The sequence below is a fragment of the Halichoerus grypus genome, chromosome 4 (assembly GCF_964656455.1).
Source record: "Halichoerus grypus chromosome 4, mHalGry1.hap1.1, whole genome shotgun sequence".
Taxonomy (NCBI): Eukaryota; Metazoa; Chordata; class Mammalia; order Carnivora; family Phocidae; genus Halichoerus; species Halichoerus grypus.
In genome coordinates this window covers 15,680,990-15,753,078 of record NC_135715.1, presented here as the reverse complement: position 1 = coordinate 15,753,078, position 72,089 = coordinate 15,680,990, and the positions used below count along the sequence as shown (strand labels likewise).

At 40.7% G+C, this 72,089-nt stretch overlaps 2 protein-coding genes across 4 annotated transcripts in view; one reads left to right on the top strand and one right to left on the bottom strand.

Annotated features, from left to right (window-relative positions):
* GPC6 (glypican 6) overlaps window positions 1–1,509 on the top strand; it is a 1,066,736-nt gene extending 1,065,227 nt beyond the window's left edge. For both annotated transcript variants that reach the window (XM_078070190.1, XM_078070191.1), the window contains one exon: window positions 1–1,509. This exon is cut by the window's left edge and continues 2,920 nt beyond it. The gene's annotated coding sequence lies outside the window, so the exon portion shown is untranslated.
* A 28,032-nt stretch (window positions 1,510–29,541) lies between these two features.
* DCT (dopachrome tautomerase) lies at window positions 29,542–67,073 on the bottom strand. Of its 2 annotated transcripts, none has more exons than XM_036080113.2 (8): window positions 66,451–67,073; window positions 57,995–58,294; window positions 55,815–55,915; window positions 55,512–55,678; window positions 53,979–54,158; window positions 49,987–50,122; window positions 37,909–38,110; window positions 29,542–32,852 (listed from the first exon to the last, which is right to left on the bottom strand). In XM_036080113.2, exons 1-8 carry the CDS (start codon window positions 66,836–66,838, stop codon window positions 32,680–32,682), a joined length of 1,647 nt encoding a protein of 548 aa, XP_035936006.2. In that variant the 5' UTR covers window positions 66,839–67,073; the 3' UTR covers window positions 29,542–32,679. The 2 variants fall into 2 exon arrangements, with proteins under 2 accessions (XP_035936006.2, XP_077926315.1); XM_078070189.1 differs by having other exon boundaries at window positions 32,814–32,909.
* Window positions 67,074–72,089: the final 5,016 nt, after the last annotated feature.

The window sequence follows — 72,089 nt, the reverse complement described above, 5'->3', positions numbered from 1 at the left end:
TTAATCTAGTTATCCCATTTCAGTAAGTATTTCAGCATTCCTCCTCTCCCCCGCCCCCTGCCACGTTAATTTCTCTCGTCTAAACATAGCGATCGGGGATGAAAGGATGCTCCATTATTTCTCCCGATCTGCCCTCATTTGCTTTGATGTCCCCTAAATTCTCTAATCACATCACAACCTCTGTTAGGAGTAGGGAGGAATGGGCTCACTGAAATCAGACACTAGAAATTGTTGGGTGACGCTCATGACCGCAAACACTTAGCTTTATTGAAGTGCCTCTCTTTACATGTTCTTTAGTTATAATATGTATTTTTCTAACAGAAATACACGTCTGTAACTGGTGTATATTATACTTTGTATATGTTATAACAAAAGCTAAACAGAGGCTAAAGTCTTTAGCAGAGAAGAATGAATTGCAAATTCATGAATAAGAGCTCTGCTTATGGTTCTGTATCGAAGGGTAACCATGACAGCCTTCTGTCACCTTAATGAAGATCAAGTGGGTACTTTGATGACCGCCATCATAGAAAAACGTTACCACTAGCAATCGGACTCCCTTACGGTGATTTACCCAGAGAAGTAACTGGTATTACCTACTTTCATTGTAAGGGATAGGAAATATTACTTTGTCTACACTGAAAAACACTATTAAGTAGTAATTGTAAAAGTAACGTTCTGTAAATCAAACACATTGAAAATATTACTGGACACAGAACCCTGGTATTTAATTTATATTCCCTGCCGCAGACATTAGCCTACTTTAATGCTTTAGCCATTACATACATGTTTTGGCTACACACTGAACACCAACTAAAGTCCCCAAGGAGGAATAGAACTTAGCAAATTCCTGAGTTGTGAACTCTTTTATGGCTTCTCTCCGCAAAGCTAATTATCAGGTGGTTTGATTACAGGTGGAAGTGTTAGCAAATGTAAGTTTTGACTTATCCAAAACTTGCAGAAATACAAACTCATTTTTATTTACTTACAGTCACTAATAGACCTGACTTTTAACTTAAAAGAGGGTGTGTGGGGGGAGTCGGGGGGAGCAGTTTAGCTTTGCCAAGAGAAGAGTAAAGGAGACCATAACTTATACATTTGCAACGTGTTTCTCCTTGGTGGAGACATTAGCCAGTGTTTAGTTTCAAGCCAAGTTATACAAATAGAGTATTGATTTGTATGCATTCTGGAGCCTTGCTGCATCACGGTTTGCTATGGCGTGGGACTCAGCCTAGCCTGGGGCTGTTTGAACCTCATTCAGAGTTGAATAGCTACTCGAATCTTTTACATTGCCTTGTAATGAGGTACTTCCATGAGAAGACCCCTGACGATGGATAACAGTGAGGTCTCTGTGTGCATATGCATAATATATATGCAGGACAAATGTGTGCACCAATCAAACCTAAAATTTTATGTGACTGTCAAATGAGTATTACTTGGGTTAAGATTTTTCATTTCTGATTTGGATAGAAAATTGCTATTAATCTTGTATTAAAATAGTTTTTAAAAATCTACCAGTGCCCTTTCTGCATTTTCTTAATTATTGTCATAGTCTACATTTCAGAGTTTTTGAAGTTCTCTTTGTTTGAGACCTTTTTAGAAACTGCAGTATTAAAAGAGAGAAAAAGAACCATAGATTAAATCAGCACCACTCATCTAAATATCCTTGGCTTTTGAAATCATGAACTTTTAGAACTTTGGAACATTTGAGACCTTTCCAAATGTGTCTGGAAGATTCTCTCCTTTTGTACTGGTTTCTTCTTTAAGATAAAATTTAGTGGCTTGAGAACTGATGTCAGTACTTTAGCAATGAGGTAAGAAAATTAAGATAATATGTGAAAAGACTAACCATTTCCAAATTCAGCAAATTGCATTGATTTTTCTATTTCTGAAAGTTTCCATGCTATCAGGAATGCTAAATATTGTATGACATGCTAAAGATTCATTTAACAGATATTTATTAAACTCCTACTCTGTGCTAAACCTGCTCAAGGTGCTGATCACTGGTTATCAAAACCACCAGTTGGAAATTATTCATTCTCTATACAATTAACCATGATTACTACAAATACATCACTTATTTCAAGAATGCTCTTTTAAATAAAGGAAACCATATAAATAAAGTTATCAAGACTACAAGGTTTAACCGTAAGCAATATTTTAATTTAGTTCATATTATTACTATTTTGGTTTCTAATGAGAAAAGTGATTTCTACAAAAGAATTAAGAAACTTAAGGATAATTCCATATATAAAGCCAGAATATAACAAATTTTATTTGGAATTCAACTGAACCCAATTTGATGGAAAGGAAAAACATCAAAATGGTCTTGGGAAAAAAAATAATAAAACCACCACAGAGCCTTTTATCAGGTAACAACAATATTTATTTTAATTTGCTCCTTGGATAAATATACTCACAAATATGAAAGATGGCATTAATTTAAAATACCAACTTGCAAAGTAGTGACAATTAGACACGGATTACTGTTTTCGGCTCAAGAGCTAGAAAGATGTACCCACAAGTTTGTCTATTCAAACAGACATTCACAATTCATTTAGTGTGGATGCATTTCCATTCCATAGACATATTTATTTGTTTATGTAAACACACGGCCAAACATATTTTGTTGGCTCGTAAATGGGGCACACAGCAAAGCCGGGAGGAAATAAATGTCTGCCTTTATAGCTTGCTTAAGGAGTTCATTCTCTTTCACACCTTGAAACGTAAAGTAGAGCAAGAAAATGGAAATTTTACCCTGTGAGTGCTCACGTTCGGAGAGAAGCAGAAAGACGAACAAACTGATTTAAGACAAGTGTTAGAGTATCTACCCTAGATAAAACATCTGCTCTTCAGTAGGAAAGAGCATCTGTGGATTTTAAAAATAAAGGGAAAATTTGACTTAGGCAGTAATAGTCATCCATTCTTTCAAAAGATGTGTAATGAGCAATGTAATGAACAATAGTTCTGGGGGTCGGACCAAGGCATCAAGATTTCTGCTCTCAGACAACTTACATCCTAGTAGGGAAGAGACAGACAACTCACAAGTAAATAATAAACAAGATGACATCAGAAAGGAGAGGGGCCATGATGGAACTAGCACAGGAAATGGGATAGTGACTAAGGAGGAGACTCTCCAGGAGAGGCTCCCCAGGGGATACTCAAGCTGTGATCTCATGACAGGAGGGAGACAGCCATGTGCAGACCTGGGTGCAAAGAGTTCCAGGCAGAGAATAAGCAAATACAAAGATCTCTGTCCAGGAATGATCTTTGGGTACTCCTAAGTGGCTGGGACTAGTAAGTGAGCTGCCGGGTGGTGGGAGATGGGTGAAGAGCTAAATGGCAGCCATATTAGGCAGAATGGCCAAAGTCATGATCCTTTGCCACCCGGTAAAGCCAGAGCCGTAAAAGGATCCGTCCCTATAGCAGCAGCCCTGCTGGTGGCCCTTGGGAGTATTTTAAGGCACCTTTTAGCAAGGAACTATGCTAAGATCTTTATGTACTTGATCTTTATAGGATTTCTATGATGTAGGAATAATAATGCCCATTTTATACCAAATAAAATGAATCACAGTGAGCTTAATTAACTTGCCTAGTCACCTAGGTGAGGCCAAAGGAACTGAGATCTATAATAACTAGGCAGAAAAGTGGCAGTATGTAAGGATAATTTGGGTGTTTTATTATAAGTACAAGAAAATTATCCAAGGGTGTTCTGAGACTTGGCAATGAGTGTGGGAACAGGAATCCATAGATGTTTACTTGCACAGAGGGTAATATTAAAATTTTATTCTGAGATGAAGTGCCATTTGGTGGCATTCTGTTTTTCTTTTGTTTTGTTTTTTTCAAAATTAAAATCCAAAGTAAATAAACTACTGATTCCAGGTTCTTGCATAGTTTTGAACTTAAGGCCAGTGTGAACCAGAGTTTGATGCCTAGGGAAGAACATGTGTATCAAATCTGCTTTCCCTTTGTTTGTCAATTTGGCTTACACATCATAGTCACAGAGAGCATATCATCCACATCCAATTCCCAGGGATTCCTCCCATGCATTAGCCTTGTCTATCACTTATTTATCCATTCAGGTGGTCAAGTGGACTCTAAACATAAATCAAAACAATCCAACAAGTAGTCAGTTCAAACAGACAACTAGTTGGGCTGCTTTGTTGACTAAACTGTTACAAGATCTTGTGACATCTATGACATTGAAGATCCAGCCAAATCTAAGTCCTGGTGATCATTTTCACAGTTAAAATAGAGACCAAAGTGCAGGGCACCCTTGTGCCTTTCTTCCTCATGGAGTTGACACTCCTTTTATTGTTAGATCCCACCTCATGTCACTGCCCTCCTTCCCTGAGAGAACTGGGCTTATTGATGACAGATTTTTATCCCTCTTAAAAAGGTACTCTTTAGACATCTCATAAAGCTAAGTGAATGTCAAATCAAAGAAAAGTTTGTCTACAAAACTCTGTTTCTCTTTTGAGATATAAAATGCCTTATTCTTATATAAAGCATTTCACCCCAAAGGCAGCTTTAAACTCATTTTAAATATTTCATAATCTTTTCCACGCCTCCATGAAGTAGGCAGGAATTACTACCCTTATTTTACAGATCAGAGAAGCTACCATGGTCTTATCAATATGTCTACTCTCTCCCTTTTTTCTTTTGCGTTGTCCCACACCGAGTCCACCCAAATCTTAAAGGATCTGATGTAAATCATTTGGGCTTTTATCAGCCTCTTGCTAATTTACACAACCAGCCCAGTAGCTCAGCCACAGGAACCCACGTCTGGTAGAATAATACCCTAACGGTCTTCCAATTCATCTCTGGTCCTGAATCACATATTGTGAATTAGCACAGACTGAGTTCCTGCACATGAAAAATTAGACATCCCCAAATTATATTAAGCCAAAGAAATGTCACCAGAATGGCTTTATTAAAAGCTCATTAGTGACATAGTACTGATTTTATTGGTTTTTATTTGAACCATTTCTTGTGAATGAGCATGATAAGGTGAATTTTCTATGCCAAATATAAGCCCAGATTCTATACATTCGTTTGTTTTTTAGCTTGAGGGCCTCTCCTTTCTTTTTTAATGTAAAAGAGAAAATTTTATATTAAATATTATGTCCATAGACAGAGAACATGAGCCATGAGAAATGTGCAAGCAAAATGATTTCCCTAGGAAGGAAATAAAGACTTTCCTTACATCTGAAATGTTTCTTCCTTTGAAGCAATCCTATGATCTTTCCCCTCCTTGTACCTCATGAGCAGGGAGGGTGATGTAGCTTGCACGGAGGAGGTAAAATGAAGAAAGAGAAAAGACTAGAAATCCAGTGCCATTTGAAACACATGATGCTTCCTACATTTATCTGACCATTCCTGAACCTTCACTGTGAATGTCCTTAAAAAGAAATCCCAGAGAAAGGCCAACAAGCTATGAAAAGGTGCTTAACATCACTAATCAACAGGGAAATGAAAATCAAAACCACAATGAACTATCACCTCACACCCCCCAGAAAAAGAGGGGGACAATAACAACATTGGTGAGGATTCAGGGAAGTTGGAACCCTTGTGCACTGTTGGTGGGAATGGAAAATGGTACAGCACCATGGAAAACGCTATGGAAGAAGAGTGTGTTTTTTTCCTTAAAAAATCTAAACATAGAATTACCATATGACTCAGCAATACCAACCAGAATTGAGAACAGGATCTTGAAGAGATATTAACACTCCCATGTTCACTGCAGCTTTATTCACAATAGCCAAGATGTAGATGCAACCTAAGTGTCCATCAATGGATGAATGAATAATTTTAAAAATGTGCTACATACATACAGCAGAATCCTAGTCAGCCTTAAAAAAGAAGGAAAAACTGAATGGGAAGATATCAGAGAGGGAGACAAACCATGAGAGACTCTTGACTCTGGAAAACAAATTGAGGGTTGCAGAAGGGAAGGTGGATGGGTGGATGGGGTCACTGGGTGATGGGCATTAAGGAGGACACGTGATGTGATGAGCACTGGGTGTTATATGCAACTGATGAATCACTGAACACTACATCTGAAACTAATGATGTACTATATGTTGGCTAACTGAATTTAAATTTAAAAAAAGAAAGAAAGAAAAAGAAGGAAGTCCTGTCATAAGCTAAAAACACAGATGAAACTTGAAGACATTATGCTCAGTAAAACGGGCCAGTCACAAAAAGATGAATACTGCATGATTCTACTTTTATGCAGCATCTAACTCTGTCAGGCTCCTAGAAACAGGAAATAGAATGCTGGTTGCCAGGGGCAGGAGGAAGGGCAAAGGAGAGTTGTTGTTCAATGAATATAGAGTTTGAGTTTTGCGATATGAAAAGATTCTAAAGGTCTGTTGCACAACAATGTACATAGAGTTAATGCTACTGTACTATACACTTAAAAATTAAGATGGTAAGCTTTATGCTATGTATTTTTTTTTACCATAATAAAGATAAGTAAATAAATCAGAATACATGTGCCCTGTTCCCAAGACATCCAGGGTCTAGTATAATGGTGGGAATACCAAACAAATTCATACCAGCTGACTGTATAATTACATGTGATGACTGTGGTGATAAAGGCTTCCACCAAGCACCATGGGAGTGAAGAGATAGGCAAAGGGGTGTTGTGGAAAGAGAACTGGTTAACAAAAGGTAAAAGAAATGAAAAAAAAAAGAAAGAAAGAAATCACAGAAGGACTATGGTACATTGAATGAATAAATACTCTTCTCCCCTCACGAGGCATAAATAAGAAGACTGTATGTCCCAAATCGTCTGAGACAGTTATATCTGCTGTCTCAATACAACAATTAACAGTACCTCTTTCACTCTCCAGAGATTTCCTGGTTTGAATGGTAAATTGTATGGTCACCCCATGTATGAATAATGGCTATCCACAAGATCAATTTACACGTAAATGTATATGACACCTTATAATTTTTCCAAAATATCCACCCAGCTGAAGAAGTACTGGGTAATGTTATGCACAACTAAACTTCTGACTTAAATCCACCCTACTTGAAAAACATCTGGAATCAGAATCAAAAATCCAAAGACAACTCTGACATTGTCAAGTACACTGTATAATCCCAACTCGCAAATGTCCAGCTCTAAACACTAGCCAGGTTTCCTCTCAAAATGGACCATACTTGGAACTTGATCCCAGGCGATTCCTCCTGCTTTTCAGCAATTTTGCTGGATGTGTCGGTTGGCGCTACCCGAGAGGTTGTATTTTGGTTCCATTTGCTGCTGCTGGAAAGCTATGATTTGAGGCACGTTTTCTTCATTTGCCGATCTGAGCGGCCCCGTAACTACAATCATTTTCTTTTGTGTTTTGAGTCACAGGCACAATCAATGTCTTGACTGCTGTTGCTAACTTGGCCATCGAGATCAGCTTTCTCAGCCTTTCTCCTGCCCTATCATGCAGGACACATCAAGTGGTGCCACTAATCTCCTATGCATTCAATGCAACCCCATCCTTTCTCTGCCACTCAGATGAGCATACCAGAGTGCAAGGAAGCTATCATAGAGCTACTGAGGCGTTCGTTCCAACTTACAGTCATTCATAAATTTTACTCATTCAATTCTTATTTCTAACAAACTACTTGCAACACTTTCCAACAGATTCCTACTTTGGATTTATAAAACCATGCACTGTTCCACTTAACATCTGGGAGGCCATGTTCCAGAGAGAAAAAAGTGTGATATAAAAAGTGCCACCTACGGATACCCAACATATAAAGAGATACCTCTTAGACCGAAGGCCACTGGCAGAAAAGAACTTACTCTTTGATTAAGTCACTCAGCCCTTCAAAGGGTACCTTGAGCTCCATTTTTTGCAGAAGCACTTATTCTTAAAGATACTCTTTAAAAAATGGTTGGGCATAAATGTGTAGGTTTGCACTGTCTATAAAACAGAGATGAAAGTTGCTATTAGAATTAAAAACACTATACAAAAAAAAATTATACAAGACTTGCAAAATCTAGCCAGCCATCTAAATTCAGTTCATACATTTATACTGTGATATATATTTGGGAGAACATATAATCGATCAAGACATATCCCCCCTCCTCTAGGAGAGAATAATAGCACGTACTAAAAAATAGTAACAAAAGCAACACCAAAAATAACAATGCTAGGAGCTGTTCTAAGCCTTTCCCATGTATTAATTCATTTTAATCTACAAATAAAATATTCTTTAAAAGTAGGTACCATTATTGTCCTCATGAAGACAGATGAAGAAACCAAGGCACGGATTAGCTAAATGACTCCCCAAAGTCCCCTGTAGCTAGAAATTAGAATATATTTAAAAAAATACTGAAATCGTTATTGACAACTGCCAAGATATGGAATTGTCCACCAACAGATGAATGGATAAAGAAGGCGTAGTGTATATTTACGCAATGGAATATCATTCAGCTGTGAGAAAAGAAGAAATCCTGTATTTGTGATCATGTGGATGGACCTTGAGGGCATTATGCTAAGTGGAATAAGTCAGACAGAGAAAGACAAATACGGTACGAGATCATATATGTGGAATCTAAAAAAGTTGAACTTATAGGAACAGAGAGTAGAATGGTGGTTACCAGGGGCTGGGGCTGGGGCAAATAGGAAGATGGTGGTCAAAGATCTAAGATAATTGAGTTATAAGATAAATAAATTCTGGGACTTTAATGTAGAGCATGGTGATTATAGTTAATACTGTATCATATATTTGAAAGTGCTAAGAGACTAGATCTTAAATGTTCTCACCACAAAAGAAGGAATGTGACAAGACGGAGGTGTAGGCTAATGCTGTTCCTTGAAGAGATACAGCTCTGAATGAATGGAGGCGAAGTTCTACCTGCCATGCAGGAGCAGAAAGGAAGGAGGGAGGCTACCTTCTGGAAATAATGATCTAGTGGGGGCTCCACTGCAGGCAAAGTACGTGAAAAATCGTCAACGATCATCTCATTTCCATATATGCTTTTACTCTGCCAAGATTTTTAAAAATGGTGTTTCCTGCAAGTACCCTGGGGTCTGGGGAAAATGCATACATAACTCTGGGAGGATATACTTAAAGCCATATGTACAAGCATATAAATATATATGGGTTAGAATAATTGATCATATAGAGATCTGGGTTTTCTCCCCCAATTCCCTATACTCCACAGAAACAAACAAGGCAAAATATTGACTCGCAAAATTCTCATTCAATCTTAAAGTCTGGATGACATTAAGATAAACCACAGTGGCTTTGCGCTGTTCATGAGATCATCTAACCTCTTGACGGAATTACAGCTTTATAATCCTACCCCCTCTCTTTATTACCCTATGTACAGCACTCCATTAGCTACAGTGCAGTCAGAAAAAAACCTTCCCAGCTGCCGAATTACCCTAATCACAATTCTTTTCTTACCTTGCCCACTCTGGGCTGCAGGGCGGGGGAAGGAGCAGAAGGTGGAGGGGAGGAGAGAGCTGATGTTTCAGTGACAACTAGAAGAAGGTGCTTGACATTTCTTCCCTGCTCTTAGTCAGCATGACGGCCCGTTCAGTCTCCACCTCGCCCAAGCCTGTATTAACCCAGTGTGGAATATGGCAATTTCCTAAGCCACGGTCATCAAAGTAAATACCATTTCTCCCCATAAGTCTCCCTTTAGCTGCTGCATTCCTTGTGCTTGTTTAGCTCATGATATTTCATGTCAGATATTTTAGAGACTGTGCTCAAGTACAAATGGCCAAGCAGCTAGATTGTGAAATGCCCTGCTCCCATCCATCAGGGGAGGGAGTACGCCGCGGGGAGGTTGTGTTTTGTATTTGTTTTACATTCATTATGTGTTTCTTGCTGAGCCTGCCTTTCCCACAAATATTGATGACTGAGATAATGACTCTCTATTAACACCAACTCATGTTTGGTGATTGTGAATCTTCGGAAAGTACTTAATAATCACATTAAAAGATTTTGCTTTATGATGGTGGCAATCCTGCCAGATGTGCTATTGTGTTGTTAGATAAAAGCCGTCTTGAAAAGGTTTCAAGGTAACGTTTAAAAAGTAATCTTTTATTAGGCTGCCTAGCAAGATGCCCCATAAGCCCTGAAAACACATAAGAGGTTTGAGTTCGGATAAAGAATGTGTTACCAGATGGCAACAGTAATTACCCTGTCCCCAAACTCAAATTGTATTTACCCTGCCTTTTGCCTACAAAGTTGCCAACGCAATATCCAGCTTTTCCACTGGAGCGCACCATGTCATATTTCCTGCTGGCACATATATTAATGAGCGGGTGCTTTTATTAACAGTGTAAGACAAGAATATTTCAATCTTGTTGTTACCCTGCTGCCTGATATAAATCATAAAGGACAAGGATAAAATTTAATTTGCAATAACTCTTTGGAGCCAGAGTAATGCTTGCCCAGGAGTTCCTTGTCAGAGCATCGTGGCTTTTCATTAAGTACTCAGCCACTGAATTCTTTTCAACTCTGGCAGAAGCAGCCAGGGAACACTTTGGGAGCTCTATAAAAGGCATTCTCCTAATCTTCAAACCATTGGAAAGACTCTTTAGCATCTGTTAAAATATTTTTCCCTTCTAATCTGCCTGAAACTAATCGGGAGAAAATTCTAAGATGTTTCTTAATTAAGCAATAAGAAATGGTGAAGGGTGGTCTGTGCTGAGTTAATCACAGCTGTAAAGCATGAAAAAAGGAAAAGAGTTAAGTACCCCTAAATCCTTGGGCATCTCATTTCCCTCTGAATGTGCCTTATTGCTGTTATTAAGAAGTCTTTTTGTATTTCAGGATAGGAAGCTCCAAATGCGGAAAAGCTCAAGTGCAAGGGAGGGTCAGGCAGAAAAAACCAGCAAAATCCTCCACTGTGGCCAGGAGAGGGGAGGAAGGGGGGGAGCAAGGGGTAGAAAGGTGCTTCACTCTGCTCTCTTTTAGCCCCTGGCTTCTGGGAGTGGCCTACCGAACTGCGTCCTCAACCAAGAAGGAAATAAAACCGCGACAACTGCGAGAAGTCAGGCAACAGGGGAGGTCCCGGCTTCACTAAGGAGCGCAAGCCCGCTTCACCTGACCCAGTTCCTTGTGGGATTCTCAGGTCGTGTTCATCAGCACACAGCTGGTGAAGGAGACAGTGTGAGAGCCGAAATCTCCCTCCCTGAAGCCAAGTGTGCAAACTTCTCTTTAAAACCCCCGAAAAGGTGAGCACCTAAACCCTTAAACCTACCTCCTCGTCCCTAGGATTCCGAGTCCCCACAAACTCCTTACCAGCAAATCCAGAGCTTACCAGAGGAGCATGGCAACTCAAACTTGCTTTCTCTCCAGACCATTAAGCCAGGAGTCCTCCCTCCTGTTTGGTTCAACCCCGAGACCAACCCTAGGAACTAACTCTGGAACAGTCTTTCGCATTGTTGCATGCACTTCCCCCCTCCGTGAAAAATCTGCCCGTGCCTCATTAGACCTAATGTTAGGGAGTGATTGGTTAGCAATTGCAAGGACAGCGAGGACAACAACCTTCATCTGCTCTGCCATCAGAATTGTGAACTTCATCCTCACAAGAACTGGATGGAATAAGGGCACCACACAGCCCCTCACACTGCATGCTGTTTATCTTTTCACTTTCGTTGACATTTTATTCAGTGAAGACAGCAAAATCTGTCAGCTTGAAATCTTATATTAAATATCAGAATTAAGTACATAACTGGTGTTTTTGCACTTTCTTCTCCATACAGTTGACCCTCGCGATTTGCAGATTGCATTATTTGCAAATTTGCCTACTTGCTAAAATTTACTGTAATCATCGAATTCACTCCGAAGAGCTTCCACAGTTGTTTACAGACATACATATGCACAAAGCAGTGAAAACACTGAGTCACGGACCTACACATCCCAGGTGAGGATGGACAAGGTGACGTTCTGCTTTTTCATATCAGTTCTCCTACTAAAAACAAGTGTCCTTTTTGCAGTCTATTTAGTGCTCTGTTTTCACATTTTTGTGTTTTTGTTGGTAATTTTGCTGTTTTTTTTTTTTTTTTTTTTTTTAAAGATTTTATTTATTTATTTGACAGAGAGAGACACAGCGAGAGAGGGAACACAAGCAGGGGGAGTGGCAGAGGGAGAAGCAGGCTTCCCGCGGAGCAGGGAGCCCGATGCGGGGCTCGATCCCAGGACGCCGGGATCATGACCTGAGCCGAAGGCAGACGCTTAACGACTGAGCCACCCAGGCGCCCCGGTAATTTTGCTGTTTAAATGGCTCTGATGCATGGTGCTAAATTGCTATGTAGTGTTCCTACTCTCAAGAAGTCTTTGATGTGTCTTACAGAGAAAATACATGTGTTAGGTAAGCTTCATTCAGGCATGTTGTAGTGTTCTTGACTGTGAGTTCGATGTTAATGAATCAACAATTTATATTGAATAAGATGTCTCGACACAGTAACACACATAAAACAAAATTGCATATTGATCAGTTGATGAAAATGTTGTGGCCAGGGGCTTGTAGAATCTAACCTTGTATTCCCCCAGAGGCAATAATTCAGTTTTTGCTAATTCCGGGTTTGCTGCTACTTTGTAGAACATAACTACCATGAATAACAAGAGTCGACTGGATCATCAACATTGCTTACTTCAGCGCAGGACCAGATGGTCTCCCTGGTGAATTTTATTAAACATTTAAAGAAAAATCAACACCAATCCTTCTCAAACTGTTCCAAAAAATCAAAGAGGAGGGAACACTCCCAAACTCATTTTATGAGGTGTCATTATCCTGATACCAAAACCAGAAAAAGACACTTTCCTAGAAAGGAAAACTATAGGCCAAGATTCCTGATGAATGCAGATGCAAAAATTCTCAACCAAATACTAGCACACCAAACTCAGCAGCACATTAAAAGCATCATTCACCATGATCAAATGAAATCTATCCCTGGGATGCAAGGTTGGTTCAACATATACAAATCAACCAATGTGATACATTGCATTAATAGAATGAAAGAAAGGAATCATAGGATCATCTCAAAAGATGCCCCCCAAAAAAAGCATTTGACAAAATCCAAACATCCATTCATCCATTCAGGATAAAAGCTCTTCACAAATTAGGCATAAAAGGAACACATCTCAGCATAATAACAGTTATTAACAATAATAACAGTTAATAATAATGTTGACAAGATCACAGCTAACATCAATGGTGAAAGGATGAAAACTTTCCTCTAAGATCAGGAACAAGACAAGGGTGCCCACTCTCACCACTCCTATTCAACTTAGTACTGGAAGTCTTAGCTACAACAGTCAGACAAGAAAAAGAAATAAAAGGTATCAGAATTGGAAAGGAAGAAGTAAAACTGTCTCTATTTGCAGACAACATGATTTTACATATAGAAACTTCTAACGACTCACCCAAAAAATGGTTAGATCTAATCAATGGATTCAGTAAAGTTGCAGGATACAGAATTAACATACAAAAATCAGTAGCGTTTCTATACACTAACGATGAAATTTTTGAGAAAGAAATCAATCCCATTTACAATGGTATCAAAACCAATAACATACTTAGGAATAAATTTAATTTAGGAGGTGAAAGAGCTGTACACTGAAAACTACAAGACATTGATGAAAGAAATCAAAGAAAACAAAATAAATGAAAAGGTATCCCGTGTTCATGAACTGGAAGAATTAATATTATTAAAATGTCAATACTACTGAAAGCCATCTATAGATTCAAAGCAGTCCCTATCAAGATTCCAATGGCATTTTTTATAGAAGTAGAAAAAACACTCCTAAAATTTATATAGAACTTAAAAAGGCCCCAAGTAGTCAAAGAAATCCTGGAAAAGAGGAACAAAGCAAGAGGCATCACACTTCCTGATTTTAAAAGCTAGAGTCATCAAACCAGTATGTCACTGGCATAAAAATAGGCAAATTGATCAATGGAACAGTATTGAGAGCCCAGAAATAAATCCAAGAATATATAGTCAACTAATATTTTTAAAGGAAGCCAAGAGTACTCAATGGAGAAAAGATAGTCTCTTCTTCAATAAATAGTGGTGGGATAATTGGTTATTTACATGTAAAAGAATGAAACTGGACCCATATCTTGCACCACTCATGAAAATTAACTCAAAATGGATTAAAGACTTAATGTTAAACATGAAACCATGAAACTCCTAGAAGAGAACATGGGAAAAAAACTCCTTGACATGGGTCTTGGCAATGATTTTTTGGATATGACACCTAAAACACAAGCCACAAAATAAAAAACAAACAAGTGAGACTATATCAAACTAAAAAGCTTCTGCACCAGCAAAAGAAACCATTGACAAAGTAAAAAGACAATCTAACCCTACAGAATGTGAAAAAATACTTACAAACCATATATCTGATAAGGGATTAATATCCGAAGCATATAAAGAACTCATACAACTCAATAGCAAAAACCCCACAAACCCCCCCCCAAAAAAACAAATAATCCAATTTAAAAATGGCAAAAGACCTGTTCCTCCAAAGAAGATCTATGAAAAGCCAATAGGTACTTGAAAAGATGCTCAAACATCACTGGTCATTAGGGAAATGTAAATTAAAAGCACAATGAGACATCACCTCCTACCTGCCAAAATGACTATCATCAAAAAGACAAAAGATAACAGATGCCGGTGCGGATGTGGAGAGAAGGGAGCCCTTGTGCACTGCAGGGCTGACTATAAATTGGTGCGGCCACTATGAAAACCAGTACGAAGCAGCCTCAAAAAAATGAAAAATAAAACTACCAGATAATTCAGCAATTCCACTTCTGGGAATATATCCAAAGGCAACAGACACACAAACTCAAAGAGGTATCTGCACCCACACGTTCTTAGCAGCATTTACAGTAGCCAAGACGTGGAAACACCCTAGTGTCCATTGGTGAATAAATTCATAAAGAAGCTGTGGTATATCTATACCAGAGGATATCCTTCAGCCATAAAAAATAAAAATAAAATAAAAAAAACAAGGAAATCCTACCGTTTGCGACAACGCGGAGAGATCTCAACAGCATGATGCTAAGTGAAATACATCAGACAGAGAAAGACAAATACTGTATGATCTCACTTACATGTGGAATCTAAAAACAAAACCAAACTCATAGAAACAGAGCTCAGACTTGTGGTTAGCAGAGATGGAGGGTGGGAAGGAGAAGTGGAGAAAAGTGGTCAAAAGAGCGAAACCTCCAGTTCTAAGATAAGTAAGTACTAGGGGTGGAATGTACCACTTGCCTCTAGTAACAAGGCTGCATGGTAGAGAGCAAGGTTGTAAAGAGAGGAAACCCTAAGAGTTCTCAGCACAAGGAGAAAAAACTGTTTCCTTTCTTTTTTCTTTTTATTGCATCTACAAGATGGCCGCCAGCCGTACCTGTTGTGGTAGTCACTTCACGATATGTGTAAATCAAACCAAAGAAAGAATTGCTTCCTTTGCATTCTCCCCTCTCAGGTGGCTCGAACCAAAGCTGATAACACTGTAGTGGTTCTGAGGTGAAGTCACATCCATTTTAGAGAAGGGGTATTCTTCTAGCCTCCTCTCTAACATCTGAGATCACGTAGATTTCTTTTTATTATGATGTTATGTTAATCACCATACATTACATCATTAGTTTCTGATGTAGTGTTCCATGATTCATTGTTTGCATATAACACCCAGTGCTCCATGCAGCACATGCCCTCTTTAATACCCATCACCAGGCTAACCCATCCCCCCACCCCCCTCCCCTCTAGAACATCACATAGATTTTTAAAAAGTCTTTTGATCTGGCCCACAGCTGGGCCTCTCTAAGGCAACTTTCCCTCCATACATGTGGCATTCTGATGTCAGTACTTGAGACGACTTGAGGCCCTGCCTGTGGCTTTTGACAAGCTTTGGCCGGGCCCACAGCCCTGAGATCTGAGAAAACCAATACCTTGGTTTGCCTATAACTCTGCTCTAAGGCATAAGAGACACAGAAGTGCGCTATCATAAGAAGTATTTGAACATATTCTTCTAGGGTCTTGCTGGCCAGCAGACTCCACGGATGCCCTGTGTGCCTTTGAAGAGTACAGGGAATCCGTCTCTGACCTCAGCCAGCGCCCCAGCGGGTGCAACTGCAGAATGCACCACACCCACCGCACGGAGAAAACGTGGGACGCCTCGTGCACGGAAAAGGTACAGTTCTAGGTGCTAAAATAGAAACCGTTTCCCTTTCTTCCATGATCTCTCTCCCAACTCGTCATGGTGGCTTTTTTTTTTTTAATTTGCTATTGAACTCTGTTCTTAGTTTTAAAAGAATTAAAATATCGCATGAGTTTCATTGGTCATCTTTATACTGTACGTTGACAGTTCGAAATGAAAATACAAGCGCATTTCACTCTAATGTGGAAACCATCGAAATTGCATAATCTGTACTTCTTGGCTGGTGTGTATGTATTTTGTTCTCACCAAGACAGTGAAAACACTGCACCAAACTAACTCAACTGTTTCCATTTCACTTCTTGATACTCACCCCTCTCTACCTTCGGCTTCCTGCCAGGTAAGGAAGGCCAGGAGGAAAAGGAGCTTTGGGCAGCTCTGCTTTTCCCCTTCCTTCCATGTCCTACTGTGAGGGTGAGTGCTTGCCGAACAGAGAAGTAACACAAGTAAGAAACACTATGATGAGGTTCACTGGCCATTTGTGTGACTTAGAACACCATCACCCCCTTTCTGCATTCCAGGCAAGTTCTCACTCAGACGAAGGCACGGCCCTTGGGGTCAGCAGTGCTCCTACTCACCAGTCCCAGGTGCGTCGTGCTTGCTGGTGCCCACTTGTGTCTTGCTGGACTCCCTCACACCCCCGGGGGGCACCGGAAGTTTGTGCTCACGGGCCATCCCCAAGGCTACATGAGAAAGCAGAGATGCGGCACGGCAGACACACACAGTATGCCTTCTCTCGCGTGGCCTGTTGTGCTGTCCCATCAGGCTGCACATACAAAGCTCACATTCAAAGGTAAAATTTCAAGATGGCGGAAACAGAGCGTTAAAGTGAGCACAGGGCCCTTCGGAGCACAGGACCCTGTGGGATACAGGTTACACGCCCACGATGCTGGCCTGGGCACCCAGACTGGGATGGGCCACACACCCGGAGCCATGTGCAGCTTCTCGAGTCATGTCTGGAAAACATTCACCACCCAGACAGGGGAGTCTTGAAAATAAGGACGCATTTCCTGGAGAATAATGAACCCTTGAAATAATGAATATGGTCATTCAGCCTGGGTGGGCGCCGGTTATCAAAAAGGAAGCTCTGGGCCTTACCTGAGAGCTTGTTGAGCAAATTGTAGAAAGTCACTTGGAAGGCACTGAGATGATCCCTTTCACAAAAAAAAAAAAAAAAAAAAAAATCCGAGAGAGGAAATCTGAGGTCTGGGTGTGAGTGAGGAGCCACACAGATGAGCTCAGCCCTGGAAATACTTTAGAGATGAGTATGAGCAAGGTTTTCAAGACCCATGGGGCCTACAGGCAGTGGTTTGAGGAAAAGGGGATCTCCAGTGTGTACGGTGGGAAACAGCTTGAACGGGCCGACTAAAGTAGGGGGCAGGCTGGTAGAGAGGGCAAGAGAGGGAAGAAAGGAGGAAAAAATCCTGTTTTGGAAGCAGCCATGTGAGGACCTTTGAGAAGAAGGGAAGATAGATTATGTGTGAGGTGCTGTTGTTTGAACTCTGAAGGCGGGACTCTGAGTCCAAACTTCAGAAAATAAGGGGAAGCAATTACCAGAAACAGTGAATGCAGGGAGCAAGGGAGAAGATAGGGGAGCACGTTGGCAGGGGCTCTGAAGCCTGCATGCAAGGGACAGAGGAGATTACTAATCGATGGTTTGGCTTTGCAGATTTGGAGTGTCATTCCGAGGTCATTTGTACATCTATTTGAAACTGACTGCCATGCACAATTGTGTATCACGGTCCACAGACCACAGTGGTCGTCCCCAGGATTGCCCAGGTCCTGGTTTCATGCAGCTGCGTCTTCCCTTTCCCTTAGGTGTGCATGGCACCTGTGACATGTTTCTAACCGCTAGAAAACAACAAAAGTGACGGGAAGTCTGTGGCTGCATATGTGAGATTACATTGCACGGGACTGAAATGTCCATCCTGCGGAAAGTGCCTCTCCCTTGCTGGTTTTGGGAAGCAGGAAGCGTGTTGGTGAGGCCCAGGGAGCAAGGAACTGAGGACAACAGAATGCAGCCAGCCCTTCCCTGGTCCAGCGTCAACATAAGCTTTATGACCTATAAAAGTCAAGGTAGGCTTTCTAAAGTTCCGTACCCATGTACTGGTTATCCATTGCTGCGTAACAAATGAACACAAACATGGAGGCTTGAAACAGCATGCACTCATCATCCCACAGTTTCTGCGGGTGTGGCTCAGACCTCGATGGCAGTCTTGTGAGCACCAGAGCAGGAGCTCCAACCATGCTGTGTCTCCCTCCAGACCCACAGGAACTAGGAGATAAGTGTGTGCCTCCCTGGCGGTTTCATCCTTCCCACCATCCTGAACTCAGGACCATGTTGCAGGTTCTATCACCTTTACTTCAGTGGCTTGGTGGTCACCTCCTGCAGATGAGTTCCCAAACCAGTAGTTCCAGCTCTGAACTGCTCCCGAGTGCCAACTTCCATCTTCAATTTCCTGAAGTCACTAATTCAAAGAGTCAAACAGTTATTATCTAGTCACTCGAGTATTTAACCAATGTTTGCTAAGTGACTTCTCTGTGCCAGGCACTGTTCTGGGCACTGGAAATGAACGAACATCCCTGCCTTTATGCCATTTATTTTCTAGTGTGGGAGGAGACAGATGCTGAATGTTTGTTGGATGACGTTAAGAGCTAAAGAGAAAAAACAAATCAGAGAGAGGGATATAAAGTGCCAATGTGGGGAGCTGAAATTTTATACAGGGTGGACAGGTGTAAAAACATGCAAGTAAGAGGGCAAGCCAGGCATGTGTCAAGGAAGAAAGTACTCCAGAGAGAGGGAACAGTAAGTGCAAAGGCCCTGAGGCAGAGTGTGCTATTTGAGGAACAGCTAGGAAACCAGTGTGGCTGACATAGAATGACCAAGACAGGGAGAGTGATAGGAGATGAATTCAAGGAGGGAAGGAAAAGGACAGATTTTGGAGGGTCTCATAAGTCATTGTACCATTTTGACTCACAGTGAGATGGGTGTGATTGGGAGATTTTGAATGGGGTTTGCTACTGTGATAGCAGTATGGGGATAGACTGGAGGGGGATGAGGGCAAAAGTAGGACTTGCTTATTCACTTCTAGAACAGCATCAGACACATACGTATCGGTCAAGAAATAAATGCTTAACACTTGAATGTTGTCAAATCTATTGATCTTTTACAATTTTTTAAATTAATGTTGTCTTAAAAATACTTTCTAAATTTGGTGTGGTAATTAGAAACGGCCTTTCCTACACTTATATTCTAAAGATAATTAACTTACATTTTCTTCTATCACTCTCACAACCTCATTTCTTAAATTTGAATTTTCATCTATCTACAATCTATTTTGGTGAAAGGAATAAAATTAGGAAGCCAGCTTTATAATTTTCCAAATGGCTAGTCATTCATCCAAGCTCTGCTTATTATATAATCTAACTGTCTCCTACTGAAAATCTGTTGAGATTTAGTTCTTATTCTGACATAAATATGAGCTATTGATAAAAACCATTCCTTATGCCTACTTTGTCATCCTACCTATTTCCCCAAACAGAGGCATCTATGTACCATATAAGGTTGTTGATTGATGATCACTACCTAAATTACCTGCTAACACAGTGATTAACAGTTCTATCTCTTACTTTTCATCGCCAACAATTACTCCCTGTGATTTAAAAATTAGGAGGAAAAAAAAAAACAGGGAAAAACAGAAACAGAGAGTCACAAAATTTCCCCAAGTCTACATGGGAACAGATTTGAATGTTTAATATCACTCTGTCTCTACTGCATGGGATGAGAAAGCAAACAAGAAGTTAGATACAAGGAAAACCTTTTTCTTTCCCTCCATCTTCCAATCCTGTGAAATATTTCCATTTTAATTGAAAATGGGAAATGGGAAAAATTACGTAAAGAACTCACCAGGAAAGAAAGCCTATTGTCACAGTAGTCCAAGAAATGTTGTTAGAAAGTCAATAACCAACATTTACAAAGTGGGGATGGCTGCGACACTCCTAGGAGCGTCGGGATCGGACATTTGGGTTGAGTTATGTAACCAGATATTCCATGAGAGGTTCAATCTGTCATCTTGTGTTTGGTTGATTTCGTGTTCTCAGCTTCAAAGAAAGGGATGCCTGAAGGTCACCCGGGGAATCCTAGGGAAGGTGAGTCACTGAATGTGGGCCTCCACGGCAGTGGATGTGGGGCCCCATGAAAGCCTCCAAGTTCAGCTTCTTTTGGAAATAAGAGCAGGTGGCGCTGTTGTCCCAGGAAAGAAGTGTGATCAGATACCTGGAGCTCTAAGGTTTGTAAAGGAAAAGCTGCCAGGTCCCACGGGGAAACACTCTCCTTCCTCTGCAGGGAAAGGGACAGGGAGTTCAGAAACAAGACTGGGCTGATGTCCAACCCCACGTTTCTGGGGCAGCTGGTCCCCGGGCAGAGGCGTGCATGTGTCACCAAAGGAGTTTCTCCCAACTGCAGCTCGGGCAAAGGAAAAGGGACAGCGCCCTTCAAAGGACAGCAGCGGACAAGGTGCACAGATCCTTTCAGTAAAGAGTGGACCAGGATGTGGTCAAAGAGTATGAGCTCTCTAAGATAAATAAGTGGCAGGGATGTAACATACAACATGATCACTGTAGGTAACACTGCCTATATTTCAAAGTTGCTAAGAGAGCAAATCTTAAAAGTTCTCCTTACAAGGAAAAAAAACATTTTTTATCTTTTTTTAGATATCTATATGAGAAGATGGATCTTAAGAAAACTTGTAATCATTTCATAATATATGTAAATCAAGTCATTGTGTTGTCCACCTTAAACTTATATGGTGCTGTGTATCAATAATATCTCAATAAACTGAAAGGGAAAAAAAAGATAGAGCCTGAAAAAGGGGGGAAAAAATGTCAAATAGTTGCAACAGAAACTGTCTGGCTCACAATGCCTAAAATAACCATCTGGCTCTTGACAAAAAAGTTTGCAGACCCCTTCCTCAAAACAATAAATATAGCTTTATTACCACAAAATTGAAAAATATGTGTAGATCTGTGGTTTTTATATAATTGAAAGTAAATGAAATATTAAAGACAACTAAATTCAATTATGATTTCAAATCATTCGTCTTGTGTTGTGGCCAGCAAGATGGATGAGTAATACATTTATAAAGATGTAATAAATTTATAAATTTATCTCATAAATCTTCCATTGATATGTTCATAAAATTAAGTTTTCTCTTAATTTTAGTAAATTCAATGTTTTATCATTTAGATTTCACATAATTTATGTTGTTGATAGTAAAGATTGGAAGATTAAAAATACAATATAACTGTACTTGAAGTATTCAATATTTTCCTAAATTTTCACAAACCTTCAAAGTAAATGTAAATTTTAAATTATTTTTCATATTTTGTTTCAAAAACTTTTTGTTCTACAATACTCAAAATGTATTAGATTTTAACAAATAAGTTATTATTTTCAATTTTAAGTCAAAGTGATATAAAAATCAAATTTGTATTTACTTTTAAAAATTTAATAAAACCTTTAAAAAATATTTTTATAACATTGAAAAAAAAATAGACCAAGGTGATGGCTGAACTGTTTACAACGAGTTTTCAAAATCCACACGTGAAATCATGAGAAACAATAGGAAGAACAATTAACAAATTGCCAGTGCTTTTTTCCTCAGGGATGAAGTCAAACTGAGGACTACATAAACCCTGGCAGTTTTGAGCAATTCAGGAAGGGGAGAACCCCGAGATGGAAATCCTGAATTTCTTACTCGTGGGTCATATATCATAAAACTGGAAAAAAAAGAAACATGATCCTTTCTGGACCTCAAGGTTGCAATTTCAGTCATGCCTACTACTTTTGGAAAGAGGCTTTTTAATAATGTTAGGAATATAATTTCTATCTGCTAATTGAATTGGTAACAGTGATGAGTGATAAAGTTTATATTTGCTTTGTTTCCTTAAGTTTTGTTCAGTAAGTTTACAGTTTCGGGGGGGGATGAAGTTCATTCTGCTTAGATTTAACAGTTTAAATACATGGACATTACTTTGATACGCTTAATAGCCTAATGAAACAGAATTGTCCAGGGTTAGGATTGCAGGTTACATTTAGTCTTGGCTAGGGGCCCTGGGGTGGTTCAGTTCGTTAAGCAGCGGATTCTTAATTTCCACTCAGGTCATGCTCTCTGGGGGTTGTGAGATCGAGCCCGGCATAGGGCTCCACACTCAGCAGGGAGTCTGCTTGAGATTCTCTCTCTCTCCCTCTGCCCCTACCTCCTCGCTCTCTCTCTCAACTAAATAAATAAATCTAAATAAATAAATAAATAAATACCCTTGGCCAAATACTGTTTACCTGACAGCAGCCAAATCTAATTCTAATGATGGTAAATATCCAAAGATGTTGAAGTTGAAAGCCCAGCAGCAAAGATGTATTCCCAGGGAGTGAAACGATATTCTAAAAATTTTAAGTACACCTCACCATTTCCACATAATGTCTGATGATGTATTTTCAGGATTTTTATTATTCTTTCTATTATTTTCTTCTGCAATTAACCAGCTTACATCCTGCTGGGGTTAAATCTATCCCCACTTGATTTCCATCTTTGACCCAGTTGTATTACATTTGTGAAACTTATCACTAGTGTCAATTTCTTTCCTTTTTTTTTTTTTTTTGTTTGTTTTCCACTTGCTTTTCTACAATATTAAGGAGTAAAAATGAAAGTAAATATTCAAATAAGTATGCAAATAGTGCAGGGAGAAAAACCTAACAAATCTGTGGAAACTGAGCTGGCGCCTGGCAGGGGGTCCCCCATGTGGTGTAGCGCACAATTTCCTTTGGTTCGAAAATATAGGCGAATCCCATGTAAGGCAGTCTAAAGGTATCAACGCATGATTTGGGGAAGAATATGTTCTACAGCAGTCAAATATGTGAAAGACAACAGACAAAATATGGAAAGACCAAAAATGACCTCTGGAAGTTGGAAAAGATGCATTGCAACCTTCAAATATCCAGGCGTGAGCCAAGTAGGAAGGGCATATGGCTCCACAGGGGGCGTCTCTCCATTTCTCCCGCCTGGTCTGTAAACCAGTAAATGGCTCACGATCCAGACGGAGGGAGGCGGAGAGTTAGTCAACCCTTTCCCTCCCGACTGTTCAGTCCCCTTCTGTTTCTCTCCCACCTCAAAGCCAAACCAAAGGAGCAAACTAAGGAAAGGGCAGGGTCCGAGGATCCCAGGCACATCTGCGGTGAATCCCACTTGAGCCTGCCAGCGAAGCTCATGTCTTAGAAAGAACAGGACAGTGGGAACATTTGCTCTGGCTTCGGGGGGGGGGGGGGGGGAAATGAAATTGGTAATGAAGCAGAAGCACCATGTCAATTGCTTAAAGTTCACTCACATTTAACATTTCACACACCATTTACATTCCTGTTCTCTCTCCACCAAGTGAAAAAGGCAGCGGTGCCCTTTGGGGCTTAGCAGGACGGTTGGCCTCCCTGAAGCGCCTCTCTCTCTGTCACTCTCTCCCTTCCGCTTTTTCCTGACTCAGTGGTGAGAGGTCTTCACGCCAGTTGAAACCATCTGTGGCTCAGCGACACTCCGCCCCCAACGGAGCACCAAGAAATCACACAGGCCCTTCCGGCGTGGAAGAGCAACGATCCTCCAGCGGAGCCCGGCTTCGTCGTGCAGCTCCCTTCGCAGACCCCGCGGAGCCTGCTTTTGCGTTTTGGAGCCCCGATCGCCTGGCTTGATCGGTGAGATCACCTGCAGCTCTGCGGTCTCACATCGGGCATTCCAAAGAGACCTGACAAGTTTACTTCGCCATTTACCGAGCCACTTCTCTGTTCCAGGCTGCTCTAGGCTGAACCATGCCCCGGCCCCCATTCATGTGTTGGAATCCCAACCGGCAGTCCCTCAGAATAGAACCGTATGTGGAGATAGGGCGTTTAAAGGGGATGATTAAGTTACAATGAGGCAATTACGGGGCCCTAGTCCAATGTGACTGGTGTCCTTAGAAGAAGAGGAAATGTGGACACACGCAGGGAGACACCAGGGGTACACGGAGGAGAGACCGCGTGCAGAGGCAGCAGAGGGTGGTTGTCTTCAAGCCAAGGAGAGAGTTGTGGGGTAAGAGAAACCCTAGCTCAAACAGGCTTAAATTTAAAAAAAAAAAAAAAAAAAAAGCTCCCTCACCTTCAAACTTTCCCTCAAGGAGACAAAATGGCTGCTGTGATTCCAGACTTCATGTCTTCACACCTTAACACTCTGGGGTAAGACCTTGTCTTTGGGCTTTACTTCCCAGAAACCTCAGCAAAGATCCCTTTTACATTCGTGGCTGAGACGCTGCAGCCAGGGTTATGGAATAGAGTAATTGATTTAAGACAATAAGGTTCCCACCCAAAACACAGAGCTGAGGGTCTCAGGATGGAGATGGGAGAGACTTCTGGATACCTTGTTAAATAAAGGTTTCCAGGGGCTGGGGGGAGGGGAGAATGAGGAATTATTATTTAACGGGCACAGAGTTTCTGTTTGGGATGACCACAGGCTCGGGAAATAGATGGTGGTGAGAGTGCACAACGCAGATGTACTTAATGCGGCTAAACTGTACACTTAACAACGGTTAAAATGGCAAACTGCGTGTTACCTCTATTTTGCCACAAGAAATTAATCTAAAAAATAAACTTAAAAACTTTCTTAACACATTCCACGTGCATGCCAGCTGAAGCCAGTTGGTATTTCATCCCCAAAGTGCCCCTCTGCCATTGAGAATAGCCCTTGGGAACCCTCCCTAGCCACGAAACCAGGGCCAGGGCCAATGGGCATAAAAAGAAACCTGCCAAATGTCAACACAGAGAATTATGCTCAGATTGTATTGAACACTGGCCTATGACAGGGCTCAGGAAATACCGTGCTATTCACGAGAGCAGAGAACCCTTATCTTAGACTGCCAGATATTTCACACGGGGAGATAATTAAGGTCAAGTCTCTTACTGGTGGTTTGAATGGGACAAAAAGAGTGCGCTTTTTAACAAATATTTGCTATGGCATTTTTTAGTGTCTAGAGGAAGGGAACAAGCTCCAGTGGGGCAAGTGACAGCTATAAATGGAAAATGAGCTGCAGCATCTGTTTTGTCCTGTGTCTACGTATAGTGAGGTACCTACGCAGAAGTCTCAGCCAAACCTTCCAGAGAGTGGAGTTCTTGCTTCTGACAGCTACAACAAGCTGAGCAGATTGCTCTGTGATAAAAGCCACGCCATTGCATCCTGTCTCCAGCAAGTGAAAAACCAGGTGCGAGGCAGCCATCTAGCTGCAAGGTGAGTTCAGTGTCACGGGACGTTCTGAGTAGCTGTTGTTCAAAAAACAATGAATTTACATCCATGACACCCTGTGTCAATTTCAGAATGATTTTATCATGCCCACTTTTGTGCCGCCACTAAGCTGGAAAATGTGGACTGCGACATACCGAAGCAGAAAAGGAACAAATTTGCACGTTACTGGGCTGGAAGAGCCTTTGATTGTTGGAGACGCCCGATGATGCTGTCAAGCACCGGCAGACAGGGCACCTGGGACGCACCAGATCTCCGCTCCCGGCAGCTGACAGCAAACTATTGAGTCAGCACAAGATCAAAGAGTTGGAACTGTCTCAAGTAAAAGTGTTAAAAACACAAAGAAGCCGGCATCTTGATAAGAGGACATCGAGAGGCAAGAAATGCACAGAGAGAAAGAAAACGACCTTGAGTCTATAATGTGTTACAAGCCTCGGAATTGTAAAAACGCCTGATACGAAAAGAAAAGGTGCAGCTCAAGTGAGAGTTGCAGAGCTGAAAAGGTTGGAAGTTGTATGCTTGTCACAATGCAAGAAGAGACAGGGGAGCACTAGAGTTCCGCAGGATTATGACTGAGATTACATGTCCGTGTTCAAGGCTGATCACTTGCTTGCACAAGTAGGTCTGTGACTTCAAGCTCCGACACATACGCGTTTTAGCTGAGTGTGCCTCCTTGGCGTCAAGCGCAAGACTTCGGAAATACAAATACTCTTTTAAGAAGAAAAGAACCGATCCCTGGCAACAGTCAAGTCAAAGCTTGCTATTTAAAGAAGCAAATAAAAATATTGGAAATGAGACATTCGGTGGAAACATTAATGATAAATTTGCTGCTTTGGGAATTGGCTTTTCAGCAAAGTGAGCCATATAATAACATACCTATCAGTGGGGAATATATTAACGATTCCCTTCAAGAGAGGGCTTCATCTTCTGGCAGCATTCTAAGTGTTTCAAATCTGACTCCCCAATTTTTTTTTTTTTTTTTGCCTTTTTCTTACTTTCCATAAAAACAGCTACCGTCACCATGTCTGGGATCCCCATTGGAGAGAACCACCAAAGAAGGAGAATAACAGGTAGCTCCAGCTGGGAAATTTTGAGCCTCCATTTTTCTCATGTAAACATGTCTCAGAATAAGCCAAACAAAACAAAACAAAAGGGATGGCGGGGGCGGGGAGGGGGGGAGGCGCCTGAGTGGCTCAGTCTATTAAGCATCGGACTCTTGATTTAGGCTCAGGTTATGATCTCAGGGTCATGAGATGGAGCCTCACTGAGCGTGGAGCCTGCTTGAGATTCTCTCTCTCCTTCTCCCTCTGAAAAAAAAGAAAGAAAGAAAGAAAGAAAGAAAGAAAGAAAGAAAGAAAGAAAGAAAGAAAGAAAGAAAGAAAGAAAGAAGAAAGAAAGAAAGAAGAAAGAAAAAGAAAGAAAGAAAGAAAAAGAAAGAAAGAAGAAAGAAAGAGAAAGAAAGAAAGAAGAAGAAAGAAAGAAAGAAAGAAAGAAAGAAAGAAAGAAAGAAAGAAGAAAGAAAGAAAGAAAGAAAGAAAGAAAGAAAGAAAGAAAGAAAGAAAGAAAGAAAGAAAGAAAGAAAGAAAAGAAAAAGAAAAGAAAAGAAAAGAAAAAGAAAAGCCCTGCCCTGTAGTTCCCCCTTTAATCTTTACCTGGGTACACATACTAGAAGGGGAAACTATAAAAACTAGATAGCATGCTTTCCTTACTCTTTGAGTCCCTTTTCAATCACCTAATAGCAGATAAACCACTGTGGGCACCCAAATAAATATTTGCTTTTGGTACCATCCTGCCAATAGTCTAGTCTTGAAAAGTGAATTTTCCACAGTGAAGGACATTTCCTGACACCGTTCACACCTTCAGCTGAACTCAGACACTTAGATCTGGTTTCAATTCAGTGATTCAGTATTTTTTTCAGAAAACTTCTAAAAACTTTTTCAAAATTTGCCAGCTTCTCGATAACAGTTTTTAATTGAAAAAGAAATTTCTCCAACCTCCAGCTATGGTATGATCATATAAATAATATTGTATGATAAATTATCCCCTGTGTATATTTGACAAGCATAAAAGAGTTTTGCCTGGTGGCTGAAATGTTCCCCCAAACTTTTATGGTTTGCTGTTGAACATTCAACATTTCAAAATATATTAAAAAGGAAATTCTAAGAGCCTTAATTATGACTACGGTGCCTGCACAGGAAATCATTTCCTTCTAAATATTGTGCTTTATCTGTTCTGATTTCTGAATTCATGGCAAATCTTTCAGTATCTGTTTTTTGTTTGTTTGTTTGTTTGTTTGTTTGTTTCCCAACCCAGGCAATTAACCACGGTGGAGGAAAATAGCTCTAAGAACTTTACCACATGGTGCAATTTTCTAATAAAACACAAGAGGGCAGGTTTTGCTTTATTGTAAGCCTAATTCCACTGCTGTTCATCAGGATGGTCATTGCGCTAATTACAAATTCAGAAACACTTAATAACATACAAAGTGAATGAGTCATCAGAGTGTGTGCTCTGGCAATGAAATCTCTACTATTTTAATGAAGGACAAGCTTAAGCCTTTCTATGAGGCATTATTGACGACACAGCACAACTACACTTGGGGGAAACGGTGATAGTTTTAGCAAAGAATGGCTTGAAGAAGGACGGACCAAATTCAGTCATATTACATTCCTGAAGTCTGACTTGAGTCAATGGGGCAAACAACACAAGTAGGTTAAGGATTTTTGCCAAAGAGACACAGTCTTGATGAGAATGTATAAAGCATACACGCTTTGAACAGGAACCTTGAGTTTTGTTTTATTTTCTTTTAGACAACTTCAACTTATCATATTGCTCACAATTTTCTTGCATGTTGTTTTCAAGATTTCATTAAACTACCTGCCAAAGCGTAATTACATTCACAGGGGTTATTTTCAGCTTGAATTACCCTTGTAGCTAAAGCCAAAGTAGCATGTCATCAGTGGACAGTTTCTGAAGGAATTCGTGGGTCCATCTGCATAAGAAAGCACTGGCTTGCCCGCCTTCAGAATTCGGCCGCTAACTCCTTCCACTGAAACAAGGCTTTTAAGACATCAGATAGTGGAAGACCCTAAAATGATATCATGAGGTCTTCACTTTCTATCCTAGTCCCTATAAATGGTAGAATTAAGGTCTACCGATGGTGGGAAGAAGAAAGTAGCTGGATGTGTACACTTGCATTAGGTCCATGGAGTAAATGTCCACATAGCGAAATGGACAACTCAAAATCTGAAAGAGAGGTTGTCACTAATTTCATGGCAGGGATTGAAGACCCCACTATCTTATGTTTTATCCAGCACATGTTAAAACAGATACCAGAGGCCCTGAATGAAAAGTTCTACCTTGAGATCAGTTCATTCCTTAAAGAATGTTTATAAAATACTCAGGATGAGCAAGGCTCTGTGGAAATAGGAAGAGTTGAACCTTGGGTTTTGGCATTGCATTGGGGAGAGTAATTATTTCCCCACTGGCAAGTGAACTGGCTCTTTTATGTACCCGTATCAATTAACAACCAACATTTTCTGGGTACTTAAAGTGCTTTGATAAAATGGCATTGGAGCGTAGAGAGAGGTGTCCAATCTGACCTCTAGAAGCTTCCATTCTAAATATGGAAGCGAACTCCACACAACCATTACTTCATTGACTCTAACTTCTTTCTTTGGGGGTCTCCAACAAAATGATTGAACCAGAAGGCTTCCCAGGAGGATCAGCAAGTTAGTTGCTACGGGACCTTGCCTCCCTGGTCAGTGACTTGAAGTAGCCACCCTACCCCACCTCCACCCCGAGATCAGCCTTTAGACCGTGGGCACATCAAAAGTAACTCATCACTTGGGAAGAGGCGTGAAGTTGTAATTATGTATTTTATATATATTTGTATATACATATACAATTGTAAGTATACATATGTAATTATGTATTGTATATATATATACACATATATTCCAATACATGCATACCGAGTGCCAAAAAGATGGGAATTGACGTTCACAAATTAAAAACAATAGCCTCCAACAGATGAACAATAATCTGCAAAACATTTATTTTTATTTTCCTCTTTAATAAATTTTTTATTTCTGGTTAACATGAGATTAAAATTATTCATTAGGATGATTATAATTAACAGTGTTAAATCCTAAGCAAGACACAAATTAATATCAAAGAATTTTAGAATTAGAAGGGAATTTAATTCACAAAGGAAAGAGGCTATTAGATTTCATTCACTTCTGAATGTTAGCTTTATAACAGCATCTCTTTTGAAACAGTAATTCATATACATACAATTTTTCTAATTCTGAGGATATAAGCATGTAAAGTGATGTATTCATTTTCTTCAAGGTTGATGTCTTCCCCCCATCATTGAGACAATTAACCCTACAACGCTTCGTGGTATTTTCTGAGTTTATTTGCATAAGATTCCGTGTAAGTAAATACTAACTTGTTCATTCTAACAGGTTTGTTCTACCTTTAAATTTCTTAAAAGACATTCATCACAAACTGACTGTAATGTCAGGAAATGTTAGAAAAATTTATTCCTCTTCTATGAGCTACAAAATTAAGAAATCGTTTCTCGGGGCACCTGGGTGGCTCAGTTGGTTAAGCGACTGCCTTCGGCTCAGGTCATGATCCTGGAGTCCCGGGATCAAGTCCCACATCGGGCTCCCGGCTTGGCAGGAAGCCTGCTTCTCCCTCTCCCACTCCCCCTGCTTGTGTTCCCTCTCTCGCTATGTCTCTCTCTGTCAAATAAATAAATAAAATCTTTAAAAAAAAAAAAAAAAGAAATCGTTTCTCTTAGGAAGACATTATAAAACATTATATTTATAAGAAGTTGCATCTTCTATAGATAAAAGTGGCTAAGTATAAATGATTACCCTCTATTTCTACCTCAGATAAACCTTGCTTTAAATAAATTATGTGGGAATGCGATAAATGAAAATTCTGATGTACCAGAGAGGCAAGAGAGAGGTGGTTATTGGCTTTATGGAATTATTCATATAGTTCATCTATAAAAAGTCATTTTCCCTGCTACTTTTATTTTTATTTTATTTTTTTAAGATTTATTTTATTTATTTGAAAGAAAAAGAGAGTGAGAGAGAGCATGAGTGGGAGGGGCAGAGGGAGATGGAAAATCTCAAGCAGACTCCCAGTGGAGGGCAGAGTGGGACACAGGGCTCCCTCTCACGACCCTGAGACCATGACCTGAGCCGAAACCAGGAGTTAGGCCCCCAGCAGACTAAGCCATCCAGGTGCCCCTTCCCTGCTACTTTTAACATGTAATTAATTTAAATGTAACTTTTCGGAGACACACCTACCATGCACAATTATATCTTCATTTCAATATTTCTCTTTTGGTTTAAAAACAGGATGTAAAACTGTATTCCCCAACAACCCTGAGTTTGGAGCATAAACCTTCCAGAGTGGAATACATTCATGAAACTTTGCCAAATTTTCCATAGATACTGTTAAAAGCAGGAACTGAGATCTACGTGTGGGGGGGTGGGTAAAGAGACCCAAGCAGGGCTTCGGCCCATGAACGACTCTGGGCTATTTTGATTCTCATCTGCTGAGCCCACTCTCAGATATGCCTATAAGTTTTATGAGGCTCGCTCAGACTCAAATTTGGTTCCGATGGGGCTATGTCCATTTCTCCGGTTTTCACAGTCTTATTTTGGGGGGATAACACTGTGTCTTGATGAATCATGCACCATCTAGCCCCCTCCCTCCTATGTAGAAGGCAGCTAACTCCAGGGTCCTCTTCCCCTTCCCACCCATCCTTCACACACATCCATTCCAGTAGAGAGCAGCTGAAATGAGTGGACAGACAGGCTACCTTCTAGAACTACGGCCTCACCCCTGAAGCACAGGTACCAGATATGAGCAGATGAAATTTACCTTGCAATCTCAGTAACCGCTAACTTCTCAGAAGTAGGAATCATCTCGGTAAGCCTGAGCATCTTAGTAAATAAAGATGGCTTCATTCTTATCTCTCATGATATGATGATTACTTAGTGGAACATAACCATTTAATTCTGAAATGTTATATTTTGTATGGATGGTTTGCTTTTAAAGGGTAAGACTTAATTGATTAGCATTCATAAGTAACTGTCAGCACAGTGCGGCATTAATAAAATCGGAAGTCAACTCTTAAAAATAAACCAACTGCAATATACATGGATAATTTTTCATCTGAGGCTACCTGGTAAAGAAACTGGTTCAGGATCAGCCAAATGAGACCTCAGAGCAATGGAAGTCTACTCAAATTGCCAGGATTCTAGCCTCACAGCCTTTTTCAGCCATCCTTTCCTGGAAGAAGTGGTTCTATGCGGGTTAGTAGATTTAACACAGTATATTCGTTAACTAGAAAACTCTATAATTTAATCTCTCATTTATTTTTCACTATAGAATCAATGTTTATCCAGCTACTGAATCTCATGATATCATGTCTCCTGTTAAGAACTACAGATTTTGATAAAATCTGGAAAGTCTAATTTACAAAAGAGAACCAAACTGATCATTCATTCCTTCCTTTACTCTCCATCCTATTTGGAAAATAAGGCCTATTTTCATCTTCAAGGCTGTTTTAAAGGCTGGAGAAGAAAAGACACAGAAAGGAGAAAAATAAGCCACAGAAAGATGATCAGGAAGGCATCTAACAGAGCTGTTTATAGCGAGCCTCATGGAGACTCAGGAAGCATCTGCCACCCCCCCCCCCTGCCCCATTCCAACTGAAGACACTTGGGCTAAGAAAAAATGAACCATGATCTTGCTCAGGTCTCAAATTACAAGGACCTGCAAATTAAAATGAATCTGCTCTATCAGTTGTGTGTGTGTGTGTGTGTGTGTGTGTGCGTGTGCGCGCTCGCGTGTCTTTTCAGAACATGAGGAGGCTTAATCAATATGGGGAATTATTATCAGATACCACAAATTGTCAGCTCTACCTTTGTTTGATGGTAGAGATAGCCTCAAACATTCCAGTTTGTGTTTGTTAAACAACGAGTAGACCAGAGACTACAGCTAAGCATCTTCTGTATTGGGGATGATCACCTTAATAGGAGGGACTGCGTCAAACGTCTTCAGCTAAAGGAAGAACACTGAGTAATAGTTTGTTCATTGGCAGGGTCAGACCTACGGCTTGGCTGGTGCCTCTTTAGGGGAAGGCGTGAGCTCTCTAGGCTTCTTCTGTGTACTTCTTGTTGCTTAAATGTGTCTCCACTAGGGGTGTGTAGCCTTTTCGGAGTCTTCTGTACTGAAGGAAAAACAGCATCACAAAAACACCAACCAAAGCCACCAGCATCCCTATGACCACCAAGAGGGTTGTGGTCCAACCTCGAGTTCCTTCAACTGGAATTAAAGCAGAAGAGAAGGGTCTTCAATTGGGATTTTCATCAGCTGAATACTCTTAGAGAAGAAAAGAATGAACCAATTTGCTTTTCACATGCATTTTTGTTGATAAAGCAAAACTATACCAGCTAGAATAAAATTTATCTTCTTCCCCACCAACAATTTGTCATATCCACAATTGTTTTTCTTGAGGAAATGGCATTCCAATATTTAAATACAGCTGATTGCATGTTTTAAATTTCTTACAGTAAACACACAGAATAAACCCTCCAAGGAAGCATATAACTACTTTTGTGAGTTAGAAACTCATTTGTTAAAGTGTACGCTAAAGTAGTAACTGGGGAACTGGAAATATACAACCCTCAGGTGGAGAAATTCTGCTATTGTCTCTACCTTTTTATAGGGTGATAAATGTATAAGACAGATCAGATGGGCTATTATAAGACATTCAACAGCAGGAGCAGATGAAATTTGTACCCATTTAAAGGGTTGTGAATAAAATCTGAATCTTCCACCTGATAAATCTAATACTCGACTCAAATAATATTTTATAAGCACTCTGCACAAAATTAATGGGTTTCATTTTAATGTACCTATGCCTGTCTGTTGTGTCTTTTAAAAACTCTCTTATCAGCTGTTCTTTTTTTTAAATTGTTTTAAAGATTTTATTTATTTATTTAAAAGAGAGAGAGAGAGCACAAGCAGGGGCGGGGGGAGGGGCAGAGGGAGAGGGAGAAGCAGGCTCCCCGCTGAACAGGGAGCCGGACGCAAGGCTCCATCCCAGGACCCTGGGATCATGACCTGAGCTGAAGGCAGACACTCAACGACTGAGTCACCCAGGCGCCCCTAGGCCAGCTATACTTAAATTCAGTTTCTCTCACCTGGGTTCTTATTCTATACCCTAGACTTGCCTAAATGGAAAATCCCCCTTCTAGTTTTTTCCTCCATTCCACAGAGGGCCCTTACTCATCCTGCAGGGATTCCTCCAAGATGACTATAATTTTTCTCCTCCTGCTACAATCCAACATCTGTTGCCAGAACCATCTTCTTAAAAAACAGATGTTTATTCTGACATTTCTTTGTTCAGGAACCAAAAATGATTGTTCTTTTAATGGTGGTAAGATACACATGACGTATATTTCACCATCGTAGTCATTTTTAAGTGCTCCAGTCCAAGCATCAGTGCATTCACAGTGTTCTGCCACCATCACCACCATGGAACTTTTTTCATCCTGCAAAACTGAAATAATATCTCCCCAGTACCCCAGCCCTCCAGCCTCTGCAACCTCCTTTCTACTTTCCGTCTCTATAAATTTGACTACTCTAGAGACCTCACATAAGGGGAATCATACAGTTTTTGTTGTTTTGTGACTGGCTTTTTCATTTAGCATAATATCTTCAAAAATTATAGTCTCATGCAAATTAAGACTCATGCATGTTGTAGCATATGACAGGATTTCCTTCCTTTTTAAGGCGACATAATATTCCATCTGTGCATACACCACACTTGGTTTATCCATTCAGCTATCAATGGACATTGACTCTTCTTTTGTCTATTGTGACTAATGCTATGAACAGAGGTTTACAGATAATCTGTTTGGGTACTTGCTTTCAATTCTCTGCTGGATCATAAGGTAATCTGATGTTCAATTTTTTGAGGAGCTTCCTTATTGTTTTCCACAGAGGCCATGTACCACTCTGCATTCCCACCAGCAGTGCACAAGGCCTCCAATTACCCCACAGCCTCATCGGCACTTATTACCCACTGCTTGGTCAGTAATAACCAACCTAATGGGTGGAAAGCGGCATCTCATTGTGGTTTCTGCCTAGCTTTTAAGGCCCTCTGTAACCAGGCTCTTTTCACAGATCCAGACTTAATTCAGGGAATCTTCTTCCCAAGCCTTCTCCAGCCAGGCTTCTTCATGCAGTCCTCTACACAGACTACACCTTTCACAGCACTGTTCCCTGCCCTTCTTCAATTTAAAATGCTCCCTTCTCTCCGCCTCCCCTAGAGAAAATCCACCGTCTCTTTGAATCTGACTCAAGACCCCTCCCCTTCAAGAAGCCTTTCCCAAAATTGGATTGCCACATGCAGAAGAATGAAACTGGACCATTTCCTTACACCACACACAAAAATAGACTCAAAATGGATGAAAGACCTAAATGTGAGACAGGAATCCACCAAAATCCTTGAGAAGAACACAGGCAGCAACCTCTTTGACCTCAGCTGCAGCAACTTCTTCCTAGAAACATCGCTGAAGGCAAGGGAAGCAAGGGCAAAAATGAACTACTGGGACTTCATCAAGATAAAAAGCTTTTGCACAGCAAAGGAAACAGTCAGCAAAACCAAAAGACAACTGACAGAATGGGAGAAGATATTTGCAAATGACATATCAGATAAAGGGCTAGTATCCAAAATCTATGAAGAACTTATCAAACTCAACACCCAAAGAACACATAATCCAATCAAGAAATAGGTAGAAGACATGAACAGACATTTCTGCAAAGAAGACATACAAATGGCTAACAGATGCATGAAGAAGTGTTCAACATCACTCGGCATCAGGGAAATACAAATCAAAACCTCAATGAGATACCACCTCACACAGGTCAGAATGACTAAAATTATCAAGTCAGGAAATGACAGATGTTGGTGAGGATGCAGGGAAAGGGGAACCCTCCTACACTGTTGGTGGGAATGCAAGCTGGTGCAGCCACTCTGGAAAACAGTATGAAAGTTCCTCAAAAAGTTGAAAATAGAGCTACCCTACGACCCAGCAATTGCACTACTGGGTATTTACCCCAAAGATATAAATGTAAGGATCCGAAGGGGTACATGCACCCCGATGTTTATAGCAGCAATGTCCACAGTAGCCAAACTATGGAAAGAGCCAAGATGTCCATCAACAGATGAATGGATAAAGAAGGTGTGGTATATATATATACAATGGAATATTTTGCAGCCATAAAAAAAATGAAATCTTGCCATTTGCAACAACGTGGATGGAACTAGAGGGTATTATGCTAAGCGAAATAAGTCAATCAGAGAAAGACAAGGACCATATGATCTCACTGACATGAAGAATTTGAGAAACAAGACAGAGGATCATAGGGGAAGGGAGGGAAAAATGAAACAAGATGAAACCAGAGAGGGAGACAAACCATAAGAGACTCTTAATCTCAGGAAACAAACTGAAGGTTGCTGGAGTGGAGGGGGGTGGGAGGGATGGGGTAATGGACATTGAGGAGGGTATGTGCTATGGTGAGTGCTGTGAATTGTGTAAGACTGATGAATCACAGACCTGTACCTCTGAAACAAATAATACATTATATGTTAAAAAAAAAAAAAAAGATAGTAAGAAGGGGAAAATGAAGGGGGGGAAATCGGAGGGGGAGATGAACCATGAGAAACTATGGACTCTGAGAAACAAATTGGGTTTTAGCGGGGAGGGGGGTGGGGGGATGGGTTAGCCCCGGTAATGGGTATTAAGGAGGGCACATACTGCATGGAGCACTGGGTGTTATACGCAAACAATGAATCATGGAACACTACATCAAAAACTAATGATGTACTGTATGGTGACTAACATAACATAATAAAATAAAACTTAAAAAATTAAAAAAAAGAAGCCTTTCCCAAATGCCCCACTTCCTTCTCCAACCTTCAGCTATAGTTATGTCTCCCCAGGCAAGATTGTAAATTTCTTTGTCAGACCAATACGTGAAACATGAATTTGTGTCTCCTAATGAGTTAACACATTCTGGGCAAATTCAGACTCTCAGTCTACACCTGTTAATTAGCTGATGTCAGAGGAATGGAAGTAGGGGCAAATGCACATCCCAAACTTTGTGATTGTTACTATGTTCAATTCCAGAGAAAAGAGAATGAAGTTTCAAAAAGATATCTCAGTTGTCCTGAGAAAGGAAACTTTAAATCAGTAAGGAAAACAAGTAAAGTTGCAGGACTAGAAGGAAAAGCAAGGGACAGATTCCAGGGCTTAAAAGACTCTGAAGTCAGAGAGAGAGAGAGAGAGAGAGAGATATGTCAGCTCACAGGTCATTATGATTACACCATAGGCAGAGATTTAGGGAAGATGGAATAGACACAAGTGGGGAAAACTCACCAGCAGATGGGCTGTGTGTTTTTTGGGGTTCTGGACAAAATAAGGTATTTTTTATTATTTTGTCTTTTCTTTCTCAACCTGTCCTAAGATTAGTTAAATGGCCCATGGAGCTATATTGGGGCTTGGGCAAATAGAAAAATATGTGTCCATATATATACTTATCAAAATATCCTCCCATATTTTTAACCAAGTGGAAAAAAGCTAATAAAAAATCTACAGTGTAAAAACATGACTTAAAGAACTTTAATTAAGAACACATATACGTGAAGCCCCATGCAGCCCAATCTGTTGGCAGGCCAACATCAACCTCATAAACCCACCCAACAGGGCTGGTATGGGCTAACTGGAAATAATTGGTCTCATTACAAAATAATGCAGGGTTGAATAAACAACAATAACAACTGCCTGTCTTTATTTAGAATTTTGATAGTGTATTCATCTTTTTTGCTTTAATTTTGATTTTAAGAAAATATTACATTACATTATTATTTATCTCAATTACTGAATTTTTTGGTCTCCCCTTGAACTTTGTGCTCAGGGCAAGTGCTACACTTGCCTCACCCTAAACCAAGCCCTTCCTTCAAGTAATGATTCTCCAAGTCCTGATGATCCCCATCCACATGTGGCTAGTGCATTTTGATTTTATTGGCTAGACATTTCAAACCAGTTTTTTATTAATTCAGATTATTTATTTATTATATATTTATTATATGCTATTATTTATTAATTCAGTCATCAAACTAGTCCCTTTTCTGATGTTTAATTGGTAGTTTAAAGGCTCATTTTGCTTAATATATATATTCTAGAAAATTGCTAATAAAATTAACTAGACCTGAGTACTTGAATATAAGGTCTTGGTTTGCATTTTTTAAAAGAAAGAAAAGTCCTTCAGAAGATGAGTGGATTATCCCCACAGAAGTTGTATTTGTTACCTGACAGATCGATGGCATAGCTGTAGCCGAGTTGGTCTGCAGTTAAAAAGAATTCCTCATTCGTCACCGGAGGGAAGAAAGGAACCATGTTATACATCCGATTGTGACCAATGGGTGCCAGCTCCTGAGGCCAGGCATCCACAGAAGGATTGGATCTTTTCATCCATTCATCGAAAATGGCGTCGGTAAAGGAATGAAGTACCTGCAAGACAATTGAACATGGCATTTGACATTGATCTGTCTGTCCCAATCAGGCCAATCTGATTGGAGCTTTCTCTAAAGTGGAATGGGGTTCTTCTGGACATGAGGAACTTCTCTGTACCCAACCGTATCTTAGTGACATACCCACTGACATTTTTAGTTATGTTTTCAAGGCTGCCTGGCATCTCTCCAAACAGGATCATCAACCCCTTGTCAAGTGAACAAATGAAAGTTCATTTACAGATTTAACACTGGTTTGGGAACATCGGATGCCTTTGCTAAGTGAGTGTTAATTATTAAGTTGGAGAGAAGGGCAAGTATAAGGTAGATATCTTTGGTTTTGGTTTTAACAGAAGAGGAAGAAGAGGCTGTGCTTAACAATATTGAAACAAATGGACAGGAAAGGAAGGAAGGAAGGAAGGAAGGAAGGAAGGAAGGAAGGAAGGAAGGAAGGAAGGAAAGAAGGAAAGAAGGAAAGGAGAGGGGAGAGGAGGGAGGGAGGAGGGAGGGAAGGAGGTGGGGAGGGAGGGGGGGAGGGAGGAAAGAAGGAAGGAAGAAAATCTCCAAAATGGGTTTTCAAATTTTTCTCAGCAGGACAACCCTTCTATGTACTCATTTCATAACACTCTCATTTGAATTTTCAGTGTTATGCCAGCAAAAGAAAGTCTAAAAAATGTTGTGATGTGCACAGTGCTCATTTTTATTTTCTCAAGGAAGTTATTACAGTCCTTCTCAATTACAGCAATTATTTTATGTTTTAAAATATTAACAGCAAAATTTCCACATTCATAGCCCCAATTTTGCAACACGACATAAATGTGAGAGTTCAGCCCAACTTTTATGCTGGGTTCCTCTTTTATTTCTAGACTGTAAGTTCAAGGACTTAGGGACACTGTTCTCTTCTCTTCCCCTGGGTCCCAAGTGCTGTCATCCCAGAGCCTGTCATATGGGGGTTGGGGAGTACTTATTCCAATAAATGCTTACCAAATGAATTCATTATGAATTCATTCACCCTTATTCCTTGTACTCCAATTAGAGCACTGGCCAAATTATACTATAACTTGTTACTTATTTATCTATTTTCCTTAACAACACCCCTAACTCCTAAAGATCAGAGATCGGGTCTTTTTACCTTTGAAGCATCAGCTTAGCATGCAACCTGGACAGAGTTGATGTTTAAATAAGAATTTGTTGTCTGAAGACCGTGCCATGCAAAGTAGTTTTGTCTTTTGTACAATTCAACTAAAGAGGCCCCTTTCTATCTGGTGCTGTTTCCTCAACTTGCAATCCCATTTCTTCTGTTTTCTGGCATCAGTCTATCTAAGACCAATGCAATGGTCCCTGCCCTGAAGCATGTTGCCCTGATCAGGCAACAGCAAGAACTTTCTACCTATATTGTCTCACATGGCTACATATAAGATAGTCAAAAGAATCAAGTGATTTACTCAAGGAGTTTTTTCCCGAATGGATTTTTACAGTTCATGGCAGAGACAATCATCTTAAAAACAAAAACATCAAATTTTAAGACCTGGGCTTTTACAGAGATAAAAGATTTTTTTCTTAATTCTAAAATCTTAGACTTGAGTAACAAAATTGAAGCTCCAAAGAAATAAAGGTATAACGTTTATTGCATAAGCAACAACTTTGGAAGACATGTGAAAATGCAAGTGATCAACGTTTCCTACAAGGAGAGCTTAGAGACAGTCATCAGCCCTGGAAAAAGAGCTAAGTGTTAGTTGTGGGTGTAGGTCGCCAAAAACGTACCTCATGTCCTGAATCCTGGGAACTCCAGGTAAGGTTAGAAGGTTCCCATACAGGGAAGTTGTGCTTCGTCCTCCAGCTGTAGCCTGGGGAGCCTGCCAGTTTCAAATAGAACTTTTGCCACAAACATGGAGCCCAAGCAACAGAGGCTGAATGCCTAAGGATAACATGCACTATTTATTGGTGGCTTACCAAATATCCACTCTCTTCTTCCTCTGTAACTTCCTTTTTTTTTTTTTTTTTTTGAGTGAGGCAATGTATCAAACTATCCCTGAGATTGAACTAGGAGTCACTGGATGGGACTTCTAAGAAAGTTCTTTAAAGGTGGAGGTCTCAGCTTAAAAGTGACCCTTTTCCCCTTTCCATTTATCCTTGCTGTTTCCTGGAACATGGATGTGATGGTTGGAGTTGCAGCAGCGATCTTAATTGCTAATTAACAAAGTTAGGAAAAGAAGCCACTCACCAAGCGTGGTAGAGCAAAAACACAGAAGGGTCTGTGATGAGTCTGGAGATACAATACCAGCCCCGGACTACCTGCCACTGGGGATCTTTTACATTAAGAGAAAAATACACCTCTTTTTTGTTTGGGCTTCTATAACGGGTTTTCTGCTCTAAGCAGCTGAACCAAATCCTAAGTGATACACATAAAAAGTATCTAGGGGTGTACCAGAGCGTATTTTCCAAAGAAGGTCACACAGTATCTCCTGAGCTTTTAGATACTGTCTGAGTTCAAGTCAGAGATCAAATTCTGATTAGAAAAAGAGACAAGGGACTCTCAGGACACAGGAAGGTCCAGATTCAGTGCTGCAAGAAGCAAATAACTTTTGGAAAACACCAGAATTCACCCAGTACAAAGTGTAAATAATTAAGGAGGGGACAAGACTCTGCAGCAATTCATAATTTGGAGAGATAAAAGAACAGGGAAAAATAATAAGGAGAGATTATAGGTCTCAGAAGGGCTATAAAACATTGTACAATAAATGCTGGGGTAGGAACTATATACAGAGCACCCAATTTATAGAATGTAGTAAAAGAGGTTAGTGTGTGCCAAGAAGATGCAAAGAACGCAATAAACAAAATGCTGCAAGCAATAACGTATCCACAGCCATAAAGAGAAGTGGTGCAGCCTGTAGAATAGGTATTTTTGTTAGAGTTGTGAACATTGTTCCCAAACAAGATACCTTGAATTGCTCTTGAGAAACTAATAGTATCTTTGTTTCACATGAGTCAAAAATGAGCTCAGTTAATGTCTCTGTAAAGGCTACATGTAATTGGAGGGTAATAAATAAAAGCAAAAGTAAAGTAACAGTATACTGTGGTTGCCTTATATCTGCTACAGAGATACATAGTTATATTTGGGTATTAAAAATTGAGTGCTTCAGAAATGAGGTTACAAATTTGGTTCACAAACCCATTCTGTCTTGCTCCAACACATAAGGATAGGTACAGGAAGAAAAAAACTTTCACCTTGGAGGCAGTGTTGAAGAAAGTGTGATTCTATGGGCTTTCAAGGTAAAAATTTTTAAATGCAACCCTTGCAGAAAAAAAAGCAATCAATCAATGGCTATTGTGCTGGAAGGCATAAAGAAACTTGAATAAAATATAGGGAAAGCGTGCATATCTTTTTCAGGATCACTGGAGGATAGTTACTATCAAACTTAACCTTAACTTAGACGTCTGCACAATCAGATTCCTGCCATAATGACCACAGACACGAGTACATCACCCAGCACACTGTGGTGTTCACCACTTGAGTTCATGTGTTCCTATCTAGAAGACATCATTCATGGTCAGAGTGAATCTTATTGTGATAATGTTCTTCTCCTCTGAGAACTCATATATGATCACTCGGAAATCACACAATAGACACCCAGTTTCATATGGGAGGTTCCATTTAAAACTTAAGGTAGGGATGCCTGGGTGGCTCAGTCGGTTAAGCTTCTGCCTTCAGCTCAGGTCATGATCCCAGGGGCCTGGGATGGAGTCCCACATCGGGCTCTCTGCTCCACGGGAAGCCTGCTTCTCCCTCTCCCTCTACCCCTCCCCTCCCCACTCATGCTCTCTCTCTCTCTCTCTCAAATAAAGAAATAAAATCTTTAAAAAAAAAAAAAGAAAAGAAAAGAAAAAGTACCCTTTCTACATATATTTGTATAATAACATTGTATACAAAATATAAATAAGTATACCTAAAATATATGCAATATACATTGTATGTAAGATATATTAGCATGTATATAAAAAGAAATACAGTTATGTATGGTGGCAGATGGTACCTAGACTAATTGTGATGACTGGTTTCATGATATATACAAATATTGAATCATTATGTTGTACATCTGAAACTAACTTAATTTTATATGTCAGTTATATCTCAATTTAAAAATGAAATATCAGTTGAGCCCTTGAGGAAGAAAGCTTATACTTTAAGGATTAAACTTTGAACACATGCAAAAAGACAACTATAAGAGGTTCTGCTATTAGTTCGACAGCTTTAAAAGAAGTCACTGGTTCAGCATATGTCATAAGCAGGTGGGAGAGAGAAAACCAGGGGGATATCAGAAGAGATTCTAGATAAGAACTGAGACACTCCCAGGCCATTCATGTCTAAGGAATCACCAAAGCTCTAGGAGAAAGGAACCCAAATCAATGCTATAACCACTTTAGATTTGTATATAAATGTGGTTTGCCATTATACTACTTAATTTCATCAATGACAAAGAGTATGCAGTTCATCTCTTAGTATAGGTTTAGTTCTTCTCAATAGAACATGGGTTTATCCTTACAAAGTTTAGAGTTGAAAAGAATTTCTTCAGGTGCCATTTAGCCCCTGTCAAGTTAAAAAACCAAACTATCCCCTAGACCAAGAGTATGGAAATCCTGCCACCCTGGGATGCTCTGCCCAAGCAGATGGCCAGCCACCATCTCCAATACCTCAGCTCTTATAAAATTCACCAAGGTGTCACATTCCTTAGGAATTATTAACTTTATCTCAGTTGTTTAAAAATACATACATTAAATAAATAAATGTAGTATTATTCAACCTTCTGGAGGGCAATTTGGCAGTATCTACTGACATTTCAAATGTATTTATTTAATCTTTGACCTGGTAATTCTATTCTCTTGACTTACTCTACATGTTCATGCACTGAAGCATTGTTTGCCAAGCAAGAGATTAGAAACTACCTACATGCCCATTGACAGAAAACTGGCTAAAATTTTCAGGATGAAACTACACTATAGAATACTATACAGCCCTAAAAAAGGAATGGAATGGTCTTTATGAACTGATATGGAATGATTTAGAAAAAGTAAAAAATAAAAATAATGAAGTCACAGACATGTCTAGTATGCTGCCATTCAGATAACATATTTGTTTGTATATTTATAAAATGAATCTGGAAGAATAGGGAAAAATGGTAATAACTAGCTGGGAGATGGTATTGATACAGAGTCTTCATTTTATGTCTTTTATATTTGAACCCCTTATGTGCATTATCTATTTTAAATTTTTGAAAAGGAAGTATTTAGGAAACGATGTAACAACCTAAACAGTGTGCATAAGTACAATTGTACAACCATAGAATATGCGAGGAAATAAGCAGAAAATTGAGATGGAATTACAGACAATTAAAAATCTTTTTGCCAGGGCACCTGGGTGGCTCAGTCAGTTAAGCATCTGCCTTCAGCTCAAGTCATGATACCAGGGTCCCAGGATTGAGCCCCGCATCAGGCTCCCCGCTCAGTAGGGTGTCTGCTTCTCCCCCTGGCCCTCCCCCTTCTCATGCTCTCTCTCTGTCTCTCACTCACTCTCCCTCAAATAAATAAAATCTTTTAAAAAAAACCTTTTTGCCAATATTTCTGTAACTCTAAATCATTAAAAATTGTTAAACTATTAAAAAATAAAAAATTAATGTAAAACAATGTTAATTTAAATACTCAAGGTATTAGCCTAATTATACTTTTCCTTTTTTTCTTAAGATTTATTTATTTGGTGGGAGGGGAGAAGGATTGGAGAGAGAGAAAAAATCTCCAGCAGATTCCCTGCTGAGCGAGGAGCCTGATGCAAGGCTCGATCTCACAACTCTGAGATCATAACCTGATCTGAAATCAAGAGTCGGAAGCTTAACCAACTGATATGCTTTTTCTTTTGTAAGAAAGATAAATAAAATGGATCCATTTTTAAGTGCTTCACTCTTGGGGAGAGAAAAGCAATGTCCTATACTCGTCTTTTTAAAATTTTAACTAAACTCATACCAATTCACAAGTATTTTATACTTGTTATTATGACCTATTAATTTTACTAATTTTATTACATCCTAGAACAGTAGAGTCAGAAGGGTATTAACTTCATGTAGTCCATTAGATTCTTGTTTTTAGAAACTCATTTTCTCTTTTCTTGCTTCCCCCCCCCCTAAATTAATGGAGTTACCTTACCCAACTATTAGTCATTGTTAAGAAATACAAATGATGATAAGACTATGTATACGTCTTATTCCATGTAGGAGTCCAATGTATAAGATGACAAACAAACACATGAGCTATGCCGTGAGTATTAGCCATGCAACCTATGAATCCCCCAGTCACTTAAGAATTGAAAGAATTAGAACTTGCCAAATGTACCTTTCTAAAAGAATAGCATTCAAATACAGTCCTAAGAATAGTTGCTTTGAAGCTGCAAGGAAAATATTTAGTCTGTAACATTGTCTCTTTCTTGGCAGTTAACTCAACTATTTAACGTTAGGGTCTTTTGGTTTTCCTTTTTTCCCCCTAGATTATACCTAAATTCAATACTGAAGACGGCACTACTTAGCATTTCTGTGACCTAATCATATTTTCCAGATAAATGTGTGCATATCCTTCAATTACCTTATGAATTATTAGAACTTCAGAGATTGGTTTCAGAGTTTTTCCTGTATTTTAACATTATATCTTTTACTCATTATTGTGATCAGATACAACTTTGCCCCTCTCTTGCTTGAGGAGATTTCACGAAAATAATTTTAATAAATGTTGCATGCAATATATTTGCATAAACTGCCTTGTGAATTTGAAATTCCAGAAGCTATCACTCTTTGAACCGAAATGCTTTAACCTGGATCTCAATATGTGCAAAAATTATTTAAGCCTAAAGTGGTTTCAACATGAAACTTGATGTGAATAGCCTAAAGTAATTGTGAGTTCTGGAACTAGTGCCAAAACGCTTCATGGCTGCAAAAAAAAAAAAAAAAAGGCTGTGGCTTTTCATCTGTTTATATGCACATGACAACTTATACCAAAGAAGAACAAAATTTTAAATATTAAAGGTATTAAAAGTAATGAAGGCAAAGATGATTAAATATCTAGTGTTTTGAACTACACAAAAGTCACAGAATTCCTCAACCATGAAGTCATAATGTGGCTCCCTAGAGCAGGAAGAGAAACATGACTGATGGAGGAAACATACTACAGAGAAGGGACATTAATTCCTTAGAGCAGGAGTTGGCAAACTAAAGCCTGTGGACCAAACAGAGCTCACCACCTGTTTTTTATTTCTCTCTCTTAGAGAGAGAGAGCGTGAGAAAGCATAGGGTAGGGGGACAGAGGGAGAGGGAGAGAATCCCAAGCAGGCTCCACACTCCGCTCGGAGCCCAATGCAGGGCTCAGTCTCACGGCCCTGAGATCATGACCTGAGCCAAAAATCAAGAGTCGGACACTTAACCGACTGAGCCACCCAGGCGCCCCTCACCACCTATTTTTTAAATAAAGTTGTATTAGAACACCACACTCACTCACTCATGTATTGTCTATGGCTGCTTTCACACTACAGAGGCAGTGTTGAGTAGTTGCAACAGAGATATTGGGCCTGTAAAGCCTAAAACACTCACTATCTGCCAAGCCCTACACACAAATTGGGCATCCTCCAAAGAAGGAGATAAGATGTAATAATCCTTGAAACATCGGGTGTTGAAAAGCAAGTTACTAGCAGCACCCTTCTTTCCTTTAGTAGGAGAGAAAGGTTGTGTGGAGGCATATAATCCTGAATTTGCCAGAAGATTCCGCTGTTCTGCTCATAATATTTTGGCATACTGGATAAGGAGTACTGTGACATTCTTTCTCATAAATATGGACTGTGTGTATAAACTATATAGTTGAAAATGTATGTTTTACAAAAATTTATTTAGAGAAATATAGTATAGATAACTAGATGTAAAGATACAGAGCAGAGAAGGGAGAACAAGTACTGTGTGGCATAAGCTGATGGCTGAGATAATGGCCAGAAAAATGATGTGAAATACCCAGTTAGAACCAATAAACAAGGCAAGCATCCTACAGAAGAGCTAAGACAGCTGTGGGAGATATCGCTCGTAAGCCCCCACCTTGCTAGAGGCTGGGATCAAGAGTCCACATTTCCGACAACTCCTTCATGTTTTGTTATACAAATATGAGGGAAGAAACACTTTTTAGAAAAAAAGGAATAGCTCATCAACTGCTCCATCTCTGGATTTCCCACAGCTCACCCTGGCCAGGCACTCATCTATCCGGGAATCCAGAAACCTACCCAGACCTTCACACCACCAGGCAAGCTCAGAGCATTGTGAGCTATACATTTACCTCCCTCTTCATAGCTCCTTTTTTGGTACCCTGGGTGGAGATAAAAATAATAAGTCACCTTTGAAATACGTCAGTATTTCTTTCAGTAAAATTGCCTTAGGGCACAACTGTCTGCCATGGAGAACAAGATAAGAAACCTTAATTAAGGTTTGGAAATTGAAAGCCAACATATAGTTCTCTAATTCTTCCCAGCGACTACCATAAAACACATTGTTGTCTTATGGTAAATTTTGTTTTGTACTTGGCACTTTCTAAAGCAGCTTTGTATTATTCTAATCTATTCAGTGTTGCATTAATGAGCACACCACTCTCTTCCAACACCAGATCAAGCCCTGTGACCTGCACTTTGCAGAACGGGAAACAGAGGCTTCACACAGTTCAAGGAGACTCCCAAGATTGCACAATTCTGGACGAAATAAAAAAGTTATTTGACTTGTAATCCAGTGTTCTTTTGACTATGCCATGTGGCCGCCCAGGAGTCCAGAAAAACAAACTGCTAGAAACTGATGGTATGGACTGATTTATGGCCCCCTCAAATTCATGTGTTGAAACCCTAACCCCCAATGTGACTATATTCAGAGATGGGACCTAAAAGAGGTAATTAGGGTTAAATAAGGTCATATGTGTGGGGCCCCGAGATGATAGGACTAGTGCTCTTATAAGAAGAAACCCCAGAGATCTCTGCCTCTCTCCACTATGTAAGGACACGCCACCAAGAAGGCAGGGGTCTATAAGCCAGGAAGAGAGCTTTCCCCAGGAACCACATCACTCAGCACCTTGATCTTGGACTTTCAGCCTCCAGAACTGTGAGATATGAATTTCTGTTGTTTAATAGTCTATTTTATTTTTGTTATGGCAACCTGAGCAGACTAAGATACACTACTAAAATTAACATTAAAGTGAGGAAAATTCTGGAAAAAGAAAAAACCCATAAAGTGTTTGCTTACTACAATGCAATCTATACTAGATAATATTTAAATTAATTTGAATTCAAAATACTGGCAAAATAAAAAAAGACCAGTGGTGAAATTTCTTCTTCTAATTGCTTTGAAACCATCCATTCAAGACACACAACCCTGAAGACAATGTTAAAATAGTGGATAGTGAGTTAAGTATCTTTAAAGCCAGAGAGGGCCTGGCTCTATCAAGGAGGCCTTGGTGGGGACACCTGGGTGGCTCAGCTGGTTAAGCAACTGTCTTCGGCTCAGGTCATGATCCTGGAGTCCCAGGATCCAGTCCCACTGGGCTCCCTGCTCAGCAGGGAGTCTACTTCTCCCTCTGACCTCTCCCCTCTCATGCTCTCTCTCTCATTCTCTCTCTCTCTCTCAAATAAATAAATAAAAATCTTTTTAAAAATATTAAATTAAAAAAAAGAGGCCTTGGTGTTCTGCGGGGGATAAACAATCATGGAACATCAACATCAAACAAGGTCACTCTGTGACCGTGACGGGTCAGGACAAAAACAAGACAACTCCATGATTGTATCTGAATGTAGACAAAATATGAACATTGTCCAAACCATACAATACCTAACAAGAACATTAGCCCTTTCCCGGCTATTGCAAGCGACTCCCACTGCTCTACCAATTACTAAGAATTATTGGGGTACTCAATCATAGAATTGCCCCGCTTCCTGACAGCATCCAATCCAGAGCAAAGCCCTGCCTCCTTACACCCTCCCCATCTCAGCTAGCACAAGCCCAAATCCTTTCCATTCTTTTCTAGCCCCTGAGCCACTCGCTGGTTTCCCAGTCTGTCCCAACAACAAGGAATACACCAGCCTTGGTCTTACGGAACCATGGAACCATGTGCTCCACCACAGCTGCTCCTCGCAGTCTTCGGCTGGAGGGCGCTGACCAAGGACAGCTGGGATAACATGGCCCCGACCTGCACCTCCCCTGTTTTGTTAGTCTCCAGAGAGCCCCTTGGTGAACAGATTTTTAAAACTAACAGAGCTTGGGATTCTAACATTATAATCCCACTGTCGAGTTTCTTTGTTTTTCCTTTTGTTTTAAAGTGAGACCGAAATCGGACTCAAACATGTATCAAGGGAGTTAGTTCATCACACTTTGAATTTTAAAGAACCGTAAGCTTCCTCCGTAGCCAACAACAGCTCTCTCTGTACTGGCTGTATTTCCTCTCAGAGATATGAAGCCAGTTAATAAATTAAGGAACATCAAATGTGGTTTTTGTATTAATTGAAGACATTTGTCATTTCTTCTGTTCAACACTCCTTCCCCACCCTCCGTCCCCCTTCTGGCTAACACAAACTTTCTTTCCTGCAGGGAGCTCCCTAACGCTGTGTGTGTTGGGGTCACACACATGCGCGGACAGTAGGGGTGAACATGTGACCTCGCTCTGGCCAATCAGAGTACCTCCTTCCCCTTGCCATACTGATTGGTTCACGGAGGGAAGGTAATCCAGGCCTGGCCAATCCTGGGACTGTTCTCCGATACCATGGTAACGTGGCTGCTTCCGGCCCCTGCCCCACGTGCTAAGCTGGTAGCGTGCTCGTTTGTGGCTGCCGATGGCGAGCTCGGTTACCGCATGGGAAGAGGTTGTTTATGAAGACGGAGATAGAGCTGACATCGTTTGAGCCTCTAGATTCAGCACTCCTCTGTTTCCCAGTTATTTAAGTCAATAAATTAATTCTTTTATCCTAAATTAGTTTGGGTAGAATCTACTCATTTGCAAACAAAAAAGAAATGACTGAATATAACTGCAAGTTTGCAAACTGACCCAAACCAATTTTTCTGTTCAGCACTACCAGGTTCTCTTACACATTGGTAGCCTCCTGCGTTTCGGGTGGACCTTGGCCATAGTCCTCACCCTCTCAAGTGAACTCGTTACTAGGTGGTATATAACCATGAAAGCAAGTAAAGACCGGATTCTGGTAAACCTACATTGATTGATTAGCAAGTAGACACAGAAGGAGTAAAAGAACCCGTTCTTGTACACCCAGGGAGGTCCGCGCCATCTTGTGACGAGTGTCTTACGTGGAAGATTCAGTCCAAAGTGGACACAATGATATTAGGACAGCAAGAACAGCTCATTTTTAGGCAGAACGCTTTGTGAGTGAGGGGGCCAGGACGAAACACCAACAGAGCTGTGGACTTGGTGTGCTGTTCCAAAGGTGCCGGGTGGCTGGGCTTCATCTTCAACATCACTCATTTTATGATTGAAAAATTATTGTCATTATACTAAATTATTATATAAATTGTGCTAAATTGTGATATAATTTATAACCTCACTATGCTAACTTATGAATCCAACTCTGGACTATAAACTCCTGTCTGGTGTCATTCCAAAGCTAACCATCTCCAAAGTGTGGGTTTCTGAAAAGGGGACTTTAAATGCTATCCTAGCACCTCTCGGGCGTAGAATAAAACGAATTTAACATTTGAATACATCCCATTGTGCACAAAGAGAATACAACACACACCAAACCTTAATCTTACTGAAAAGCAAATAAATCCAACATCTTACGTAGAAAATTTTTCATCTAGTCTGAGCCTTTGAACATACCACAAAGACAGGATCGTTGGCAGCAGAATGTGGCAAAGCGCTTGTCCCATTCAAGAAGGAATGAACCAAGTTATGTAGGCTCATCACTTGAGAGTCCAGGTTGCTGTTTGCTTTATCAAACCCTTCCAGGGCATTCCTGAGAGAAAATCAGTATGTCAGTGACAACAGTTACAATTGATAAAGGTGTCCTTTTTTTGTTTCCAGCCTAAATAACAGTCTTCTGACTTGAGATGGGGAAGCTCTGTCATAGCTAATTAACTACAAATTAGTCCCAACTTTTAATGATGATCTTCTATCAGGGGAGGGAACTCTTAATCAATGCTCTTTCTGCACCTGCTCAGTTGGATTATACCTCTTTTATATACTGTATGACAATTCTATACCTTCATATCTGTCCCCCCTGCCAGACTATGAAGTCCTAGAGGACACAGACTGTTTTCTCCAGATTTTTGTTGCCAGAGCTCAGTACCATGCCCAGCACATGGTCTGTAATCAGAAATATTTTTTGAATTAACATATAATCTCATATTCCCATTTCTCAACTAAATAGACCTCCAGCTTGACTGTAACATATTCAGCATTCTAAATGCATCCCCAAATTCCACTTATCCTTGTCTTTTTCTCCTCCCCATTTTTAGGAAATTCAAATTGTCCTTATCCTAACTCAGTGATCCTCAAATTTAAGTATACATGGGAATCACTGGAGAGAAAGACATATTTCATGCCCCACTTCAGAGTTTCTGATTCAGGAAGTGTGGGCCGGTTCTTCACAATTTGTGTTTCTAACCAGCTCCCAAGTGATCCCAGTTATGGTAGTCTGGGCCCCACACTTCGATAACCATTCCCTGAACTCAAGTCTATAAAGCTTGCACTCCATTTCAATAGCATTTTTACTACTGTGAAAAACAAACGTATGCTCCTTTTCAAACAATCTTAAATGTCAGCCTTTATAGGACCGTTGCCACTACCCAGAGCTGTGTCCGACTCCCACACAGCCCCTGAGCTCTGCTGCACTTGGCGCAGCCTCTGCATTTTTCAGTTTACCCCACCTCTGCCCCGAATAGCCCATCACCTGTATAATTTACACACAGGAGAGAGAGAATCTGGTTTGGGGGAAGACCATGAATCTATCCACCGTGTCTTTTTGGAGCCCCATTCATCTTTGCTTAAAATCTTATTTATATCCATACTTATTTCCCACAACTCTTAAAGTCTTTTTAGAGGGAGAGAATTATTAGTTGGCCTTTAAATTTCAAGTATTGTGCTGTCATTGCTGTGCTGTGACTTGAGTTGCATTTGGTCTGTAATACTCCTCTGAGATCTCAGACTTCAATATTAAGGTCTGATACATTTAAAAGAAAAGAAACAGAAAGTGCATGATACATTTAAGAGAAAAGAAAAAGAAAGAGCATGAGCAAATATTTTTTTAATTTTATTTTATTATGTTATGTTAATCACCATACATTACATCATTAGTTTTTGATGTAGTGTTCCATGATTCATTGTTTGTGTATAACACCCAGTGCTTCATGCAGAACGTGCCCTCTTTAATACCCATCACCAGGCTAACCCATCCCCCCACCCCCCTCCCCTCTAGAACCCTGTTTGTTTCTCAGAGTCCATAGTCTCTCGTGGTTTGTCTCCCCCTCTGATTCCCCCCCTTCACTTTTCCCTTCCTACTATCTTCTTCTTTCTTTTTTTTTTTTTTTTAACATATAATGTATTATTTGTTTCAGAGGTAGAGGTGTGTGATTCAACAGTCTTACACAATTCACAGCACTCACCATAGCACATACCCTCCCCGATACCTATCACCCGCCACCCCATCCCTCCCACCCCCTACCACTCCAGCAACCCTCAGTTTGTTTCCTGAGATTAAGAATTCCTCATATCAGTGAGGTCATACGACACATGTCTTTCTCTGATTGACTTATTTCACTTAGCATAATACCCTCTAGTTTCATCCACGTCATTGTAAATGGCAAGATTTCGATTTTTTTGATGGCTGCATAATATTCCAGTGTGTGTGTGTGTGTGTGTGTGTGTGTGTGTGTGTGTGTACCACATCTTCTTTATCCATTCATCTATTGATTCACATTGCTGCTATAAACATTGGGGTGCACGTACCCTTCGGATCTCTACATTTGTATCTTTGGGGTAAATACCCAGTAGTGCAATTGCTGAGTCGTAGGGTAGTTCTATTTTCAATTTTTTGAGGAACCTCCACACTGTTTTCCAGAGTGGCTGCACCAGCTTGCATTCCCACCAACAGTATAGGAGGGTTCCCCTTTCTCCGCATCCTCGCCAACATCTGTCATTTCCTGACTTGTTAATTTTAGCCATTCTGACTGGTGTGAGGTGGTATCTCATTGAGGTTTTGATTTGTATTTCCCTGATGCCAAGCAATGTTGAGCACTTTTTCATGTGTCTGTTGGCCATTTGGATGTCTTCTTTGCAGAAATGTCTGTTCGTGTCTTCTGCCCATTTCTTGATTGGATTATTTGTTCTTTGGGTGTTGTGTTTGTTAAGTTCTTTATAGATTTTGGATACTAGCCCTTTACCTGATATGTCATTTGCAAATATCTCCTCCCATTCTGTCAGCTGTCTTTTGGTTTTGTTGACTGTTTCTTTTGCTGTGCAAAAGCTTTTTATCTTGATGAAGTCCCAATAGTTCATTTTTGCCCTTGCTTCCCTTGTCTTTGGCGATGTTTCTAGGAAGAAGTTGTTGCGGCTGAGGTCGAAGAGGTTGCTGCCTGTGTTCTCCTCTAGAATTTTGATGGACTGCTGTCTCACATTTAGGTCTTTCAACCATTTTGAGTCTATTTTTGTGTGTGGTGTAAGGAAATGGTCCAGTTTCATTCTTCTGCATGTGGCTGTCCAATTTTCCCAACACCATTTGTTGAAGAGACTGTCTTTTTTCCATTGGGCATTCTTTCCTGCTTTGTCAAAGATTAGTTGACCATAGAGTTGAGGGTCCATTTCTGGGCTCTCTATTCTGTTCCATTGATCTATGTGTCTGTTTTTGTGCCAGTACCATACTGTCTTGATGATGACAGCTTTGTAATAGAGCTTGAAGTCCGGAATTGTGATGCCACCAGCTTTGCTTTTCTTTTTCAACATTCCTCTGGCTATTCGGGGTCTTTTCTGGTTCCATACAAATTTTAGGATTATTTGTTCCATTTCTTTGAAAAAAGTTGATGGTATTTTGATAGGGATTGCAGTAAATGTGTAGATTGCTCTAGGTAGCATTGCCATCTTCACAATATTTGTTCTTCTTATCCATGAGCATGGAATGTTTTTCCATTTCTTTGTGTCTTCCTCAATTTCTTTCATGAGTATTTTATAGTTTTCTGAGTACAGATTCTTTGCCTCTTTGGTTAGATTTATGCCTAGGTATCTTATGGTTTTGGGTGCAGTTGTAAATGGGATCGACTCCTTAATTTATCTTTCTTCTGTCTTGTTGTTGGTGTATAGAAATGCTGTTTAATGAAGTACCCTGGTGGGGCGCCTGGGTTGGCTCAGTCATTAAGCATCTGCCTTCAGCTCAGGTCATGATCCCAGGGTACTGGGATCCAGCCCCGCATTGGGCTCCCTGCTCCACGGGAAACCTGCTTCTCCCTCTCCCACTCCCCCTGCTTATGTTCCCTCTCTTGCTGTGTCTCTCTCTGTCAAATAAATAAATAAAACCTTTAAAAAAAAAAAAAGTACCCTAGTTCTGAACACTGTACCTATATAGGCCATAATTAGAAATACAAAAGATGGTCTTGAATAACGGTTAGAAAATATTAAAACTACACTATTCATTATAGTGGGTGGATGATGACTTTCCTAAAACTGGTTCCTTGTTATCCTCACTTGTCAAGCCCTTCTGCATTACTTAGCTTTGTACATGGCTCCCAACACCTGGATCTCCTTCCAGTTCATTACAACCACAGGCATGAAAATCCTAAAGTATTTTAAAATGCCAGTCTAACAGAGCTCAGAGCACCAACCTGAAGCTGAAGGTAGAGTTCTGGAAGAAAGGGGGGCTGTCAAACGTCGTGAGAGACAGACAATCTTGTATGTCTTTTAAAGTTGGCAATTTCTCACTGTTTAATCCCACTGGATTTCTTCTTAACAGACCTTCATAGGTCCCATTACAGAGGGTGACCCGGCGGTTATAGTCATCCAGGCTAAGGGTTGTAAGGAGAGTAAAAATGAAATGTTTTAATTTGTGGATAGTATCATAACTTTGGGCCAAGCAAACCAATCAAAATCTTAGTCATGACAAAATCTTATTATAGTTACCCATCCCAACATGTTGGGGAGCACTATCCAGAGGGCTATAGGAAAAGCTTAGGGTGTAGAAGGGGGGAATCCCTGCTAGATTGGCCTACACCCCCGCAAACACATGCATGCCCAGACTAGGGGTGTGTTCAAGGAAGCTCGACAAAGACACTGGACAGGGGAGCTAGAGCCCTTAGGTTAAAAACAGGAAGATTTGGAGGAAACAGATAAATAAAGGAAGGCAGGGGCACCTGGGTGGCTGAATCAGTTGAGCATCTGCCTTTGGCTCATGTCATGATCGCAGGATCCTGGGATGGAGCCCCCATCTTGGGCCCCTGCTCAACCAGGAGCCTGTTTCTCCCACTCCCTTTGCCCCTCCCCCTGCTCATGTTCTCTCTCGCTATCTCTCGCAAATAAATAAATAAAACCTTTAATAAATGTATAAATAATAAAGGAAGGCGGAAGAGTGTCTTGGGGAATCTTTTTTTGAGATGTGTACTAGAAAAAAAGAAACAAATTTAAAAGGAATCACTGAGGACAGGATTCTCCATGGGCTACAAGCTGCTCATTTGCTTATGCTGTGTTCCTCAATACTTCAGAGATCATTCTCCCCCGCCCCATCCCCTGCCCCTCTCAGCTCACCATCGCCCGATGGTCTAGCTATACTGAACTGTTTCCAGAGACTTTCCCAGCTTCATACATGATGTTCCCTCCACCTAGGACACACTCACCACCCACCCCTCCATCTGCTTGTAGTGTGTGCCTCTGCCTCTTGGAGAATTCCCCTGACTCTTTTCTTGGCTTCACACTTACATCTATCATGATACTTTTCACATTGTATTGTAACTCGCTTACAAACAATCTGCCTTTGTAAATATAAAACGATATCCAAAAGGGAAGCTCTATTTTATTCATCTTTGTATTGTCAGTACTATTACACTGCTTGGAATATGATCAGTACTTAAGAAATGTTTGGCTGAATGCAGAAACGAATTCCAATTTTAAAACAGTTGATCTAGAAAGGATAACCAAGCCCATTCGATTCATAAGTGCGATTTCCAGACCTCTATTTTTTTTTTTTTTAATAAGAGGGCTTAGAGTTTTTTAAAATCCCACTTCCCTCAGGAAAATCATTTTCAGAAACATGTACAAAGAACCCAGCCTGCATTAGAAACAGAAATATAAAGTGCCTCTCCATCTCTCAGACTTAGGAAAATACGGTCTCTGGATTTCCAGTGCAGGGACGCAAATACCATTACCTATCACAGACAATTTCCCAGCTGGAGAATCTTGAGTTCTGACTAATTAGAGTTGGGTCATCTTGTCTTGCAGCCCCAAGCAGCTGGTCCGTACATACGTCACAGTCGTTCCTCCCGGTGGCAAAGTTCCAATAGGGCAAAGCAAAGGACTCATTGTCGATGAGTTGCTAAAAGCAAAGGGTGTGTCTAGTTATGTAACTCAATATATCAATATCAAATACAAGAAAGCACATAAAGCAAAGATTGGTACGGGTCTTGACCAAATGCAAAATTCAAAATACCAAAGGCATAGTTTGGACCAACCTGGAGATCCCTTTCCAGCCACAGCAAATGGTACCGGTGCCAAGTGACAAAGGCGGGGCCTTGGTGTGAGAAGTCTATGGCCTTGTACGGGCGCCCTGGTCCTAAAGCAATTGGGAAACATATTAAAGATCATGGAATAGCATTTTTTTTTAATGCGAATCCTTACCCCAATGGGATGTGTCTGCAGAGCCAGTAAGTCCAAGCTGTTCTAATCAGAAAAAAAAAAAAAAAAAGGTTTTTGTCATTTATCTTTCTGAAAGCAAGAACAGCAACAACAAAACAATTCCGGAAGCAATTAGCACTTCTAGGATAAATTCTCCATCTCTCAAAAGTTTGATTGTCAACAGAGATCCAGACACATCTAGGTCGTTTTCAGCTTTGAGAGTCCCTGTCAAATGTTTAATTTTTAAGTCACATTTCATTAAGATGAAATAATGTTATCCAAAGGGCTAGATCATTAAGACCTTAATGAAATATATTTTCAAAAGATATTTTCTAACCTAGTCCTCACAAATGCACACATTTACAAGGGAAGGATTAATTAATAATAAAGCAACTTGGACTGCTCTTAGTCCTAATTCAGGCATTTATGTCACCAAAAAGAACTTTCATGGATTTTGCCTCCGCCCTCAGTCAGTTACAACCACCAGCTGACAAGCATGGTCGCCAAGACTAGAAGAGAGAAAAATACATTCAAACCAATTTGGCTGGCCACTAGAACCACCAATTTTAGTGAAAAGCTTTGGGCAATTTAATGACCCCCTTTACTGCCCATTCCATCCTTCTTCCGCTTTCATAAAAGCTTTTGATGGTTATGTAGAAACTTTAGCTGGCTTTAGTTCTTTTTCAAAGTACCTATAATAACTTCAGAGAGCTGAACAGACACGAATATAAATTTAATTCCTAGGTATGACCGGAAACTATAGTCCTCTTTCCCTCTTGAGAGAAAACCCTCTCATAAAGCAAAAATTCCTCTGAGTGATGACAGGAAATCTATAAAGGTTTATAGCCAGAAGAGCCTCCTTATCTATTGATAAAGAAAGACAGATGCTTACCTGAGAGGCAAGATTTTTAAGGACTCACACTGAGGAAAGACATGCTATCGCTTGCTGATGGCTACACAGTCCTTTTTAAATGTTTTAATTCAGAACAAAGCTTAATGTTCCCCAAACGAACGAATGAGGTGAAATCAAGCAATGGGGAACCAGTGATAAACACAAGGACAGACAATTCCAATGAGAATCTGACTATTCAAAGGGAGTTTGATGTCTTCATTCAACCTGACCCCAACAAGGGGCCCCAAAGGTGGAGATAACAGGTACAGCGAAAGAAAGCGTCAGGAGTACACAGAATAGAACCAGGAATGGATTCACATCCCCCTGGAGCGAGCTGACGTCTGTGGCATTCACTGACTGCGAAATATCCGAGGGCGTAGCTGGTCCTACTAGATAAATGAAGTTCTTAACAAACAAGCCCCCATTCCAAGTCTTACGCAGGCCCCAATTTTTAGGATCTAGAAGGGCGGGGCACCATTTTCCCAGGCATCCACTGTAATGGTTCAAAGGGCTAATTCAGGAGGAACTCTACATTGCAGGAGCGGCTTATGCTCTTCCTTGACAATACAACTCCGAAAAAACCTGAGGATCCCCACAGCGGTGCACCATATCACAGGCACCGTGAATGATGACCAAAAGTCTAAGGACTAACACATGCGGGTTTAATGAGATACGCACTCTCCACACAAACACTCTAATTCTGCACAAAGAAGCTTCATGTGCTTTAGCACGTGTTCTGTTAATTCCTCTAATTTGAGGGAAAATGTCAGAGAGGGCTTCCATGGCCAGATTTAGACATGTTTTCTTCTGGAATCAAAAGGAATTTGCCTCCGCTTCACCAACTCTTGCCTTTGAAGATTAATAGCTTCATAGAGGAGAGTTTAGACTTTGAACGCAAAACACCAACTACAGGAGAAAATATTTTCCCAAATGTCAGCCAACGTACTGGTAAACTGTGCTCCATCCTAGCTTCAGGCAGCATTTGATAATCCTCCGACTTTCATAAGCCTAACCCTTCCTGAGGTTGCTCTCTTGTTAATTAACTTGCCCTGAAATTACTTCCCCACCCATCCCCCCACAGCCCCAAACTATAATAATATACCCTCTGCTGAGAAAAAAACCCACCTAATAATGTATCTCTAACAGAGTAATAATGGAGCCACACAAAGAAATCATAAATGCTGCAGTTGGCAATCTGTGGCTGGGTCCCGTTGGGCCCCAGCAGGCCGAGCCAGTGCTGGGTGGTGATCACGTAGTCGGGGTGTGTCGTGTTCTTTGCGAGGTCTAAGGCGTCCAGGAACTGCTCCCTCTCCTGAGCAGTCAAGGAATGGATATTTTTCCGAATTACCGGGGCTTTCCTGTGATTGCAGTCGTGGCCGGTCCAGCCAAACTTGCACACTCCACAGTTGTAGCCAGCAAAATGTCCTGGTTTATTTTTAAAAGGAAAAAAAAGGGGGGGGGAGATGGAAGAGGGAGTCAGTTTATGTAGCTTGGAAGAAATTTCTGAATTTGAACTCTGGGATAAAAAGGAGGAGAAGATGAAAGTGTTTGCAAAAAGGCAAAGGAAGCCAATTTCCTTCCCTTACTCTCCTCTTGAAATGTTTGCATCTCCAAGTGAACAGAGTACTAGAGTTCCTTAGAAATACTCCCAGCAAAGAAACAATATGAAAGGGGTCACAAGCTGTCATGGGTGGACCGTGTCCCTTCAAAATTCGTATGTTGACGTTCTAACCCCCAGTTCCTCAGTATATGACTGTGTTTGGAGCTAAGGTCTTCAGAGAAGTAATTAACTTAAAAATGAGGTCATGAGGTGGCCCCCAATCCAATACGACTGGTGTCCTTACAAGGGGGGGAGATTTGGCCACTAGTCATTACAGAGGGAAGACCATGTGAAGACCCAGGGAGAAGACAGCCACCAACAAAGCAGGAGAGAGGCCTCAGAAGAATCCAACCCAGCTGACACCTCGACCTGAGACTTTAGGCTTCCAGAACTGGAGGCAGAACGAGTTTCCCTTTCCTCCCCACAGCCCCACCCCCAGGGCTGCCCGTTGTCTTGGATGGGCACGCTGCTGAGCCCTGCTATGCTGTGGCACACACAACGGGGCCCACGCAGAGTGAGTGTGGCTCATTGATTTAGAGAAGGAAGAAGATATACACCCAGCTCAAGGGGGAACCAAAATAAATAAGCTGATTTCCAGGAATTTAGGTGAAATCTAACATTACAAAAGCTGGTTTATTTCACAAAGGAGACAGCGTTAAGACAAAAATCAATGGAGGCCGGCGAGTCATAAAGGTGAATTAGCTGCCACGGTATCACCAAGTGCAAATCATCGCAGGGCTCCCCGTCCACGGCACAAATGTCCCTGCTTTCTCTACCCGGGGAAGGAGTACTAGTCATATGAACTAATAAGCATCTGCCTGATTAGCATCTAAAGTGGAAATTATTTCAGCTTGTCCTGGACTTTTCCCTTTTTAGTCTTGATTACTGCTTTTGGTATGACGAGCACCTCATTCCCTAGGTGGTGATAAGTTACAGAGTAAACATTTAAATATTATTGGAGCAGAAAGTTGAAGCAAAAGGGGATGGTAATGCTCATCCCCCAGGGGATTAGAGGGGTTACATAAAACATTAACATGGGAGACCAACTCTGCTCTCTTCCTCCTCCTCCTACCTCCCTCCCCTTCCCCCTTTCCCCACCTTCCCCTCTTCCTCCTCCCCCTCCCTTCCTCCCCAAACCCCCTCCCCTTCCCCCATCCCCCTCCTCCCGGTCCTCCTCCTCCCAGACCTTTTTACTGGCTCTCACTTCAATCCACAGCACTTTTCCTTCATCATTTCCTTAAATTCCTCTTTGCGTGGGTTACCGCTCCTGCTCTCTGCCTTACGATGGCTCGTCTTCAAGGTCATCCTTGACTCAACATGTCAGGGTCAGATGCTAGTGCCCTGAGCTCCCCTGGCACCTCACATGCCCCCTCCATGGGATATATCACACCAACAGTAATTATCCACTTGTCTCAGGTACAGGCAACTGGAAGGCAGTTACCCCACTGCCGAGGCCTGTGCTCGGCCTTATACGAAATGAATATTTGTTGCATGAATAAAAGAAATATAAAGCCAAGTCACCACGAAGTGCACTTTAAAAATCGTACACTTTTATTTGTAGTCATACCTCAATAGAGCTGAAATTTTTTTGGAAAATTAACTAAAAACAAAGAAGTATAAAGCATGTGGTAGATAATCCAATAAACATAAAATTTCTTCTTCCTCTTTCTCCCTATCCTTGTGGATTAGAAGGAAAAGCAGGCCCTGTAAATAATTTTGATAAACTGTAAATACCAAAGCAGAGGTAAGCAAAAAATACTATGACCATAGTAGAGAGAGGATCATTTGAATTTCTACAGGCAAAGAAAATTTTACAATAGCATGAAACAAAATGATTAGCATTTGTATTATGTAAACAAAAATGCACAGGCCTCCTTTTCTATTAACCCAATGGATTTTTTGATGGTTAAAGAAAATGTCATTAAAAATATCATGAGTAGGAAAAATTTTTCTTAAGGTAATTTATTTGGGTTCTATGCTCCTCAAAACATACAAAATATCCTACCTATCCTCACAGAGCTCAGTTATCTGTAGTTTTCTATGCTTTAACATCATATGAGAACATAAGTAAAAAATACTTAAACAGAAAAAATTCTACTAGTCCCAAGACTGAAACATGTTTTAGAATAGTTTCAGTTAAACATTAAAATTTACATTGATTACTAGAGTGAAGCTACTAAATAGAAATTATTTATAAATATTTATTGAGCAATTACCAAAGTACCAGATACTATACAAATGCTCCAGAGTTATTTTCCCCCAGGGAACCTACTAAAATTGTATATCTGTTTCAAAACACCTTTGATTAAAACATATCACCTTCTCTGGCAGCTTTTACAGGAATAGAATATTTTTGAGGAGTGAATGAGAAAATGCATCCAAAGAATACTAAGTGCCCAAACTTCCAGCTACTTACCTAGAGCCAGATGACTGAAGGTGAATATAAAGCCACAGCTTTGCAATAGGAGAGTGAGTCTCTCCTTCAAAATGCTAAGGAATAGCACACCTCAATTTTATAATAATCAATTCAGTACAATTCTACATTTAAATGCATAAAACTTGTCTTTGAATTTTGTTGAAATTGAGTAATTCATAACTTATGCCATGAGTTTTAATATTCCTTCACTTCCTTTACCACAATTGTTTTTGGTTGCTAGAAACAAAATGATCAATAGCTAATTATCTCCCTCATTTGTTTATTCAACAGATAATTTATAAACACCGACCGCCTAAAGGGCGGTCAAAACTCAGCATGCCTCTCTCTGTGCTCCCACTTGTTATGTTGGAAGAAGTTTCCATGCTTTGTAGCTTTGGACTTCACTCTTCCAAATCTGTCATATTGGGATAAGAGTTCTACATCACAGAGTTCTCATGGAAAACAAGCCGATTATCATATTAAGCACTTAGAACAGTATCTGGTACATAGTTCTATATTAAGTGTTGTTATTATTACTAGATACCACATAGAAGCAGTATTGTAAATATTTGTTTTCCTGCCTGTCTTCCTCATCCACGACACTGTGGACACCTTAAAAATCATATTGCGGGGGCACCTGGGTGGTTTAGTCGTTAAGCGTCTGCCTTCAGCTCAGATCATGATCCTGGGGTCCTGGGATCGAGCCCTGCATCGGGCTCCCTGCTCCACGGGAAACCTGCTTCTCCCTCTCCTACTTGCCCTGCTTGTGTTCCCTCTCTTGCTGTGTCTCTCTCTGTCAAATAAACAAATAAAATCTTTAAAAAAAATCATATTGCGTTTTTCCCCTCTTTGTACCTGAAGGGCCTAGCATCACTGGTGCTAAATAAATGTCAGTCAGGTAGGTGATAAATGAATCAATGAATAATGGAATAAAAGGCATTAGGTACTAGAAGATACAGATAGACATAAGGCACAATGTCTTCATCCAGGGGATGAGGACGTGTGTGCAATGAACCACCAACACAAGTCAAACTGTGGGGAAAAGTGAAAACAGAGGAATAAACCAAGCACCACAGAAGACAATACGATTAATTCTGACTCAGAAGACCAGAGCTGCTTCACAATTATGTTGAGCAAAGATGTTTCTTTTTACAAAACCATACTTGCCTCTGAAAAGCAACGTAGAAGGTAAGAAGAAAGAATTGGGGCGGGGAAGGAGGCAAAATGGGGGGGAAGGGGATTAAGAAGTACAAACTTCAAGTTAAAAATAAATAAGTCATGGGGTGTAATGGACAACACGAGGGATACAGTCAACATTATTAGGTAGGAACTTTCACTGCGCAGTGTATACAAATGTCGGATCCCTGTGTTGTACATCTGAAACTAAGATAATATCATTTTTCAATTATAACCCAATAAATTAAAAAAAAAGCATTTGTCTGCATGTGAGCTCACCTATGGTCCAGAAATGTAAAAAAAAAAAAAAATCCCTTTTCCAGCATCTCTCCAAAACCTCTGCAGTCGGGCCCCTTTTATGTTTAGAGCTTCTAAACATGGTCCAAAGAATTCATGAAAATGCTGCTGACAACGGAAAAGTGCAACAACATGGAAGCCCAGCACACAAAGTGCTTATTTCTCTAATTTAGATTCCCTAGTGGTTCCCTACATCAACTTAACCTGGGTTCATTTATTCCCCTAATCTACCAAGAGCGGCAGCAAAAACTACAAGACGGGCCTCTTAGAAGAGATGGCATTTTCTTACTGGAAAATGGAGAGAGAAAGAAACTAAAGGATCCCGAGATACCAATCTATCTACCATTGAGTATGTCCTTCGGCAAAAATTAAATTTAAAAAGACAAAGTCATAAACCTACTTAGGACTGGGAGAGCAATGGAAAAGAGAGTGAGAACAACCAAGCCAGGCACGTTCCTACATGAACTGTATCAGCTCAACCTCAGAAGGCTATTAGACTAAATAAGCTTAAAGACCACCGATTAGTGAATTTACAAGGAGCTCTAAATAGCCTATTCCTTTTAATTAGAGATTCTATTATTTTAATAACAATACTTTATACTCACAGAGAGCCTTTCATCTACAGAGCTCAAAAAGATTTTACAAGTGCGGTTTCATCATTATCCCCATTTCAGAGATTGGAAAAACGGAGGCACTTAGTCACTTGTACAAACAAGCAGTTCTTTGACAACTGTTCAAAAACGATTTGGTGTGCATGTTTTCCAAAAGTCCAAAAACACAGCTGCAACTGGTATGTTCTCAGAAACGCCAGTTGGCTAGTGAGATGTGTAAGGTGAAGAGCTAATGCCAAGTTTCCCGAAATTCAGCTCTTCCTGACAATTAAGGTTGGTAGGTTTTGGGTTCCAATTTATCCCTAGAGATAATAGAGAATAGAGAAGTTCTCTCTAGAGGATTTGAGCACATCATTTAGGGGGTTTCCCCTCCAGACTTTGTTTTTATTTCTCTTTGTTAGGCTAAAATCTTTTACCAGCTTCAAGCTCATGAAAACAATGGGGTATTTTTTTTATTTTATTTTATTTTATTTTATTTTATTGTAGTAAGAACATTTAACACATTTTTAAGTGTACAATACATTATTGCTGACTCTAGGTGCAATGTTGTACAGTAGCTCTCTTAAGCTTACTCTCATCTTGAAACTTTATGTGTACTGATTACTACCTCTCTATGTCTCACTCCCCTGGCCCCTGGTAACTAGCATTCCATGCTTTGATTCTATGAATTTGACTTTAGATACCTCATATAAGTAGAATCATGCCTTATTTGTCTTTCTGTAACTGACTTATTTCCTTAGTATAATGCCCCTTAGGCTCATCCATGTTGTCACATACTGCACGATTTCCTTCTATTCTTTAAGGCTGAATAGTGTTCAGTTGGATGTATATACCACTTGGCTAAATGTGGAGAAATTGGAATCCTTATGCACTGTTGGTGGAAATGCAAAATGGCGCAGCCACAATAGAAAAACACAGTATGGAGCTTCCTCAAAAATTAAAAATAGAACTACCATATGATCTTGCAATTGCATTTCTGGATATTTGTCCAAAAGAATTGAAATTAGGATCTCATAGAGATACTAGCATTCCCATGTTTATTGCAGCACTATTCCCAATAGCCAAGATGTGGAAACGATCTAAATGTCCATTGATGGATAAATGGTCTGTTTATTTTTCCATTGCATTAACAAAGTTCAGGGTCACCAATAGTCTGGTTTCCAGAAGCTAAACTAGATCTCTTCCTTAATAAATTTTGGGTGACCTAGAAGAATCCCAGGGGTCCTATTTGCAAAAAAATTATGAGGATAACAGAGAGGAGGGCTTTTGGGTTCAGGTTCTGGGATCAGGTTTAAATTCTGAAGACTGCTTCCCAAACCATGAAAAGCTACCCTTGGAAGGCAAGCAAATCACCCTTTGGGGGAGAATAAGCTGAATGAAGTTCCTATGTCTTGCTTTGGGACACGTGACACATTACAGAATGGTGATTACTGTTTATACTAAGTTGGTTTCCAGCTCGGCCACTAGGACTTGGTCTGATGCCCTGAGACTCAAAGAATAAGACCATTTAGCCAACATAAGTGGAGCCATCCAGAGTTGGTATGGAAAGGGCTATGGTCCTGAATGAGTCTATACAGATCAAATCACGGAGGAGGGGAGGAGAGCCATAGGCTGGTAGTTGGTCTCAGGAGCAGCCAAGGCCTTGACAATGGCTAGCAATGGAGACCATACACACTGAGAAAGCTCTGTTCCTTGGGCTGACCTACAGACATGTGATGTCCTTAACAGTCCAGACGCACAGGCCAAACCCTCTTTCTGACCCACTGTCTCCTAGGTATATGTTTATCGTCCTCAGAACAGGGGATCCCTTTTTATGTTAGGAAATGGGTCACTGTGTCCCTAACTTCTTGTCACTTCTGGAGGAATATTTATAGGTGTACCTCCTGGAAAGGGAGATTATAATTATCCTTTTCTATTCTACCATTCTCTATTCTCTCCATCCTCACCTTTAAAAAACAAAACAAAACAAACTTGCCTACCAGGTCAAAAATATAAAGTAGATGATGATAAGAAGAGGTAAGAGTTATATCTGATTTCTTAACATCTTCTGCCCCAAGATTCCATAAATGGAGAGGCTCAACCGTTGTAAGTGGTAGCACTCTATCGTTGATTTGGCCTGGAAATAAGTGTTCTAGGAGAACTTTTGAGTCATAGACAAAGAAGTTACTGTGTAGTGTGATTTTAATCACACAGGTAATATGAAACCTGCTGCTTCTCAGACAAAAGCCAGGAGAATCCATGAGATAATGTCTATAGAAGACAATGTTCAATTAGCTCAGAAAAAAATGGATAGTATATGTTCAATATGCAGTTTAAAACCTTCGTCACAATGAATACCCAACGCAAAACTGAGTTCCTTGGAATTGCAGAATTAATAATATGACCACAAAATGATTACACAGCCAGAATTTTTTGCCTGTTAAAAAAACTAACATCATTCCTACATCAACATCGCAGTCCTTTGTACACTTCCTTAGTTTACCTTTTTATATCCCTACACAGCCCCATTATCTGGATTCCCTATGTGCCGGCATCCTATGAGAATGTAAGCAAAAAATAATAATTTAAGAAGGAAAACTTGGTAGGCAGCTGGGTGGTGTAGAACAGTGGCCAAGGGCTTTGCTAATGTTGCCACATGCACTTTCTGTGCGTCAAATGCTCTGCCAGCCTTTGAGTGTTTATCACCGCTGTGCATGGCTGCTGAACACAGACAGGCGCTACTGAAGAGGATTTGAGAAGGCTCAGAAGAGCTGGAGGCATAAGAAATGCACAGAGATTTCAAAGAAGTCATAAGAGAGACCAAGGTCTGAAAGAGGGACACCGAGCAAATGGCAAAATGCCCACAGCCAACCCAGGCAAGAGCAGAAAAAGCCATTGTTATCTTGGGATTCTCCCTCCCCAGCTCGCAGAAGCTCTGTCCCACCACAGCCCTCCGACTGGGGCAAAGTGACGACCCAGGCACAACCTTAACTAACAAGATGTACTCTGCCTGAGACCCGTTCCAAACACGAGAAACGCTGAGGCTAGGACCGTGGAAACACCTGCCTTGGATGCCTGTCCTCTAGATGCCAAGGCTACCCATCCCCCTCTTCTACAAGTGCAAACCCATTTCAGAAGGGGAGGCCACCGAATCCATCTTGAAAGGACTTGCTCTGAGCTTCAAAGCTGACTCTGGAGCTCGTTAGCTTCCCCCTTCCAACAAACAAGCCAATGGCATGTTGGCATGAGTTCACATAACCAGGCTTGGCCCATGTAATATCCATTTGGTTTCCATAACTAGATGTAACAGAGGGTGTGAAAAATAGAACCAAGACATCAGCCCGACTCAGTTCGCTGCCTGTGAAAAACAAACTTGGTCGGCCACTTAAAGCCTAGTCTAACAGTTTTAAGAGTCTCATCTCATCCTGAGAAGGGGCTCCTTTCCCAACTGGGGCCTCCCTACCCGGCTCAGGGCATGGCCGGGTCTGCCGGCCTCCCTCACCTGTGCATTGGCAGGTCCGGTGGAAGAACTTCCTCGGCCAGCCTTCTCTGTCATCCCGGTTCCGTAGCACGTAAGGACCGCTCCAGGGCCTGGTGTCAGCTTGCACCTCCATGCACTGGCCCCGGCCCTCCTGGGAGCCACAGATGTTGTCGGGCTCCGGACCCAGCGACGGGCAGCACTCCTTGGTCATCAGGCTGTCCACCGTCATGCAGACCCGGGGAAACTGTGCACGGGCTCCAGGCAGGATCCCACAGCCCAGGCAACTGAGCACAAGCCCCCACCCGAGAGGGCTCATGGCTTTATCAGCAGAACTCCCTCTTGCTTTCCACTCCCTGATTCTACCCTGCCTTTCTCCTCGTCTTCCACTCTCGAGCGCTTGAGCGCTCATTCAGTTGATTTTTGGTTTTGGGGGGTGGGGGAGTTGATATCGTTTTGTTTTGCGCTCTATTCCTCTCCTCTTTAAAAAAATACCTGCAAAAATCGCAGAACCCACGTGAGTGCACGTGTGTACATGCACACGCACGGACTATTTTATGTGATTCAAACAACTAAAACAAATTTAAGGCCATTAGAAGCGCCTCTAACAGCCAGATTTAATGAGGGTAGCGCTTCTCACCATCTTTCCCCCGTTAAATCAGGCTTTGTCTAATTGAGTTAATTTACGGGATACTGCAGTCATACTACTTATTATACCGGTATTTCTAAACCCCTCCTTTCCTCCTTAGCCCATAACTTTAATTGCCTTGAACTCAGTTCAAAAGCCAAACACCGTGCTGCCTTTATTCGGTCTGGCTTGCCAAACCACGGGGCCTTGTGGGGTTTGGGTAAGGGCTGGGAGAAGCCATCATTAGGGGGATTAGGATTAGAGAGACCCTCATTGTTAGCACATGACCCAAAGCGCATAATGAAGTACATACAGTTGCTGGCTTTGTTTCCAAAGGGCAAAACCATCTTCATTATCTGGGCTCATGTGCCCCAGCCAAGCTTGTGACCTCAGACTTCCCCGGGAGTCAATAGATGCAGTGAGCTTCTCGTTGTTGTTAAAAGGCTTTTACAGACAAGCGTGCATTGCTAACCACAATCCACTCCTGACTGCTCCCTGACATGCTAGAAAGACCACTGCAGGAGGTCACACAGCTTCAGAAATAAAGAAACATTTATTTAGGGCTGACATACAAGGAATTGCTTTGTCCCACAATTAAGGGCCCCTTTCCCTCTAAATGAGAATGTACTGTTCTCCTATTCAGTACATCGAGGCAGTAGATTTTTTTTTTTAATTACCCAAAGTAGCATGCCACCAGAAATTCCAAATTATAATTGTCTGATTGTAAGGAAGGCAGTGAGACAATTGGGAGCAAGGCCTTGCAAGTGACATCTTTTGATTCATGTTCAAGTTGAACGTTGTTAGGCTTCGGTCTAGAACAGAATGCCTCCCCCCGGTGCTTCTGGGAACAGCGAGGGGAGCGTCCTGACCGGCAGTGATGGCGACTGTTAGAGCATCGTTTTACCCCTTCGTGGTGGAAACAGGACTGACTTAGGTCCGTTAGAGTCTGTGTAGACAGCCGACGTGCCCCGGCTTCCGACAGTTTCCAAGAAGATATTTGAGCATAAAGACAGAATGTTCCAAAGAAAATTCCTAAGGTTAAAAAAATGTTTATACAGATGTTCCTCCCCTCTGCACGTCTGTCATCCCCGAGATTTTAAGTTGTTGTGACTCATAAATGGCAATTCTCATCTCTGATTTACTCCGATGCCAGCCAAGACCCAAGCCCACAGAAGCAACATCTCTGAGGCTGTGGCCAGGCCAGGATTTGTTACAAGTTCTCTAAGCCGTGTTAATGTGCAGTCACGGTTGAGAAGCACAGGGTTAGAACAAAGCAGGGTTCCAAAGGAAATGTTGGAATAGAGTCAGCTGAAAGGTTCAATGTGTATTCCTTTCCTGAATCACCATAAACTGAGGGGCTTAAAATAACAGAAAATTTTTCCTCTCATAATTCTGAGGGCAGAAGTGCAAAATCAATGTGTTGATAGGACTGCCCACTCCCCCCGAAGGCTCTAGAGGAGAATCCTTCTTGACTCCTCCAGCTTCCAGTGGCTGCCACCATTGCTCTGTTTCCCTGGGTTGAAGCAGCATCATTCTAACCTCTGCCGTAGTGACATGACCTCTCCTCTTCTATCTCTGTCTCTCCCCTATGCATCTCCTATTAGGACACTTGTCATCAGATGTAGAGCCCACCTGGATAATCCAGAATGGTCTCATCTTGACATTCTTTAGTCAATTACATCTGTAAAGGCCCTCTTATCAAACAAAGTCACCTTCACAGGTTCTAGGGTATGGACATAACTTCTCAGAGGCCACTATTCAACCCCCCAAATTTTCTTTGGAACATTACAGCTCTGGCCCTGACCTCAGCTATGAGCCCCAGACGCATATATCCAATTTCCTACTTGACCTCTCACTTGGAGATCTAGACATTTCTCAATTAACATTTCAAAATAAAGTTTTACTCTCTTCACCCAATTTTTTTCTCCATTAGTCTTCTTCTTCTTAGTTAAGGAGCCCCAGCACAATCCTATTAGTGGTCCTTGATTCTTCTTTTTCCCATCTTCCCTATATATGCTTCCCAATGCACTTAGAGTAAAATCCAAGGTCCTTTCCATGCACTAATCAAAGTGAGGGCCACAGATCCACAAACTGGTCCTGGTCTGCATCAAAATAAATACAATAAGGACAGAAATTGAAAGTGAGCATTTAGAAACTATCATGGCGACTTGGCATTGCCACAATGTCTAAGCACATGATCAATGGGCTCATCGCATTGAAGAGGAGCCTAGTTAGGAGGTTGTCAAACGTGCATGGACATGATCTGGTAGCATAAGCTACAGACTGATCCCATGGGGTTGCATGTTGGCCTGTGGCTGAAAAAATTTTTTTAATTATTTTTTAAATTCTTCACTGTGGATAGTTTGAACAGAACTGGCGTGTAAGGTCCTCCATGAGCTGTGCCTTGCCCACCTCTCTCTCCCTCTTGCTCTGCCATCACAGAGCACACCTATCACTCTAGTACTCAGCCACGTCAAGTTCATTTCCACGTTGGTCTTCCTCCTGCCATTCCCTCTGCCTGGAATGTTCTTCAGAATCCTCCTTGTCACTCAGGTGTCGGCTCAAATGTTAGCTCCTGAGAGAGGTCGTTCCTGACCACTCACTCTACTGGGTCTACATCAAGCCCCCTACTCTCCACCGCATTGTGTTATTTTTCTTCAGAACACTTATGACTGTCTAAAATTATCCTGCTTGTTGGTTTAGCTGCTGATAGTCTGTCTCTTCTATTCTGGTATAAATTCCAGGGGAGCAAGAAACTTAACCATGTTGCCCTTCCCCGGTGCTAAGAATAGCGTGTGGCAAAGAGAGGCTACTTGATAACAGTTGGTGAGTAAACATCCTCAGTTCAATTTTTTATGTTCATCAGAAGAGTCTCACCATTATAGGGATTGACTTTATACAAATTAAGTGTTCTTAATTTGACTATATAAAATAAATTTAGACTATTAAATACCACTATTATGTTAAGGGTTCCTTATAAGGTTTGTTACACTCCTAAAAATGTTTGAAAACCACTGGTCCAATCCAACACTCCAGCCTTGGCCCCCACCACATCACCACCAACAACAAATTCCCTCCTCACTATTTCTGACAAGATAGCAGCAGCGTCTGGTTAAACCCCTCTAATAAGGAGATTCCTTTAAGAAATAATTCTAAAGGTTAGGAAACTCGTCCTTTTTAATAAGTATTTAATATTTAATATAATTTGAATTTAAATATAAATAGTGAAAATTCCCTTCACCAATGTTTCCAGCAAAAGCCCTTGGGAACTCCCCCGACCCCAGCTCCCTAGAATGGGTACAGTCCATTTTCCACAGAATTTTGTTCCTTATCTTCTCTTTTTTCAGACTAAATTTCCTTAGTTTCTTCCATTTTTCCTTCATATGACCAATTTTAAATCCTCCCATTAGCCTATACTCTCTTTTTCTGGAAAATTCAGTTTGCCATTTGACCCCATGATGCATGTTTCCCATAAGTTAATTCAATATTCCTGATACAACCTAAGTAAAGATGACTAAAAAATTAGCTCATGAGGTTTGCTTAGCAGCCACATCACTCATCAATCTTGTATCTGTTAGCTTAAGCTAAGTCAGGTAGCAATTAAGACCTCAAAATCTCATTGGCTTGTGAAACAGTGTCTACCACCCATCAGCTCTGGTTATGCTCCACATTGCCTTCCCCCCAGAACTCAGGGTGAAGGAGCATCTTTTCCTTACTCTCCTGATACTGCTTATCTTGTAACAAAGAAGTCAGCGATGGGCCACTGCTTGAAAGGAGTCTACCTCGCTCATTTCTGCTCACATTCTATTGGCAAACGCAAGTCTCATGGCCAAGACTGCTGTTCTCAAAGACAGGGGCTCTGTAAAGAGGACCCCTCCAGGGAGGGTCAGCAAGTATTTTATTGCATTTTAAACCCACTTAAATCCCTACTCTTCTTTCATATAGCTTTCACGAAGCTTCGTCAAAGTCAAGTGCCTCTTCTATCTCCGTCCCCTATTTCCTTTCCTCTGGACTTGCCTTTGGGGTCTGTATTAGTTTGCTAGGGTGGCCATAACAAAATGGCACAATAAAAAGAAATTTATTTTTTACAGTTCTGAGGGCTAGAGGTCCAAAACCAAGGTGTCAGCAGGGTTGGTTTCATCTGAAGCCTCTCTCCTTGGCTTGCAAATGGCTGTCTTTTTGCTGTCTCTCCTCCTGGTCTCTCCTCTGTGCAAATGGGCCCTAATACCTCCTTGTATGTCCAAATTTCCTCTTCTTGTAAGGACGTCAGTCAGATTGGGTTAGGGTCCACCCTAACAGCTTTGCTTTAACTTCACCTCCTGAAAGGCCTCATCTCCACATGATAGTCACATTCTGTGGTACTGGGGATTAGGGTTTCAACATGTCGATTTTGAGGGAACACAATTCAGCCCATAACAGGGTCAAAACACGAGTTTACTTTTATCTCTATTAAGTTAGAATTATCTTTTGATATCAAGCCATCTGCCAACATGAAGACATGTCATGGGAAAGCACCAGGTGGGACTTCCAAGGCATTTTTGATGTCACGTAATACACCTCACGGTGCCATTTTATGAAGATCCAGGGGAGAGATTTCTCACAGGGCTCAATATCCAGGAAAGCTGTACTTTCACATAGCAACTAGCTTGTCCTGGACTTTTAGACCCCGTGGATCTTACAATGGTGTTTCTTTCTCTGCCTTGACCAGTTATGAAGCTTAGAGCCAGTTTGCAGGCCCCATGTCAAGCAACTGATTCACACAGTACTTATCTAGTTTGATATTTTCTTTCCTACATGTTCCTGGATTCTGGGATTCTTATTTTATCCTTTTGCAAATTTATGCATTTTTCCAGCCTATCTCAAATCTCTAAATATCAGATATCGATGTATATATATATAGATATACATATATATATATATATACACACACATATATGTCTGTATAAGTCCAAAGGTAAGAAACACCCAAGTCATTGTTTGTAAGCAAGCCAAGGGCTAGAGAAGAATTATTCTTGAGAAGTTGGTGCAAGTAATC

What these genes read in the sequence shown, in the direction of transcription:
- DCT (XM_036080113.2), bottom strand. Translation starts at nt 66,838, where the DNA reads ATGAGCGCTCAAGCGCTCGAGAGTGGAAGACGAGGAGAAAGGCAGGGT. An exon ending in GGCTGGAAAGGGATCTCCAG is followed by an intron (nt 55,679 to 55,814) that starts GTTGGTCCAAAC and finishes CTTTGCTTTTAG; the next exon opens with CAACTCATCGACAATGAGTC. An exon ending in TGGGAAATTGTCTGTGATAG is followed by an intron (nt 54,159 to 55,511) that starts GTAATGGTATTT and finishes TACAACCCTTAG; the next exon opens with CCTGGATGACTATAACCGCC.